This window comes from Engystomops pustulosus, chromosome 6 (assembly GCF_040894005.1).
Source record: "Engystomops pustulosus chromosome 6, aEngPut4.maternal, whole genome shotgun sequence".
Lineage (NCBI taxonomy): Eukaryota > Metazoa > Chordata > Amphibia > Anura > Leptodactylidae > Engystomops > Engystomops pustulosus.
In genome coordinates this window covers 83,183,440-83,248,659 of record NC_092416.1, presented here as the reverse complement: position 1 = coordinate 83,248,659, position 65,220 = coordinate 83,183,440, and the positions used below count along the sequence as shown (strand labels likewise).

The following is a 65,220-nucleotide window of genomic DNA, read 5'->3' as shown; positions in this document are numbered from 1 at the left end:
GCAGCAGCAGTCTTGCACTCTGCTTCCATGATGGATCTCAGGGTTGCCATTGAAACAATCGTCACTCCTGAAGGCTGAGGCAATGATGGTGGGAGCAACTAGCAGAACCCTATAGACACCGCAATAATCCCTGACTGCAGCATTTATAGGCATAACAACTGCCATCAGTGAGTTGTAGATGGGACCCACTGCCTATGGTATCTGCTCAACTAGCGAGCTGCAACTAGAAGAGCACAAAACAAGTATGGTGCTCCTAAAAGGGATGGGGAAATTGATTTCACCGCATGCATGAATGACTAAACACAAGCATTTTGCGATCCAACATATAGGGAGGAATCTATCAACGGACAATTCTGGTGGTTCGGCGCCCAAAAAAAAAAACTGTGAAAACATTTATCAAGGCTTTTTAGACCTGTTTTTCCAACTTGTCCGACTGAGGGGGCGTGGCCTTCGGAAAGGGAGTGTGGCCTAAAAGGGGTGTGGCCTACTCGAATGTTCTGTGCACCAAAAATTGTGACGCAGAATTTAGACCACTTTTAAATTAGGTCTAAACTGGAAACCGACAGTCTTATCCTGCACCAGATTTATTAACACAGTGATAAATCTGGCGCAGAAAATGACGAGGGTTTTCCTCCACTAAACTGACGGAACCTGGGACACATTGATAAATCCCCCCCCATAATGTTACCCAACATTTCATATACAAATGTAGTTTTCATGTCTTCCATATAACATAACTTTATATAACCATTGCAAAAACACACTAGTATAACAATACTGACATAAAGGACATAATATTACCTAGTAATAGTACTTTGCTGGCAGTAAGCAGCACTTACTCATATATCTAGACACTGTGACTGTGGTAATCTTCTTATATTTGTTATCCATCTGAATAAAGTTTTAAAATGATTATAATGAGCTTGAAGGCTTCTGGGGGGCATTACCGGAGCCCCTCCTTGCTCTGGCTTCACAAGCTTTTACTCTCACCCTCCCCCCTTCTCCCTTGGCACAAATATAAGAATATTATCACAGTCACTGTGCCTGGATCTATTATTAAGTTCCCCTGGTTTATTATGCTTGATTTTGATAGTAGATTTCCTTTAAGGGATATTATTTTTCTGTCTTACACCTTTGTTAATTTTGGTTAATATTGCAGTAGGGTGGCAAAAACTGGACCAAAATAGAATGAGAGGAGTGGTAAAGCTGATGGCCCAGACGCAAAGGTTTATCTTAGACATCTCTAGGCCCCCTTTCACTAAAACGTTGCATTAGTTTCTTTTGGGTTTGGTCAGTGAAACATTAGAGACTGAACATTTCTTTCTTTGGGAAACTTACCTTTGGTAGAAAGTATCTTTAGGCAGTGATAACCTAAATGTTACATCTTGCGTTACAAATTATTATGCAAATAATATTTCTCTCTGATTTTTTTTTTATGGTTGGTGCAAATGACAGTCGGTATAATAAAAGTAATCACCCGTTAGAGCAGTGGTGGCGAACCTATGGCACGGGTGCCAGAGGTGGCACTCTTAGCCCTTTCTGTGGGCACCCAGCACAGAATTTACCAGATAGGACTCAAGGCTTCTTCCTGCAGTCCAAGACATCCTAGGATGCGCCACGAGCGAGAAGATGTGGACAGAGATGGATTATCGTTGGAGCTCCTGCTATGGGTTCTCTGATTCTTGCTCTTTAGGGGACCAAGGAGGGAAGCTTAAATCCAAATGCTTCCTGCTTTATATTGTATTGGTGTACTGAGGACACCAATACGATTGAAACATGTGATACAGCAGAGATTAATGTATTACTGCTCAAATTGTCATGTTGGCACTTTGCAACATAAAAGTGGGTTTTGGTTGTAGTTTGGGCACTCTGTATCTAAAAGGTTCGCCATCACTGCGTTAGAGTATAAATCAAATTTTATTGAACAAACCTTCCAATGATAACTGTATATTTGGCTCACCCGTGCTCCTCTGTTTGCCCCCCTGCTGCGGTTCTCGTCTCTCCTCGATCCTGCACTGGCATCTGGAGATTTAAAGGGCCAGTGCGCCGATAGTTGGCACTGGCTGGCGCCAATTCTGATAAAGTCTCAGCCTCTTCCTGTCTTCCCTACCGGATCTTTGTGCCTCATAGTCTTAGAGAAAGCTTTCCTGATGCCCTGTGCGATTATCCTGATTTCCCGTTGTAACCTCAATTCTGTTCCTGACCTCACTCCTGTGCTGCCCGTCCTACAATCTGACCGTAAATCTTCTGACTATGGACAATTTTCTCTAGCTTGTCTTGCATTACAGGAGAAGGGGGTGAGGTAGAATGCAGACGCAACACTCTACGTACACAGACACTTCCTGGTTCATATGTATATGCTTATACATTGTTCTCAGCCACAGCATGGAGAGGACACAGCAGCAGCAGCTCTACAGACAAGATAAGTTCTGTATCCGAGGAAGGGGGTGACGTAGCAGTGCTTACTCTGTTTTATTGATTAGATGAGGAGCTTAGTGTGTTATTTTGTCTTATATCCCTCTTAGGGTACATTCACACAGCCATATGCCTTCCGGGCCACAGCCGGGCGGGCATACCGCTGTACGCTGGAGAGGAGGAGGAGGTGACCCCTCCCTCCTCTGTAGAGAACACCCGGCACGGTGGCAAATACGGGGAAAGACCACATGTGTGCTACTGTACTGCCGCCAGGCTGCCATTGTCATCTATGGGGGATGTAATTTGCGATAATCTAACCACATTGTCAGCACACAGCATCTCATCTCGGACCAGGGAGGTGGGTATTGAGTTTTTTTTCTTAATCAGCTCCTCCTGTATATTATAAGGGGAGCAGTATAATGTCTCCTGGACCATATATAATATATAGGGTGGGGTAGTATAATGGCTTCTGGAAAGTATATAATAGAAGGGGGGCAGTATAATGGCTCCTGGAAAGTATTTCATATAAAGGGACAGTATATAATATAAGGGGGCAATATAATGGCTCCTGGACAGTATATTATAAGAGGGGGGGGTCCTCCTGGATGGTAGATTAAACAATTTATTTAATGACTAAATGAACAGAATTAACTAGTAAGAGGGGCTGCTATACTACATGTTAAAACATGGGGAACTGTTGAGGGTATTGCCAAGAGGATTGCACTGTTGGTGAATTCTGTAGATATTATCAAAGTTCTGTAACTGATAGAGAAGCATTGTGATCTGTGAAGAAAAAGACCAGGACAGATCTAGGTCAGAGCTACAACTCATTTATACAGTAAGTGGTGTCCATATTTCCCTTATGGCAGCCCTGGAGTGAAATACATGTGGTTATGTGCAGTATATTCCCAGCTGGTATATATTTTTGTTTGTGGTGTATTCATTACTGCAGTGTTATTAGTTTTGTATACTTATGTGGATATTGGTGTGGGTATATATACACTCACCGGCCACTTTATTAGGTACACCTGTCCAACTGCTCGTTAACACTTAATTTCTAATCAGCCAATCACATGGCGGCAACTCAGTGCATTTAGGCATGTAGACATGGTCAAGACAATCTCCTGCAGTTCAAACCGAGCATCAGTATGGGGAAGAAAGGTTATTTGAGTGCCTTTGAACGTGGCATGGTTGTGGGTGCCAGAAGGGCTGGTCTGAGTATTTCTGAAACTGCTGATCTACTGGGATTTTCACGCACAACCATCTCTAGGGTTTACAGAGAATGGTCCGAAAAAGAAAAAACATCTAGTGAGCGGCAGTTCTGTGGGCGGAAATGCCTTGTTGATGCCAGAGGTCAGAGGAGAATGGGCAGACTGGTTCGAGCTGATAGAAAGGCAACAGTGACTCAAATCGCCACCCGTTACAACCAAGGTAGGCAGAAGAGCATCTCTGAATGCAGAGTACGTCGAACCTTGAGGCAGATGGGCTACAGCAGCAGAAGACCACACCGGGTGCCACTCCTTTCAGCTAAGAACAGGAAACTGAGACTACAATTTGCACAAGCTCATCGAAATTGGACAGTAGAAGATTGGAAAAACGTTGCCTGGTCTGATGAGTCTCGATTTCTGCTGCGACATTCGGATGGTAGGGTCAGAATTTGGCGTCAACAACATGAAAGCATGGATCCATCCTGCCTTGTATCAACGGTTCAGGCTGGTGGTGGTGGTGTCATGGTGTGGGGAATATTTTCTTGGCACTCTTTGGGCCCCTTGGTACCAATTGAGCATCGTTGCAACGCCACTGCCTACCTGAGTATTGTTGCTGACCATGTCCATCCCTTTATGACCACAAATGTACCCAACATCTGATGGCTACTTTCAGCAGGATAATGCGCCATGTCATAAAGCTCGAATCATCTCAGACTGGTTTCTTGAACATGACAATGAGTTCACTGTACTCAAATGGCCTCCACAATCACCAGATCTCAATCCAATAGAGCATCTTTGGGATGTGGTGGAACGGGAGATTCGCATCATGGATGTGCAGCCGACAAATCTGAGGCAACTGTGTGATGCCATCATGTCAATATGGACCAAAATCTCTGAGTAATGCTTCCAGCACCTTGTTGAATCTATGCCACAAAGAATTGAGGCAGTTCTGAAGGCAAAAGGGGGTCCAACCCTTACTAGCATGGTGTACCTAATAAAGTGGCCGGTGAGTGTATATGCACCTATATTCCAGTGTTTCTTATATATGGTGTATGTGTAGTTTATATATCGTGTGTAGAGTATATTTGGTGCTGTGTTTATATATGTGTGTTATGCATATATAGTGTATTTGTGCATATTTATGTGGAGCGTATATATGGTATATCTGTATCCTGAAGAATAACATGCAGATGGGGGTGGCAGCCAGTGCTATTAACTTCATATTAACAATAAGGAGATGTGCCGGTAAGACAAAACAATGCCAGGCGCCACATGGAGGCTGCAATATATCAGGCACCTTGGACCTTTCTCCTCTACACCCCACCCAAAAGGGCCAAGATCAGCAGGCGACGCAACACCAGTGCTGCATGAAAAGCGCTGCAAGCTTGAGGTCACCTCAGCCAGATCACTAAAGCGGCGAATGCTGCTGGGCGGGTGTCAACTCTTCTGGCAGCTCTTGGTCCTTCTTTGGCCCTTTATTCTTTTCTACACCATCAGTTGCATTAAATCAACTTTATTTTTTCATACCTGGCATCACATTGGACATGTCCTGCTTGGCTGGCCTCTTGCATCTACTCCTCCCCATGTCCTGGTCAGGATCTATCTGGTGAGCCTGCGCAACTCATTCAGAAGCTACTGCTAGGAGAACTTAGTGATTGCATTTGTAGCCACTGCTTGGTAAAGCACCAGTTAACACTGTGATATATGACTGTCCAATTATGTTCTTGTAATACAAGCTGGAAGCCAATTGGAGGAGTGCTACCACCCTGCGAGGGAGTATATAAACCTCTTGTGGGCGGAAGTACATGGTCTTTTTTCCAACAACAAAAAACAACATGAGGGCTCCAGCAATATAAGTGTAGAAAGATCTGTTTTAAAAGTTCAAAAAATATTTATTTCATCTTCGTTAAAAAGCTTGCATGTGCAAGAAAACAGGCATGGATACACATGAGACAAAACACAAAGACAGAGCTTGCGGTAACGTGTTTCGGACTAACACCAAGCTAGCTCGAATAACTTGTTACAGGGTTTAAGTAAAACCTAGTGGTCATCCTAAAGAAACATACTTAAATGTGACAAATTTAACCTGGATAAAAGGTAAGTAATAGATTAGTAAAAATACATAAGATCCTGTTTGAAATTTAGGCCCTTTGAAGAGCGAGTTTCAAGATTCAGGATCCAGAAGGCTTCCCTGGAGAACAATGCTTTTTTCCAGTCTCCTCCTCTATCAGGTTTGGAAACCTGTTCGATCTCACACGCATGCCACTCATGGATCCTGAGTGAACTTCTTTATAATGTTTTGAAATGCCCGAGAGGTTACGTGAGCTGGCTATGGTGCAGGGATTAGCCCCTGTTATATTCTCACTTATGCGATCTTTTAGCTTGCAGGCCGTGCAGCCCACATACTGAAGTGAACAAATGGTACAGTGAACCAGATAAATTATGTGAGTAGATTCGCAATTGATATATAAGTGTAAGTGGTAACTTAAACCTGTGCTGACCGCTGTGAAAGATGTAGTTTTGAACATATATTTACAAAGATTACATCGGCTACCACCACAGCAATAACTGCCTCTGACTTGGAGCCAGTGTCTGTTTCGGGGTTTGTCCGAAAAAGGTATTAGGAGACAATAAGTTACCCAGGGTTCTAGCTCTTGTGGACACAAAGGACACACCATTTTTAAGAATTTTTCTCAGAGTCGGCTCGTGTTCCAGAATGGGAAGATGTTTTTTAATAGTATCTGCTATACAGTGAAATTGTTTGCTAAATTGCGTACTAAAGGTAACACGGGACTGAGTATATGTGGTGTCCTTTCGTTTTGGTTCTAAATAGGTGATACAAGTTTTTTTGTCAACTATGTTTTTAGCTCTCTTGCAAAGCCTACGTGTATAGCCTCTTTGTGTGAGTCTTTTTTCAATGGCTTCGCTTTCATGAGCATAGTCAGTGTCTAATGTACATGAACATTTTGCCCTCAGAAATTCTCCAATGGGAAGGTTCTTAACTGTATGCATGGGATGGCAGCTGGTGGCATGCAGTAATGTGTTGCCTGCAGTAGGCTTACGGAATAATTTAGTGTTAACACTATGGGTTTGGATGTTGCCAACTGGCATGATATCCAAAAAAGGCATACTCTCCGGATGGTGCGAAAAAGTAAATTTGAGGTTGAGAGAATTATGGTTAAGGTAAGTAACAAAGTGTTCGACTGTCTCCTGGTCGGAATTCCAGACCAGGAGACAGTCATCTGTATACCGACCATACCAAATGATAGAAGTTAAAAATGGATTGTCAAATGTGAAAAGATACTGTTCTTCCCAATATGCCATATATAGGTTGGCTAATGAGGGGGAAAAAATGACCCCCATCGGGCAACCAAGTTTCTGGATGTAAAAGGTATTGTTTTTCCTTGTCTAGAGACTGCAGACAGAACCAGAGCTCATGGTCTGTCTGCCACAGCCACTGTCCAAACTCCAGGAACTCCAGGTGCCTCAGGCCATTGCCGAGTACCCAGGTCAAGTCCGGAGACATAAGCCCAGAACTGAGATCCACCACCCAGACTCATCCAGTCCATCTGTACCAGCCCGGCCTGACCCTACCACCAGGCTGTGTGTAGCTTTCCATGACTCTTCCAGCTTGAGAATCTGCTGTTAATCGTTTGGTCGTTGCCTGCTGTTCAACAAAGAACTGTAAGTTGATTTGCACTATGTTGCCTACATCTGATCGCTGGATCCAGGCTGTTTACCATCACAGGCTTCCTCATCCATCACCCAGGGATTCATCCTACAGACACCGCAGGGGTTGCCCCAGGGAGAAACCACTGCATCAGCCTTTCCCTCCATATTTCTTGCACATACCATCTGCTGGAGACCTGCCAGGCGTTACCTAGCCAGCCACTCTGCCAGGTATTCTAGGCCCCGGCTGCCTCCATGCCACCAAGAAAAGGCTAGGCCCCGGTGGGGGATGAAGCATTAACATATACCTCATTGTATGTATTTGATCACATGAAATCACGGCATGCCTTCATCGGCTTCTACTACCCCCATGCCTCCATGGAGGCATGCTGTGATTTCACGTAATCAGTTACATACCTGATGTAAATGTTAATGTTAAGCAAATGTTTTTGGGTAAAAACTAGAGATGAGCGAACATACTCGTCCGAGCTTGATGCTCGATCGAGCATTAGCGTACTCGTAACTGCTCGTTGCTCGGACGAGTGTTTCGCCCGCTCGAGAAAATGGCAGCTCCCGCCGTTTTGCTTTTTGGCGGCCAGAAACAGAGCCAATCACAAGCCAGGAGACTCTGCACTCCACCCAGCATGACGTGGTACCCTTACACGTAGATAGCAGTGGTTGGCTGGCCAGATCAGGTGACCCTGGGATAGACTAGCCGCTGCCCGCGCTGCTCGGATCATTCTCTGTCTGGATGCCGCTAGGGAGAGAGCTGCTGCTGGTCAGGGAAAGCGTTAGGGTGTTCTATTAGCTTACTGTTAGGCAGGAGTGATTCTAAAAGAACCCAACAGCCCTTCTTAGGGCTACAATAACGTTATAATTTTTTTTTTTTTTTATTTGCAGCTAGTACCATATTGTGAGGAATTTGCAGGGGGACTTGCTACCGTTGTGTTTAGCTCTTAGTGACACACATATCCACCTCAAACACCAAAGTGGGAAAATTTATTAGGGGTTTGAGTAGAATTAGGCACAGTCTGCCAGTTTCTTTTTATTTTACGTTTATTGTTTTAATAACTCAGTGTCATCTCATCTTGCATAGTAGTGTGCTCTAATACTTGGCTAGAAAATAGGAGAATACAAACGGCTTAATTACGCCTACAGTAGCGTTATATATATTTGATTTCTGGTTGATCTGCTGGTGGCTGTAGTTGTTGCAGTGCATCTACTAGTAAATTGTGAGCAATTTGGAGTCAGACTTGCGACCACTGTGTTTTAGTGACGCACATATCCATCGCAAAGACCGAAGTGGGAAAATTTATTAGGGCCCGGGGTTGTATTTCAATTAGGCACAGTCTGCCATTTCCTTTTTTATTTTACATTTATTTTTTTCATAATTCAGCGTCATCTCATCTGGCATAGCAGTGTGCTTTCATACTTGGCTATAAAATAGCCATAGCAATAGGATAGCATCGTTTGGTTTTAAAAACTAAAAAACACAAAAAAAAAACAAAAAAAAAAAAAAAAAGTTAAAAAAAAAATTCAAGTTATAACTCTCATTTTCAAAATGTTTAACCCGAGGGCTAGGGGTAGAGGACGAGGGCGGGGACGTGGGCGTCCAACTACTGCAGGGGTCAGAGGCCGTGGTCCTGGGCGGGGTGAGACACCACCTGCTTATGAGGGAGCAGGGGAACGCCGCAGAGCTACACTCCCTAGGTTCATGTCTGAAGTTACTGGGACTCGTGGTAGAGCACTGTTGAGGCCAGAACAGTGCGAACAGGTGATGTCGTGGATTGCCGACAATGCTTCGAGCAATTTGTCCACCAGTCAGTCTTCCACGCAGTCCACCCATGTCACCGAAATCGGCACTCCTCCAGCTCCTGCACCTCAGCCTCCTCCCCCCCAGTCTGCCCCCTCCCAGCAAAATTTGCCATTTGAACCGGCATACTCTGAGGAACTGTTTTCTGGACCCTTCCCACAGTCACAAACCACTTGTCCGGTTGCTGATGAGCAATTTTCCGATGCCCAGGTTTTCCACCAGTCGCAGTCTGTGGGTGATGATGACCTTGTTGACGTACTGGAAGAAGTGTGTAAAGAGGTGTCCGACGATGAGGAGACACGGTTGTCAGACAGTGGGGAAGTTGTTGTCAGGGCAGGAAGTCCGAGGGGGGAGCAGACTGAGGGATCGGAGGATGATGAGGTGACAGACCCAAGCTGGGTTGAGAGGCCGGGTGAACACAGTGCTTCTGAGACGGAGGAGAGTCCTCGACCAGAACAGGTTGGAAGAGGCAGTGGTGGGGCCAGACGGAGAGGCAGGGCCAGAGCTGGTGCATCAGCGCCAAATGTGTCAACTAGTGAAGCTCCCGTGGCGAGGGCTCCTGCGGCGAGGGCTAGATTTTCAGAAGTCTGGAGGTTCTTTAAGGAAACACCGGATGACCGACGGACTGTGGTGTGCCACATTTGCCAAACCAGGATCAGCAGGGGTTCCACCACTAATAGCTTAACTACCACCAGTATGCGCAGGCATATGAATGCTAAACACCCCACTCAGTGGCAACAAGCGCGTTCACCTCCGGCCGTGCACACCACTGCTCCTTCCCCTGTGTCAGCTGATAGTCAGCCCCCTGCCCAGGACCCTGCCACAAAAACCCCATCGTCGCCTCCACGATCCTCCACAGCATCCACCAGCGTTCAGCTCTCCATACCCCAGACGCTGGAGCGGAAACGCAAATATAGTGCAACCCACCCGCACGCCCAAGCCCTTAATGTGCACATCTACAGATTGCTAAGCCTGGAGATGCTGCCCTATAGGCTAGTAGAGACCGAGGCCTTTCGCAGCCTCATGGCGGCGGCCGCCCCTCGGTATTCGGTCCCCAGCCGCCACTACTTTTCCCGATGTGCCGTCCCAGCCCTGCACCAGCACGTGTCAGACAACATAATCCGTGCCCTGACCAACGCCGTTTCTGACAAGGTCCACCTGACCACGGACACGTGGACGAGTGCTGCCGGGCAGGGCCACTATATATCTCTGACGGCACATTGGGTTAACTTGGTGGAGGCTGGGACCGAGTGTGACCCTGCGGCTGGTCATATACTGCCGACGCCGAGGATTGCGGGGCCTACCTCGGTCCAGGTGTTTGAGGCCTACTATGCCTCCTCCTCCTCCCACCCCTCCTCCACCTCCTCCTCAGAACGACCATCCGTGGGCATGGCGCCATCAGTCGGTAGCTCTAGGCACAGCAGCAGTGCCGTCGCTAAGCGACAGCAGGCGGTGCTCAAACTGCTGAGCCTAGGCGATAAAAGGCACACCGCCCAAGAACTATTACAGGGCATCACGGCGCAGACTGATCTGTGGCTGGCACCGCTGAACCTGAAGCCAGGCATGGTTGTGTGTGACAACGGCCGTAACCTGGTGGCGGCTCTGCAACTCGGCAGACTGACACATGTGCCATGCCTGGCCCATGTGTTAAATCTGATAGTTCAGCGTTTCCTCAAGACATACCCCAATCACGAAGGTGCGCCGCATCTGTGCGCATTTCAGGAAGTCCAGCACAGATGCTGCCACTCTCAGGGCAGCGCAGCGCCGCCTCCAACTGCCCGCTCACCGACTGTTGTGCGACGTGCCCACGAGGTGGAATTCAACACTGACCATGTTATCCAGAGTTTACCAGCAGCGCCGAGCGATTGTAGACTGCCAGATGTCAACTTCCACCAGAACTGGTAGTCAGGTCAGTCAGCTTCCTCAAGTCTACAATGAGGAGTGGACGTGGATGTCTGATATCTGTCAGGTGCTGAGTAACTTTGAGGAGTCAACACAGATTGTCAGTGGCGATGCCGCCATCATCAGCCTCACCATCCCGCTGCTTGGCCTGTTGAAAAACTCTCTGGTCAGCATGAAGTCGGAAGCTTTGCGCTCCTCACAAGAGACGGGGGAAGAAGATTCCCTTGTTGATAGCCAAAGCACCCTTAGGTCTGTTTCTCAGCGCATATCGGAGGAGGTGGAGGTGGAGGAGGATGAGGAGGAAGAGGAGGAGAATGTTGGCGAGACACAAGAGGGGACCATTGTTGAGTCCTTCACTGTTGAGCGTGTATGGGCAGAAGAAGAGGAATTGGAGGAGTTGGAGGAGGAGGAAATGGACAGTCAGGCCAGTGAGGGGAGCGAATTCTTACGCGTTGGTACTCTGGCGCATATGGCAGATTTCATGCTAGGCTGCCTATCCCGTGACCCTCGCGTTCAAAGAATTTATTCCAGCACCGATTACTGGGTGTTCACTCTCCTGGACCCACGGTACAAGCAAAATCTTTCCACTCTCATCCCTGGAGAGGAAAGGAGTGTGAGAATGCATGAATACCAGCAGGCCCTGGTGCACAAGCTGAAACAGTATTTCCCTTCTGACAGCGCTAGCGGCAGAGTGCGTAGTTCTGCGGGACAAGTAGCGAGGGAGAGTAGGCGAGCAGGCAGCTTGTCCAGCACTGGCAAGGGTACGCTTTACAAGGCTTTTGCCAGCTTTATGTCACCCCAGCAAGACACTGTCACCTGTCCCCAGTCTCGGCAGAGTAGGGCTGATCTTTACAGAAAGATGGTGAGGGAGTACGTAGCTGACCATACCATCGTCCTAAATGATCACACAGCTCCCTACAACTACTGGGTTTCAAAGCTGGACATGTGGCACGAACTGGCGCTGTACGCCTTGGAGGTTCTTGCCTGCCCTGCCGCTAGCGTCTTCTCCGAGCGGGTTTTCAGTGCAGCTGGTGACATCATCACCGATAAGCGTACACGCCTGTCGACTGACAGCGCTGACAGGCTGACGCTTATCAAGATGAATAAAGCATGGATTTCTCCTAATTTCCAATCTCCAGCAGGTGAAGGAAGCTCAACCTGAATAATTTATCCACTCCTCCTCCTCCTCCTCATTTTCCTCCTTCTCCTGCTCTTTGTACAGTAAAGCAGAGGAAACTGGCTATTTTTTGACAGGGCCCACTGGCTCTACCTATAGTACTTTATGCATTTAATTTTTCTGGAGGGCCACCGACCCGGTCCTCTGTTTTAAACAATTTTAGGGAGTGCCACATACAGGCACTCAATCTATTCAATTTTTCTGGAGCTCCACCTACCTGCTCCTCTGGTTTGAAAAATTTTTTGGACTGCCACATACAGGCACTCAATCTATTCCATTTTTCTGGAGGGCCACCTACCTGCTCCTCTGGTTTAAAAACTTTTTGGGACTGCCACATATAGGCACTCAATCTATTCCATTTTTCTGGAGGGCCACCTACCTGCTCCTCTGGTTTAAAAACTTTTTTGGACTGCCACATACAGGCACTCAATCTATTCCATTTTTCTGGAGGGCCACCTACCTGCTCCTCTGGTTTAAAAACTTTTTTGGACTGCCACATACAGGCACTCAATCTATTCCATTTTTCTGGAGGGCCACCTACCTGCTCCTCTGGTTTGAAAAATTTTTTGGACTGCCACATACAGGCACTATCCAAATTGAATTGTCTCCATAGCAGCCTCCACACGTTGTCTCCATTGCTACCTCCAAAAGTCGTCCATATAGCTGCCTCCATACATCGTCCCTTTATCAAACGAGGTTTGTCAGGCCGAAATTTGGGTTGTTTTCATGGATTCCACATCAAAGTTGTTAACTTTGTCGCCACCCTGCTGTGTTATCCACAAAATACACTGGCAAACTTTTACCATTTACGGATATTATTTCAGCGCTTCTTGCGCATCTGTTTACATTCCCCTCACCCGCCATATCCCAAACTTATAAGAACGCTACTACACTTGATCTTATACAAAAGGTTCTTAGAAGTGCTGTTTGGGGAGTAGCCTAGAGACAGGGGCTTGGATTGGCGAAAGCTCGCCTGGCAGCGGAGCGCCAGCTCCATGCCAAGAACCAACTAACATAGTTTTAACTGCAGCACCTTTAATCTACTACTAGTTCACTGCCTCCATACATGCCCGCCTTATCAAACGTGCTGTGTCAGGCAGAATTTTGGGTTGTTTTCATGGCTTCCACAACAAACTTGTTAACTTTGTCGCCACCCTGCTGTGTAATCCACAAAATATACTGGCAAACTTTTACCATTTACGGATATTATTTCAGCGCTTCTTGCGCATCTGTTTACATTCCCCTCACCCGCCATATCCTAAACTTATAAGAACGCTACTACACTTGATCTTATACAAAAGGTTCTTAGAAGTGCTGTTTGGGGAGTAGCCTAGAGACAGGGGCTTGGATTGGCGAAAGCTCGCCTGGCAGCGGAGCGCCAGCTCCATGCCAAGAAACAACTAACATAGTTTTAACTGCAGCACCTTTAATCTACTACTAGTTCACTGCCTCCATACATGGTCCCCTTATCAAACGAGCTGTGTCAGGCAGAATTTTGGATTGTTTTCATGGCTTCCATGTTAACTTTGTCGCCACCCTGCTGTGTAATCCACAAAATATACTGGCAAACTTTTATCATGTACCGATATTATTTGAGCGCTTCTTGCTCACCTCCTTTGGTTCCTCTCTGCTACCCATTGGTTTGAAGCCTGAGTCCATTTAGGGTATGTCGCCATGCCACTCTCTAGCCTTCCGCTGCTGCCGCTGCCTCTGCATGCCATCCCCTATAGTGTCAGGGTCAATTATTGGATGTTTTAGATGCTATCTAGCTTCATTCTGTCACTGTCATGGCCATGCTGTTGCCCATAATTTTGGCATAATGGTGCATTTAAGCAGCCTCAGAGGCATCCATGCATGCTGCCCCTGCTGTTTCCTGTCCATTTCTGTGGTGTTTCCATCCTTTTCTGAGGTTCCCAGGTGTTTGGCCAAGCTTCCCTGTGCAGAGCCTTGGTCCCCTTGAAAAATGCTCGAGTCTCCCATTGACTTCAATGGGGCTCGTTACTCGAAACGAGCACTCGAGCATCGGGAAAAGTTCATCTCGAATAACGAGTACCCGAGCATTTTAGTGCTCGCTCATCTCTAGTAAAAACCATAGATGACATCACATGACATGAAGTGCTCAATCATGTAACAGAGCTCTCTTTCAATGTTCCAACAGGGTACTGTGTAAAACATTTGACACAGGTTTTTCTGTCCTTGATAATAAGTAAACAAAACCGTATATATGTCTGTAGTTGAATATTGGCAGACGGTCCCTAAGTACTAGTTCGATACAGTAGAATCTCCTATCAGTGAGACTTGGCAATTAGGAACAAGGAGGCAGGGCAGTGCAAGTAAAATAGAATTTTCAGGACCCCATTAATATCATTGGACTCACCTCAGGCGAGTTGCATGTAAGTTTATAAACTGATTTTTTTTTTAACATTGCAACCATGGAAAGGAACCATTTAGTGATAAGGGCAATGCTTTTTAAACATTTTTTTAATTAAATATTTATTTTGTGTGGGCTAATTAATATGGCAGGTTCCCTTTAAGTAGGATGTTGTACATAGTGTAACTACTTACACCCACAGCTCAGATCCCCAGAATCATACAGAAAATATATTTAAGTCTTCCCATCAAACATATTGGAGCTCCATTGCACCCCAATGAAGTCTACACAGAGAAGCTCCATTAAACCATCACATTATAACTACATTTCTGTAGATAATATTCAGGCATTCACTATCCATATGTTACAACGTTTTTCATAAACCTCACCCACATTAATGTAAATTTAACTAGATTGTTACATCATTTTAAGGGATACGCAAGACAAATACAGTTTACCAACAGTTTGACACTTGGCAAGTATATGGCACTAGTGTGAACAGAGCCATAGAATTTGCAATGGGTACTTTGGCTTTCTGGTGCAATCTGCATTTTGTAACACCTGCACCCCTTTTCTGAAGTCAGTGGTGGGCAGATTTAGGTGGTGGGAAACCCATCAAATTCAATATGATTTATACCAGTAGATGATTTTAGTGTCTGGTATTTGGTGGAGCAAAATGTGCTTTTTTTTTAGGTATGAGAACTATTTTCTCATACTCTGACTCATGGATAGTATATTGTGCTGTGCACACATCAGATATTTTTGATGGCGTGGTGATCTGATCATATCAGAGAAAAATCCAGTATGCAGTACTCCGATCTAAGTCATGTGTAAAGCTCTCCCCAATGAGATCAATTGGTGCACAAAAAAAGAAAACGGACAGGGCAGTGTGGTCAGTTTTTCATGCATGTGTTTCAAGGAAGTAGTGCAGAACTGTAAAATTCAGATGTGAAGATCTGACACAGGGCCGTTTTTATAGGGACGTGCAACAGCCTAGGAGGTAAGAGCGTGAGTGAGGTAAGTGATTTTATGATTTTTAAAAGGGCCATTGTGTATGTATACATTATAAAGAGGGAGATTTATCATTCGTTTTGCTGGGCTTTTTTGGCATAAAAAAAGTTGCATGGCGGTTTTCTGCGACTTTTCATTGCTAAAATGGACTGTTTCCGCCACTCCTCTATACTGGCGTAAACATAGAACCACTGCTAGTACAACACCATGCAAAGCCAGATCCATGACTAGTCACATAGTCACACCAGCCCCTTGCTGGTGTATGTGCTGTGAATTTTGATGCATTTTGCGACTTTTTAAAAAAAGTTGCAAGTCATTAATCTGGTTTTAACAATGAAAAGTTGCAGAAACCCTTGATGCGACTGTTTTGCAACTTTTTTATGCCAAAAAATGAATGATAAATCTCTCCCATTGTGACTGTGATGAGGTCTATAGTTATCACCAGGGTCTCAGTATATGTCTGTGTATGGAGGATCCTGTATGCATGTGAATTAGAGAGCTCTGTAAATATGTAAAATCATTTGGGATACTGTATATATGTGTACAGGGACCCTGGTCCTGGTTCTCTGTTTCTGTAAGTTGTTTGTTGAGTGCTGTCCTAGTGCTGTATTTCTGTATGATGGTTCTGGTGATGTATTTATGTACTGCGCCATTATAATAATTCATAGCAGGCGCTATATTGTAATTTGAAAGACACTGTACATGTTTGAATTAAAGGGGGGCACTGTAAATGCTGAAATTAATTCAATAGATGTGTGCGGTTGCACCTCTAATATTACAGGTGCTGGGTAGGATTAGAGTTCCTGTCCCAAATACTTCAAAATTAAAGAATAATCCAAGCACTCCTTTGGAATATATGATGGCAAGTGAATAGTTTATTTACAAGTAAGCGATCATTTATTTCTGTATGATGGTATGGTGATTCTGGTGATGTATCTATGTACTGTACCATTACAATAATTCATGGCAGGCACTATATTGGATGGTCCCAGTACAAATGCATGGTCCCAGTACAAGGGTACTGGGAATTTAATCAGACCAAGTTCAGATAAACTAATTGTAAATTGTATAATTTGACCCTCGATTTTTAGGCATATTCCTCTTACTCAATTAGATGCATCTCACCCTGGTGCAGAGAACACCAAGACTAACATAGAAAGCACCATTTATAGACCCCCCCCCCCCCTCCCCTAATAAATGTAGTCACACAGTTTTAATACAATCCATTTACAATTTTCCTATACAGATTGGCCATGCATGATTCCGGAAAAGCTGGGTGACAATCCCTGTGCTGCGATTGCAACCATACTGGATGGCTAGAGGATGTAACTAAATGGAATATTTTAGCATCCGACAAAAGGAGACAGCAGGACTTCCAGACCTGTGTGTGCAGTTGTTTGTGTTTGGCTTGGTCTCCAGGTCACTGGTTGGCACTTATGGTACATTTACATTTTATCACGCCCAATCCTAATTGTTACCTGACCACTTTCTTTACATCTCCTCCAATAACTGTCAGTCAGTCGTCTCTGTCTTAAGGATGGCGTCACTAAGGAGCCACTCCTGTTTTATAAGCAGCATAAATACCAGCAACAAATCATTAACCAGCTGCATCAGTGAAGTGACATCAAATTTCCCCAGACACAGCTTCCTTGTTTGTGACATTATAGAACTACACAAGGAACTGGGACGAATTCTTTCATATTTCCAACCACTGCTGGATATTTCTTTATAAGATGCATCGAATTGAAGCTGGAGCTGGAGATTCTGACTATGATACACATCCATTTGGGACAGGTATGTGACACTTCTAATTCATTTGTCAGAAGAATATAGAAAGTTCAACTATTCCGAGTATGAGACTAAGCAATACTGTATAGACTAGCAGGCTTCAGCTACTGTGCTCTAGTTTTATTGAAGCCTTCAAGCCATACATTGGGCTGAAACAGGCAGCTGGTCTAGAGCTCTTAGCTTGTATGTCAGATTCCTGCTGGCACATTTACACTGGGCAATCATCTGGAATGATGGCTCTCAACAACAATGTCTGAATGATGTTAGGATATAATGGGGTACATTTACTAAGAATGTAGGAAACTGCACTAAAAGTGCTCTTCCCGTGTACAATGCTCGGTGCACCAAATTAAGAACGTGCGCCAGAAATCATGAATCTGACGCTTCCATGCACTGGCCCAACCAACTTTTTTGTGGTGAACGTTTAACATAGGGTGTGCGACAAACTTTGCAAGTTAAATCTGGTGCACGGCCCAACTGATCACCGGAACAGCTCATAATTTGTGTTGCATGGTGCCTAGTGCAGCTGCGGCAGAAAATGGTCGTGTGCGACACAATTGTGGTGCAGACACTTCTTAAACACCTGTGCAAGCAGTTTCCAGTAGAAAGAACGTGCAAAGTCCAACAGAAAATTGTCGCAAAGCCCTTAGTAAATGTGCCCCAATATCTCATTTAGTAGAGACCCCATCCCCTTAACTCTCCTAATTAAAAAAATAACGAAATTTTAAAAAAAGTCTGTCTTTGCTCCATGCCATTAAATGTGGGAGATCAACACATTTCACCAGGAAACACTTGTTGCTAACTAATATTTTTTTTTTCTTTTACTAGGGTTTGATTTTTTTTTATTAAGACAAAAAAATAAGTATTGACAAATTCATCAATAGGTGTACAACAAATATATGTCATTGTTTGTGTCTAAAACGCCTTGCTTGGCATTTATCAAGTGCTTTAGATAGTTTTTACACATTTTTATGACTTGAACAACAAAAGGGGTCTGGCTTTGTAGAAAAGGGTTTTTCATTGCTTAAGTTACACCACAAATTATGATAATGTGCTAACATGTTGAGGCATTGTTCTGGCACATTATTGTAATTCAATAATTATGTGTAAAGTTATACTTGAAATAGAATCTTAAACTATGCCACATTTTCCATTCATCATTAGACGTTTTGATAAATTTGTCTTAGTTTTAGGCATCATTGGTAAATCTGCCCCATTATGGGATGCACCGTTTGTCTGTACACAGTCATCTATATGATTATTGTTGTGTGATTTAGAAGAGAGAGCTCTTCTCACTGTACTGCATGGGTCAGGAAGGTAAGTGAAACTCTTTATGAGATGCTTTTCTAGGTCTATTAAAGGTCTATTAAAGTGCTCCACTGAGAATTTTGAGTAAGGAACATGAAAATAAGTTTTCCAGTATGGTAAAAGGAAAACTATGCCTCCAGTGTTCCCGTAAAGCAGAAGCTCCATAAGTGGTGTCATTGCCACTTGTGTTCTTCTTTAATGGCCTCTCTCCTAGAAAACCGATTACCTACGCTATACTGACGAAATGAATAGACTCTGAAACAGTGCTGCCTACAGTTTTGTGTCTACAACTAATGATGAGTGGACCCAAACCTGCAATGTACGAACGTGAGTTATGTTATTGTCCTTCACCTTTTATTATAAAATCCTGATTTTGAATTAAAATACATAAAAGTTGCATCAGTTTCATCAGTTGTGTTATGATTTGTTTTTTTTAGTATAAAGGTTCATTGGTGACAAACTGAAAAAACTGGTCTAGTCTGCCCCTCTTATGTTATGTTCTAACTGATTTTATCAGTTTAGATCAGCTTCGGAGCAAAGCAAAACATACTGAAAAATGGAAACAAGGAAATGTGGAAAACATTTGCAACATCCCCCACCGGGGCCTAGCCTTAAAGGGGAGGCCTGGAGACAGCCGGGGCCCGCTGTACCAGAGTGGCTGGCGGTTGCGGCCTAAGCACGCTATTGTCACGGTGCTTGGTACGGGGGGAACCGGAGGGCTGTCCTACAGCCTGGCAGGTCTCCAGCAGGGTGGTGTTGGCAAGAAATGATGAGGGAGAGGCTGCTATAGCGGATCTCCCTGGGGCAACCCCTTAGTGTCCCGAGTGTGAGTCTCTGGGTGATGGACAGGGTGCCGGTGATGAAGGCAGCCGTATTAGCAGGGACCAGACGGAGACAGAAGTTGAAGAAAACAACTTACAGTTCTTTATTTGAACCGCAGGAACCGCAGCAAACGTGCCTTTAACAGGTAGGTAGGGTGCCGAGATGTGAGTTGGAGGGAGCCTCAGGAGATAGTTCACCAGCCTGGAAGTAGAGGGCAGGCTGGGAGGCAGCTGTGTCCTGGTAGGAAGCTTCAGCTTGTCCTGTAGGGCTTCAGGTATCACCTTCAAAGGTAAGATGATACCCCTTTTCCTCACTACACTAACTCTAGTCTAATGCTCCACTCTTCAGAGGCAGGGGCTAAGCTCTTCCTGCTCTGGTATGGGCTAGACAGAGATTTCTCACTAACTCACTGATTCTCCTAGGATTCCACACTAGAATAACCATCACTAGAATCCTCTCTGAAAGAACTCCAGAACATTCCTGGCCAGGGGGTTTTTATTACCTCCCTTTGGTCAGGTGGTGGCTGCTCCTCCAATCACATCTCATCTTACAGAGCACAGGATGTAACACATATCATTGGATAACAGCATCTTGCATTATACAAAATACTTAACCTCTGCCTTGCCAGGCAGGATTAACCACTGCAATATCCCTATGTCCTATCAGAACCATGTTGTGTAATGGGATTACATGCAGGTGGGACGTATTCGCAAACCCTACCTCGCCATTGCATCGGCGAGGGTGTTGCATACCCCGGGGGCAATTGAAAGAGCCGCCCTCGGCTCGACTACAGATGGTTTGGGGCACAGAGGGGGCTAAAGGCACTTCTAGGAAGTGCAGGCTATGGGAGGTGTAGGGACAAACCGCCCATGGTCCTGGAGACAGGCACCTGGGTTGGTGTCGGACTAAGACAAAAATATGTAGCTGTATGACAGTTGGTCGCTGACGCCATTAAACCGAACTGTACAGTAGGAAAGGTGTGGTGTCATGTCCTGTAATCCACTCCTTGCACCAAGGCCTGTATATTTGTTTTATCAACACTTCTTCCCTGGCGGCAATTATATAATGTGTATATGCATTGCGTTAGCATATGCGACACAAGTACCTCCTGACTGGTATCCTTACCCATGTATGGGTGGCATCCAGGTGCTAACTGTGTAACACCCCCGGTCCCCTAAAGACCCGCAGTTTACGGACTACCCCCATGTGCAAACCTCAGTTTGAGGGATCGGGTAGCGGTCAGTGTTCAACATAAAGACGGTCCGACACAGCCACACTACAACCTGAAAAGCCTATGAAAGGGTTAATGCAGACTACTGGCATATATGACAGTGTGCAAACAGGTGATAAATTCACATTGGCTTAGGAGCCCAATGGGTACACATCTTAAACGTTACAAACGTTACAGAGGTAGATAGGCTACTCAGGGTAGCACGGTAGCAAATGTCTCTTTTCCTGCAAAGAAAAGGCATGGAAGTGCAAACAGAATGTCCGTACCTAAAAAGGAAGGCATTAAGTGCAAAATAATAAGTCAATAGACATAGCAACTTTTCCCTTGGAGTATCTGGCAAAAGTCTCTCAGAAGGTCTCTACTGACAAAGTCCATCTTCTGGGTACAGCCCTTGAGGTGGGGGAAAAGTGCAATGAAGAAGCAAAGGGTCTCCTCTATTTGGAGAGGGACAGAGTCCTTTGAAGAAATCTCTGCTGTGGCAGAGGAAGGGTGCTATCCTAGCACATGACAGTGTGTAATCTCTTGACTGAGATAAATAAGGATAAGAGTCTCAGGAAAGTCTCTGGCTCTTTAGGGATAGTGGCAGAAATATATACACAATATGTACATAGTACAGTACCTGAAGTGGGCTACAGCCCTTCAGGGGTTACTCTGCATCTTCTTCGGTGGTTAGTACTTCGGTGTCAGAAAAGCGTACCTGCCTCCTGCTTCTGCGTGTCACCAGCTGGTACTCCTGCAGGTACGCAGGAGCTTTACCTTTTGTCTCCCTTTGAGACCTTCGAAGTTCCGGCCTGGAGATGATAACAACCTCCTCATCGTCCTCCTCTGAGTCAAGCGCTGGAGTCGGAGTCTCAGCTGCCTCTGATGCTTCAGGGGTTGCAGACACTGGAGCCGGATCATCCTCCACAGGCAGCAGTATTGGAGACTGCGGTGGGGATGATGGTCTCTCCGAGGTACCTCTTACTGGAGTGGAAACAAAACAGAATTGAGGCACAGTCACAAGTTCCAAGAAACTGGGGGTAGGCGAACACAAGGAGGTCTGTAAGTCGGGGGTCGAAGTGAGAGGTGTAGACATAGGGGCAAAAGGACGAAGACATCTCTTCAGCCGGTTCCTATGTACCCGGAGTGGTGGACGGTCTCCTCTTGAAATCTCGTAGACTTCAGGGGAGAGACTGTCCCTAACTAGGTATGGCTCACGCTCCCAACGCCCATCTAGCTTACTGGTAGGATGGTTGTTGCGCAGCCACACTCGATCTCCTGGGGCAAAAGGCTCAGCACAGGCATTACGATCAAAGTCCCTTTTTTGTTTCTCCCGGGCCTCCTCCAACCGCAGATCCACAACTTCTCTGGCATCCGCCAGGCGCCTCTGGTGTTCGTGAACCCAGTCAGTCTGGGGAAGTAAAGACTGGGAATCAGGGGACTCCATGTCCCAGGTCATATCAGCAGGGAGATGGCCGTGTCTCCCGAACATCAGATAATACGGGGTGTATCCTGTGGAGCAATGAGTGGTATTGTTGTACAGGTACACTAATTCGGGCAACAGTTTTGGCCAGTCAGCCCTTTTTGCAGGGGTCAGAGTCCTCAGCATGTTGATTAGAGTCTGATTCATCTTTTCGCAAAGCCCGTTGCCTTGGGGATGATAGGCTGTGGTCCTCAGCTTTTTGCAGCCATAAAGAGTGCACAGCTCCTGGAAGACTTGGGACTCAAATGCTGTTCCTTGGTCTGTAAGGATCTGGTCCGGACAGCCATAGGGGAGGATGAAGCTCTTCCACAGGGCCGCTGCGGTAGTCCTTGCAGACAGATCTCTGACAGGTACTGCAACCACAAATTTGGTATAGTGGTATAGTGATAGTAAGAGCATAACTGTGACCGGATCTGCTGGGCTCCAACTTCACGTGGTCCAATGCCAGGATCTCCAAGGGCCGTTGGCTCACAATGGGACGTAGAGGGGCCCTTTGATTGTGTCGCTCTCCTCGAGCGATGGCGCAGGCTGGGCATTCTCGACACCAGGCTTCAATGTCGGACTTCATGTTGACCCAGAAGAATCGCCTTCGGAGGGTGGCTTCAGTCTTCTGAGCGCCAAAGTGTCCGGACTGGTCATGGTACATTTCCAGTACTATCTTGGCGTCCCTCCTGGGAATCACAATCTGGTATAGCCGGTCATAAGTGATAGGGTCCAGAGTTCTTCTCTTTAGCAGACCCTGGTGCATGCTCAGAGTCTTTCTCTGGCGCCACAATTGAGACAGTTCTCCATCAGCTCTTCTGCGCCGGATTCTTTCAGGCACTCGCCCACTAGAGAGATAGTCCATTACTTCTCCTATGGCACGGCTATCAGCCTGAAGACTCATCCAGAGGTCCTTTTCCGCAGGGGGCTCTGACTCTTCTTGAGGAGTAGCTGGCGCTGCCTCTGTCGGTAGGGAGTAAACTCTCTGGGCATCTTGACGCACAAACCGGGCATAGAACGCTGGCATCTCCACATCTTCCCACTGAGCATCCGTGGGGGGTCCCTCCCACTGGTCAGGGAGACGGGACAGAGCGTCGGCGTTGTCATTGGTCTTACCAGCCCGGTACTTGATGGTAAAGCTGAAATTGGCAAGTCTGGAGGCCCACCGTTGTTCCAGTGCTCCAAGACGTGCGGTGTTCAGATGCGCCAAAGGATTATTGTCTGTGAAGACATGATGCAGCTAGGTAGTCCTTGAACTTTTCGGTCACAGCCCAGACTAACGCCAGAAACTCCAACTTGAAGGAACTATAGTTCTGGTCGTTTTGCTCCGGTTCTCGGAGGGAACGGCTGGCGTAGGCTATGACCCTTTCAGTTCCGTTTTGGAGCTGGGATAATACCGCCCCTAGACCTTGCTTGCTGGCATCAGTGTATAGGGTGAAAGGCAGACTGTAGTCTGGATATCCCAACACCGGAGGTTCAGTCAGCCGTTGCTTGAGCATCTGGAAGGCAGCTTCTCGTTCGGCCGTCCACTCAATGGATACTCGGGAACGTTGGCTCTCTTTTGGCAGGCCCCTTAGGAGCTCTTGCAGGGGAGCCGCCAGCTGGGCAAACTTCGGGATGAAACGCCTGTAATAACTGGCAAATCCCAGGAAGCTTTTGATGTCCCGTACGGTTGATGGGGTAGGCCAGTCGTGGACAGCTGCAATCTTCTCTGGATCTGGCTCAATTCCATGAGCGCTCACCACATGTCCCAGGTACTTGACACTAGGTTGTAGCAGGTGGCACTTGGATGGCTTGACCTTCAACCCATGTTGGGTCAGGATTTGGAAGACTTCCGCCAGATGGTGGAGGTGGTCTTCATAAGTCTTGGAGTAGATGATGATGTCGTCCAAATATAGCAGGAGGGTCTCGAAGTTGCGATGACCCAAACATCTCTCCATCAGCCGTTGAAATGTGCCTGGGGCGTTGCATAGCCCGAACGGCATGTTGTTGAACTCGAACAGGCCCATTGGGGTGGTGAAAGCCGTCTTCTCTCGGTCTTCCGGCGCCATGGCCACTTGCCAGTAGACACTGGTCAGGTCCAGGGTAGAGAAGTAGGCAGCTGACCCTAGGGCTGCGAGGGATTCCTCGATTCGAGGCAGAGGATAGGCGTCCTTGTGGGTGATATTGTTGATCTTCCTATAGTCAACACAGAATCGAAGGGTTCCATCCTTCTTCTTCACAAGGACCAGCGGGGCAGCCCATGGGCTGTGACTCTCCCGGATAACGTTGGCTGTCTTCATCTCTTGTACCAGCTTCTTCACCTCTTGGTAGCGGGCTGGAGGGATGGGCCGGTACCGTTCCTTGATAGGAGGATGAGAGCCAGTAGGGACGGTGTGTTGGATCAGAGTAGTCTGCCCAAAATCCAGTGGGTGTTTGCTGAAGGCCTGGTGGTGCTTCATAACGACATCCAGGACACCTTGCACTTGGTCTGCAGGAGTAAAATCGTCATCTCCAATATTGAGCTCAAGCCACCAGGGTTGCTCGGCAGGCTCACCTTCAGCACTTTGCTTCACTTCCAACTGTTGGGAGGCAGACAGAGCGGTTTCCACCAAGTCTTCAGGATGGACACTGAAGAGAGTGGCTACGGCTTGGTACTTTCTCAGATCCACTGGGGAGTCTCCCACATTTAGTAGTCGAATGGGTACTTGCCCTCGGGACACAGTGACTAGGCTCCTGGCGGCTAGAATGGGCAGGTCTTCATCCGCTGGTAGAGGTTCTACTATCGCCTGGTAGTCTTGACCTTGGACGCCCATGCAGGCTCGACACCATACTAACGTCTCAGTCCCAGGTTGAAGGCGGACAGGTTGGGGATCCTTGATCCGGGCTCTGCAGATTTCTCCATTAGGGCGAGCAAACTTCTGTTGCGCCGCTAGAACCTGCATAGTCTCCTGAATTACCTTCCGGGAACCGTTGGGCACTGTTGGCAGGGAGTCGTGGAGAGCCTTCAGCACTTCAGGGTAGCAGTTGCGGAGGACATTGGTACCCAGTACCAGGGAGAAGTTACCGTTTTCGGGCACACGTGTCACCACTACGCCCTGTCTGGTTAACTCAGTGTCTCCAATGGTTAGCGTGGGCTCCCAGTAGCCGCGGATGGGTACGGGTTTTCCGTTCGTAGCAATAATGTTCAAGTAAGCCTTTGGAGGCTGGACTAAGGATGCTCCTCCTCGGCATTTCTCGAAGGCAGCACTCCGGAGGGTGGTCACTTGAGAGCCGGTATCAATTAAGGCCGGTAGGGTAACTCCATTGATGGTTACATGAACCATGGGGCGAGTCCCCACGAACCTGGGCATCCAGTTAGCATCTCGGGGACTTACAAGTTCTTCCCTTGGAGGTCGTCCCTTAGCTCCAAGGGTTTGTCGTTTAACTGACGACAATCATTCTCTTCATGCCCATATTTATGGCAGTAGCTGCACCGCTGGCGGGGTTTCTTCTGACTCCAGGTGCTTAACGACTTCGCTTCTTTTGGGCGCTGTTTAGTCGGAGATTCACGAGGAGTAGCTGACCGTACCGGGTTCTCTGGAGGTTTCCTCCTCATAGCAGAGACAGTTACTTCCAACTGGGTCAACCGATCAAGGATTTGATGCAGGGTGTCCGCCAGATTAGGGACCGGTCCTGTTATGCCAGTAACTTCCATAGTCGCAGGAGTAGGTGATGCTGACTGCGTGGGATGGCAAGCGAGAGCAGATTCTTCCATTTCTACGAATTCAGGCTCTTTCTGCGGTCCAGTAGGTGGTCGGTCTCCTAATATGTCAATGGCAATTTCCTTAAACTCACGGAAGGAGGCCTGGGCATGTTGAGAAGAGATGATCTTTAGTTGACACCTTTGATTTCTATCAACAAGTCCATTAATAAATTGTTCCCTTAAGGTTTGATCAGAGGTTTCAGCGTCTTTGGGCTCAAGGCAGGTGATGGCCTTCCATGTCTCCTGTAGGGAGAGGGCAAAGTCTCGGAGGGACTCTTGGGGCTTCTGTCTTTTCCCGAAGAATTTCTGCTTCAACTCGGAGACAGTACACTTGTCAAAGGTGTTACGTAGCCTATCAAGAATCTGGACCACATTCTGACACTGTTCTCGGGGCCAGGACTTGACTTCCCGGAGAGCGGGTCCTTTCAACTGCCCGATGAGGATGCCCACTTTCTGTTCCTCTGTGAATGGGAGCAAGGCGAAGGTGGCTAACAACTTGTCCCTGAATTCAGGGAGAGTATGTGATTCTCCCTCGTAGTAGGGTAACCAGGGGGCCCCCAGATAGTAGGGCATAGTCAGAGGCATCATGGTGGGAGTCCCAGGGGCACTAGCTGTAGCAGGGCTGAAGGGACTCTCTGGAGGACATAACATGCTCCGGTACCCTGAGGAGGGACCAGGGGACGGGACTTGCTCCAGTCCCGTATCTTCGTCCTGGTTGGACATGACTGGCCTAGCTGAGGGAAGCCTGTAGGGTTACACAACGTCCGTTGCTAGGGCGATGGCTAGAATGGGACGTGGGCACTTTAAGACACAGTCACTATTCCCTGGGAGGTGAGCCAATAACCTAGCGTCGGAAACAATCTTTACCCCCCTTTAACTTCCCCAGCGGTACTCACTCAGGATCAGCCGCGGTGACAGGACAGCTCCGGTGCACGAAGGTTTCCGTTCCCGATGTCCGGCAGGCAGCAGGGGCTCGGTGATGCTCAGCGGTGTTCTCCTCCAGTCGCAGGACACGTGCGCCGGAACTCCGGATGAGGTGCACACTGCTGGCAGGCTTCAGGCGCGGCCTGCGCCGAAATCCAAGATGGCCGATTAACCCTCTTCGTTGCCGGCCGCACTCGCTCCAGCTCCTCCTCCACGGTAGTTCGCGCCACTCGCGCAGGGGGCGGAGCCTAGTGACGCCTCTGGAGTTCCCGCCAGTGAGGATTTGGCGGGCTGGAAATACTTGCTGCGCCACACGCCTCTGAGGTAAATGCTTCAGGCGCAGCAGCGCCGGATGTAGCAGAGCTGAAACAGTTCTTGCAGGAATTCACCTCTTGAGTGCTGGAGCGGCGCTCGACAGCACGTGGCAGCAGTATAAAGTTCAATGTAGAAACACACAAATACTTGGGCCTAAACCCGGATGGCAGCAGGGTTAGGCAGCACAGTCTTTTTCTTAATAAAGTACAGTCTTTAATGCCGTAATAAGGCACAGAAGTATCAATCCTGTTCGTGACGCCACTTGCAACATCCCCCACCGGGGCCTAGCCTTAAAGGGGAGGCCTGGAGACAGCCGGGGCCCGCTGTACCGGAGTGGCTGGCGGTTGCGGCCTAAGCACGCTATTGTCACGGTGCTTGGTACGGGGGGAACCGGAGGGCTGTCCTACAGCCTGGCAGGTCTCCAGCAGGGTGGTGTTGGCAAGAAATAATGAGGGAGAGGCTGCTATAGCGGATCTCCCTGGGGCAACCCCTTAGTGTCCCGAGTGTGAGTCTCTGGGTGATGGACAGGGTGCCGGTGATGAAGGCAGCCGTATTAGCAGGGACCAGACGGAGACAGAAGTTGAAGAAAACAACTTACAGTTCTTTATTTGAACCGCAGGAACCGCAGCAAACGTGCCTTTAACAGGTAGGTAGGGTGCCGAGATGTGAGTTGGAGGGAGCCTCAGGAGATAGTTCACCAGCCTGGAAGTAGAGGGCAGGCTGGGAGGCAGCTGTGTCCTGGTAGGAAGCTTCAGCTTGTCCTGTAGGGCTTCAGGTATCACCTTCAAAGGTAAGATGATACCCCTTTTCCTCACTACACTAACTCTAGTCTAATGCTCCACTCTTCAGAGGCAGGGGCTAAGCTCTTCCTGCTCTGGTATGGGCTAGACAGAGATTTCTCACTCACTCACTGATTCTCCTAGGATTCCACACTAGAATAATCATCACTAGAATCCTCTCTGAAAGAACTCCAGAACATTCCTGGCCAGGGGGTTTTTATTACCTCCCTTTGGTCAGGTGGTGGCTGCTCCTCCAATCACATCTCAGCTTACAGAGCACAGGATGTAACACATATCATTGGATAACAGCATCTTGCATTATACAAAATACTTAACCTCTGCCTTGCCAGGCAGGATTAACCACTGCAATATCCCTATGTCCTATCAGAACCATGTTGTGTAATGGGATTACATGCAGGTGGGACGTATTCGCAAACCCTACCTCGCCATTGCATCGGCGAGGGTGTTGCACATTCCTCTTGACTTTTTAGACACAGAAAAAGGGACAAAAGTTGTGGCATGCATAGGTGATTTTTTTCAAAATTAAAGGAAACATTATGCAATTTTTTTACCAAATAAACCACTGTCAGTACCTTTTACCACCATCATGTTTCCTTTTTAGTTTCAACAAGAGTATTATCTTTTTAAAAGTAAATGGTGCCTTACAATAGAACACTGGTAGAAAAGAACACCACACAGGGGGACAGAAAAAATATGTGCATAAAAATACACGTACAGAAACAAAAACGTTAAAAAGTAAAATCTATGTAACTACAGATGCTGTCAATCCACATGCCTAACAAGATGATGTTACTGCAAGCCAGTACTCCAAATAGATAAGGGCGTGCTCTGCCCCATCATTTTGCAGTAACGCAATATTTATTGAGGTACATGAGCACATAAGTGCATAAATAACGAAATCCGTACAGTAAATAAGATGATGTTTAATAGGGAAAACATGTTTAGCTATGGGATGTGTAGACGTGTCCCTATTTATCACATAACTACAATTCTCATAGTTTTTACATGGATCACACCCAGGTTTTAAAATCATAGTTAGGTTGGTTCTGTTTCTGGTCTGGCCAATATTATTTTTGACCATCTGGTCTCAGATTCCTTTTTCTTTCTTTAAAGTACAATACAGGTGACTGTAGCTCAGGGATATCTTTATAATATCCAAACACAACTGGCCAATGTTGGTGTATTGAAGCTCCAATATTCTTACTATGTGAGTCATATGCTGTCAGATTTCTCACTACATGTTCGGCTAGAGAGGCAGAGAGACAAGTGCTGTTCACCCCTCCCCTCTCCATAGGGGACAACTGGTGCTCGACCTTTCTTATGGGAAAAGATAGAGCATACTCTATCGTTGTATCGCTATAGGTATCTATGGGGACGAATATCTGGATGTATGTTCCCACAGCACTCATGTGAAAGGGGCCTCAGCCATATCCCTATGTCTATTAACCAAATGTCTTGGACATTCTCTCTTCAAAAAGTTGTCTGTCATCTCACTAAATCTTTTATCAACTTGCCCTGTTTCCTATATAGTTCTGCAAACCCGCAACATTTGGCTATAAGGGAGAGAATCAATTGTATTTTTGGATGGGCACTGTCATACCATGAAAGGTTATTACTTGGTTTAACAAATAAGTCTGTCTTTAAGTTGTTGTTCTCAATACAAACTAAGGTATGGAGAAAGAGTTGGGTAACATCTTTTTTTTTTTTTTAACATAAAATACATATGAAACATATGAAAACTAACAGAAATTGTTAGCAGTATATGTATATATTGTAGGTATATTGGTGTTGTATAATGTTTAGCTTGCTCTTGAAGGAATATGTGATAAGGCTATCCTTCCTATAGTTTACTGTCTATCTCTAAATATGTATATTGTATAAAATGGAGTTTTTATGGGATATAACTCCGTAATTTAGGTATATCCTTTTATGGAATTCTTTTTTTACTATGTTTTTAATTGCTTATGGTAATAATAAAGACTTTATTAAAAAAAAAAAGTATCAAGAGGCTGTACTGTTGTATCAGACAATGTCATGAATTCAATGTCTGGGTCATGTCGTTAAATTTTTAAAAGCTGTCAAGTCTTCTTAATCACCTTTCCAAATCAGATAGATGAATTAAAGAATGGTGACAGACTCCTCCAAATTAGCCATAAAGATATTGGTGTACTTGAGGGCTATATTAGAACTTATTGCAGTCCCTCTCAATTGTAAAAGGTAATCATTACCATGTAGAAAATAATTACAAGTGAATATTATTTCTTAAAACCTCAATATGAAACTTGCATTCTCAAGATTTTGTTGTTGACTGTAGGACATGTTTAATACAGGCATACAGATGATGATGGATTTTGAAGATAATGGATGATGATGTATAATGATGATGAAGGACAATGGATGATGATCATCATGATGAATTATGATGATGAATAATGATGAATGCTTGATCAATGCATCAACATCATCACCATCCATTTTCATAAAAATCATCAACCATCATCATCATAAAATCATTACCATCATCTCTCAGACAGGCAGAAGTTGTGTACGGGTCATCCAGCTCAGGTTGATTTGTCCTGTCTGGACAGTTCAGGCAGCTCCTGTCTATGTGAAGGTAATGGGGCACATTTACTAAGGGTCCCGCGCCCGCATTTCCGTCGGGTTTCGCAAATTTTTCCCTTTTGAACTGAATTGCCCCAGGTTTTCGCATGTGATCGGATTGTGGCGCATAGGTGCCGGCTTGCATGTGACACAAATTGGGGTTGTGGACTTCGGACAACCCCACTGATTCGGACAAACCACAGAATTTAACTTTAAAAATTGTGTCGCAAGACAAGCACTTACAGAAGATGGTGAACTCTGGCGGACCTGAGCGGGGAAGCGACAAATGCAGGAAATTGGATGCACGATCTTATTGAATTGAGGCAGCTCTGAATCCTTGTCGGACATTCCGGATTGGCGGCTTCAACGGGACGGATAAGTAAATGTGCCCCATTGTGTCTATGTACGGCAGCCAGGGCACCTAGCTTTCCCAAGATCCTGAATTTTACAATAGTTTTTTTCGTCAACACCACTCAATTCAGATATTAAACAAGATATGAATAGAATTATATTATAATATAGTATTATATATAATAATAGAATTACTGTAGAATTATGGCGCAAACATATAATAAATACATGTGCAAGCACCATAGGAAATATTTTTGTGTAAACTTTGAGCTCAGACAAAATAATATATCTGGGCATTGAGTCAGGTCTCTTTTATATCAAGCAACCACCATTTTGGTACAGTGCCAATTCACAACCTTTTTTTTAATATTTGTCAGATGTTATGTGGCAGACTAATGCGTCAGTACTACGTCACCGGGGTCATGAAGAGCAGACATGGACTGAAACATTTCCACCAACAAGGGAAAATGCTCTAGAAAACAATTGGGTAGATATGTGGCTCCAGAATGAAAACAGGCCTATAAAAGACTTGTACTGTTCTATGCAGAGGAAAAGAGAAATACGGTAACTTTTCTATTTTCTTTTTACTTCTCTGACAATTTTGCACATAGAGTTTGTGCATACAGATATAGAGATCTTCAATCTGGCTGCTTTTGGTGAAATTCTGAATTCCTTATAGACAGTAAGCTCTTGTGAGCAGGGCCCTCACTCCTATTGTTTCATGTGACTGTTTGTTCTGTGTAATGTAATATTATATCTCTATATGTCCCCTATGATTTGTAAAGCACTACAAAATTTGATGGCGCTATATAAATAAAGATTATTATTAATTTATTAAGATGTGGGGCTAGAAAAAAATAGTAATGCCTTTTTGTAGAATTTCTACATTTCTATTTCATGCACGGAACAACTATAGTGAAGCTGTCAGCTGGATTTACTTCCCTATAAGATCAGCATATTTCTAATACCGAGTTTTGCAGCACAATGTTTGTGCTAAAAAAGCTCCACTCAGCTCTTACACTAGTACAGGCGGTCCCCTACTTAAGAACACCTGACTTACATACAACCCCTAGTTACAAATGGACCTCTGGATGTTGGTAGGTTACTGTATTTTAGCCTTAGGCTACAATAATCAGGTGTAACAGTTATCACCGGTGCCTGTAATTAAGATTTATTGTTTATCCTGGTGCTTATGACAACCCAACATTTTTAAAATTCTCACAGAGACCAAAAAAAAATTGACTGGGGTTACAATAATAAAGTATATGGTTCCGACTTACATACAAACTCAACTTAAGAACAAACCTACAGACCCTATCTTGTATGTAACCCGGGGACTGCCTGTATATTAAAAAAATAAATAAAAGCAGTACAGGCGGTCTCCTACTTAAGAACACCTGACTTGCATACGACCCCTAGTTACAAACGGACCTCTGGATTTTGGTAATTTACTGTACTTTAGCCCTAGGCTACAATAAACTGTTATCACAGGTGTCTGCAATGAAGCTTTATTGTTAATCCTGGTTCTAATCACAGTCCAACATTTTTACAATCCAATTGTCACAGAGACCAAAAAATTTTTGACTGAGGTTACAGTTATAAAGTATACAGTTCCGACTTAAATACAAACTCAACTTAATAACAAACCTGCAGAACCTATCCTGTACATAACCCGAGGACTGCCTGTATTTACCTCTGGCGCTCCCCACAACTCCTCTTTTCTCTGGAGGTTCATGTTTAGCATTGAGGTGCACACACTATGACACAGCAGCGTCACCACCTGATAATATTATAGTGGCATATGTATCATAAGTCCGACTTTGTCTGTTTTTTGGGACTTTTCTTGGCTTTTCTGCTGGTCAGATGTATCTTAGTGTTTTTTTTTACTGATACATTTGGCCTTATGTGAATTTCTGACCTTTTAAAACAAAAGTCTCTGCTATCTTAGATTTGCAACAAATTTGTGACTTTTTTTTTAAAAAGTCGCAACTTTAACATTTGGATTCTGGTGATAACTCAGGTAACTCTGCAGAAAACTAGACAATGGCAAACTTTGATGAGAGACAGTTCTATGCACAAAAAAAGTGGCAAATGAGCACAAACACCATGAAAAGTGTTGCCAAAAGGCTTATACATGTCCCATGAAAAGGCAAGCCAAAAATTTGATACATGTACCCCATAGTGTGTGTGGGCAAAGGGCATGGACTCATCCCTACCCCCTCAGCTACACAGAAGCTGATGGAGAAAAAAAGCAACAGGGAGCACCAGTGGTAAGTATTGAGTTCATTTTTTATACGGGGCCTGTGTAAGAGGTTGGCAGCTAGCTATTATTGGGGGGAGGCTGTTTTGCAGGTCATTAAATGGGTGAAGGGGAGGTTGTTGCGGGGCATTTAACCCCTTCAGCCTATTTTGGCCTCTAGGACGCAGCCCTATTTTTCAAATCTGTTTTTGGCTTTAGAACACTATGGGGCAGATTTACTTACCCGGTCCATTCGCGATCCAGTGGTGGGCGGGGTTCTTCAACGCTGATTTGGGTCTTCCGGCGATTCACTACGCTGCTGCGCTGAAGTCCGTCGGAGTTCACTTGAGTTCACCAAGCTATCCTGGGTGCAGGTAAGTGCGTGTCGATCGACGCATTTTCTTTTTTTAAAATACGGCGGTTTTTCCGAATACATCGGGTTTTCCGACGGCCACGCCCCCCGATTTCCATCACGTGCATGCCGATGCGCCACAATCCGATCGCGTGCACCAAAAACCCAGGGCAATTCGGTGCAAAGCGGTAATTTTCGGGAAACCCGACGAAAAAACGTGATTCGGCCCTTAGTAAATGACCCCCTATGAGATATCCAGGGGCGTTTACCATACCATAACCATTACCATACAATTTTTACTGAATAAAATGGAATTTGGCATCACCCTCTTTCATATCCATAAATTTTTTATTTTTAGGCTGACAAATCTGGTTAAGGGCTTATTTTTTGCGAGAAGTGTTGTTCTTTTTAGTGGTGTTATTTTAGAGTGCATAACATTTTTTCATTTCACTTTTTAGAGCACTTTTTTTTAAAGGGTATTAATTAAAAATTATCTTTTTTTTCGGAGCGTTTTTTGAGTTTTTTTTCCCTAGTGTTTACCGTGCAGGTCCAGTAAGTATTCTGTTTTATTATACAGATTGTTACGTACGCGGCAATACCAACTATGTGTGTGTGGGGGGGGGGGGTTGTGTGTTAGTGTTTTTTATACCTTATTGTTTTTATGGGAAAGTTACATTTTAGGGGTTTATATTTTTGTGTATTTATTTTTTATTTATTTTAATGTTTAAACTTAGCTGTTTTTAACTATTTTTTTACTTCTTCAAACTTGAACTTGCTGTGATCGCTGGTTCAAGTCCAATACACTGCTCTACAATTCTGAAAAAACGTGATTCGGCCCTTAGTAAATGACCCCCTATGAGATATCCAGGGGCGTTTACCATACCATAACCATTACCATACAATTTTTACTGAATAAAATGGAATTTGGCATCACCCTCTTTCATATCCATACATTTTTTATTTTTAGGCTGACAAATCTGGTTAAGGGCTTATTTTTTGCGAGAAGTGTTGTTCTTTTTAGTGGTGTTATTTTAGAGTGCATAACATTTTTTCATTTCACTTTTTAGAGCACTTTTTTTTAAAGGGTATTAATTAAAAATTATCTTTTTTTTCGGAGCGTTTTTTGAGTTTTTTTTCCCTAGTGTTTACCGTGCAGGTCCAGTAAGTATTCTGTTTTATTATACAGATTGTTACGTACGCGGCAATACCAACTATGTGTGTGTGTGTGGGGGGGGGGGGGTTGTGTGTTAGTGTTTTTTATACCTTATTGTTTTTATGGGAAAGTTACATTTTAGGGGTTTATATTTTTGTGTATTTATTTTTTATTTATTTTAATGTTTAAACTTAGCTGTTTTTAACTATTTTTTTACTTCTTCAGACTTGAACTTGCTGTGATCGCTGGTTCAAGTCCAATACACTGCTCTACAATTCTGAAAAAACGTGATTCGGCCCTTAGTAAATGACCCCCTATGAGATATCCAGGGGCGTTTACCATACCATAACCATTACCATACAATTTTTACTGAATAAAATGAATTTGGCATCACCCTCTTTCATATCCATAAATTTTTTATTTTTAGGCTGACAAATCTGGTTAAGGGCTTATTTTTTGCGAGAAGTGTTGTTCTTTTTAGTGGTGTTATTTTAGAGTGCATAACATTTTTTCATTTCACTTTTTAGAGCACTTTTTTTAAAGGGTATTAATTAAAAATTATCTTTTTTTTCGGAGCGTTTTTTGAGTTTTTTTTCCCTAGTGTTTACCGTGCAGGTCCAGTAAGTATTCTGTTTTATTATACAGATTGTTACGTACGCGGCAATACCAACTATGTGTGTGTGTGTGGGGGGGGGGGGGGGGGGGTTGTGTGTTAGTGTTTTTTATACCTTATTGTTTTTATGGGAAAGTTACATTTTAGGGGTTTATATTTTTGTGTATTTATTTTTTATTTATTTTAATGTTTAAACTTAGCTGTTTTTAACTATTTTTTTACTTCTTCAAACTTGAACTTGCTGTGATCGCTGGTTCAAGTCCAATACACTGCTCTACAATTCTAATTCATTGTAGAGCAGTGTAAACTGTCTGAGCATGCAGACGCATGCGCAGTTTACAGTCAGACCCGGAAGGGATCTGACTGCAGAAGAGATTGGGCAGCCCCGGGGCACTTGGCGGACCTCGGGGCTGCCCAGAAGAGGATCGGATCACCTGGTAAGCGTCACGGGGATCCGATCCATAGGGGGTAGACACTTACATGCCCACATGTAAGGGGTTAACAGTCACAGGGACGCAGGGACGTACTATAACTCCCTGGTGCGCATAGGAGTTAAAGTGAATCTACCACCAAGATCAAGGATTGTAAACCAAGCACACTTACATGCTGGTGTTTGCCGCCTTTGGTAGGATCTGCACTTCTTTTAGCTTCCAATACCCTGTTTTTTTTAAAGTCTTTTACAATTATGCAAATGAGCCTCTATAGGTGTTAAAGGAGACTGGAGACCCTCAAGTTAATTTGCATAATGTTGAAGCCTTTTTTTTCTTAAACTAGGGTATAGGAAGCATAAAGAAAAGTGGATCCTACCATCCTTGATGCCAATGTGCTTGGTTTACAATCCTTCATTCCATTCATTACATTGAATGAGTGTCAGGAGGCTGCAGGGCACTGAATGAGTGGGGGGGGGGGCTGCTGGGTATTTGATTAGTAAGGGGAGGTTGTGACCAATGCATTTCCCATCCTAAGCTTTTACTCGAGTCAATAAGCTTTCCCAGTTTTTTGTGGTTAAAGTAGGGGGGATATTTATCAGGACTTCTGCATCATGTCAGTGGCGTAGCTTATAGCTAGCACTTGCGATTATTTTCCCCTATCCACCACCTACAAGCCAGGGTGCCCTGGAGGGGGTGTGAAGGGGATATGGAAATTAAAGATTTCTTCTATCCATGAATATACTCTAAAAATGATTCTAATATAGGAGAAAACAGGAGAGAAAAATGAAAAAGAAAACAGGATTGGAGTCCTGGAAGGAAGAAAAGGGGAGATCTTGGAGAAAATTCAGGCGTAAAATGTCAGTTGTTTTACAACACCTGATTCTCTGGAAAGGTTCTCTGCAAACTATTGGAGGTATGTGGGAAATATCAGGTTACAACTGATCCAAATAATAGAGCTATTTATATGTTATAATGGCACCTCCTGCACCGCTGTGCCTCACATGACCTTATAGTTATACTTACTACTTAGGCCTCTTTCACATGAACGTATTCTCAGCCCCGGCAAGCATACAGCTGTGCCATGAAAAGATGAGGGGTGCTCACCCCTTCACTCTCCATAGCGCAACATGGTGCCCGGCCGTACATATGGGAAAAGATAGAGCGTGCGCCATAAGCTTCTATAGGGACTGATATCTTATGTGTGAAAGGGGTCTAATAGATTCCCCTCCCCTGTACTTTCTACCTTTGCTTTGCTCACAGAAAAAGTTGTCTTAAGTGTTGCCGAAAGACTTTGCACCCTCTATGTCCAAGTCTGACCAGTGGACCGCAGGTCCGCATAGAAAACTGACAACTCCATATGTTCATTTTGCATGTCAACATGTAATTTTACAGTAGGCAACAAAGTCCTTTTACAAGGAAATGTGTCACCAGAAAAAAATGCAAATTGATGTTTATAAATTTACAGATTTTTGATGATCTTTTGAACTTTCAGGAAGCATTACAAGTAATCTATCCCACTGTTAGCAAATAGAGGTAGCTTCAAATATCAATGCACATAGATCTTCCATACTGATGCGGAGTACTACTAGTCAGCACAAGCGCTTAGGTGACATAATGGCATGCAAAATTAATTTAAAAAATGGCCACAAATATCTAAAATTCAAAGACAGCAATTTAATTTTATCCTTTTTTTGGTGACACATTCCCTTTAAGTCTTGAATAGCAGAGGGGCCTCTTAACCCCTCAGACACCAATGCCTGGATGTTATTTCTGCTCCATCTACATGGCTATGCTCCTCTATATAATAAATATGCCAACATAATAATATTCTCTTTTTTAAATCCAATTTCTCTTTTATCTTCCGCAGGTCAATTTGGAACTGGAATCCAGTCATACTTCACTTTCTTAAGGTTCTTAGTGCTACTAAACTTTGTGACCTTCCTCCTTGTTGCTGGATTCATTGTGATTCCCAGCATTGCCTTTAACGAGTTGGGTTTAAATCAGACCGTTAGCCACAGTCCTAACAATAGCAGTGAGTTTCGTGAAATTCAGCAAATATATTCCATAAAAAGTTGCAATGTATAGTTGAAGAGTAAAATATCTATTGTATAATTAAATTTCTTTGGTGTAAACCATTGCTGATTCAGAGCACAGCAGTCTTCTTGTGGACAGTCCAACTCAGTAATGTCTGTGTAGGCCTCTTCATGTATCGAGCCAGCCCCCTTAAGTATACAGCCAGCCAGTCAGCCCGCTTAAGTATACAGCAAGCCAGTCAGCCCCCTTAAGTATACAGCCAGCCCCCTTAAGCATACACCCAGCTAGTCAGCCGCCTTAAGTATACAGCCAGTCAGTTAGCCCCCTTAAGTATACAGCCAGCCCCCTTTAGTATATAGCCAGCCAGCCCCATTTAATATATAGCCAGCCCGCATTAAAGCACCGGTGTCCTCAATGCTTGTCACGGCTTCCCGATTATCATCGCGGGTCCTCTTCTGTCTTCTTTCCGCTGTAACAGCCGGCAGAGACGCATCCATGTGATCTGCCGGCGCATACTATGATGTCACCAGTGGCCGCATTATAGTATGCGCCGGCCGGTAGACCACATGGCCATGGCACATGGACATGACGGCTGTAACAGCGGAAAGAAGACAGAAGAGGACCCGCAACGAGCATCGGGAAGCCGTGGCGAGCATCGGGACGCCGGAAGGTGAGTATGTACGTTTATTTTTTTAATTGCCTCGTATATAAGCCGAGTTGAGATTTTTCAGCACATTTTTTGTGCTGAAAAACTCGGCTTATACACAAGTATATACGGTACTCTCAAAATAAAAAAGCCCTTTTAATCCCAAATAAAGCTAAAAATCTTTAAACTTTTATTACATTTTAACTCGCCCTATGTGTCCAGAAAAAAACGCAGCAAAAAACTTTAAGGTAGCACTCAAAAAAAGAAGTTAAACCGCCACATACAAAATTTAGCTCCAGTCATTAAAGCCTTTTCAGGCCGCATCATTAATGGTTTAATATGCAATCGAAACATTTTTGGAGAAAAATGTGAAAAAAACCTACCTATAGGATGCTGCATTGTGGTAAAAACATCTCTGAACCAAACAATTATTAAAAGAAGATGTTGTTTCACATTTTACAACCCTGCAAGTCATTCCAGCTTTATCATTTTTTTCCTTTTGTATATGTTGACAGATCAATGCTGAAAGGATTAATTTGCTGTGGTTCATGGCAATACAAGCACGTTTCTGTAACCAGAAATTATACGATTTATTACAAGGGTGGGAGGCAGGCACGAGAGGGCAGTGCCGCCTACACTGATATAGTTCTATTTGCAGTTATATGCTTCCATTCGCCAGGGATACACTGTATTATCAGAGAATAAAGTCTTGCACATAGCTACTGGCACCAGGTCAGATCTTACACAAAAGATCAAACTGTATCCAGAAACTGAGGTGTTTATTCACAGCCAACCTCGTATTATGCAAATAAGTTTCCCGTAAGGCCAGAAAAATATATATAACATTGCAAAACAATATGTAACCTAACTACTTACTGGTGTATATGCAACACATTTACCTTAGTTGGGAGGGGAGTCAAATGGAGTTTTGGCCTATCATGCACCAATGTGCACCAAAATGTAACCCAACTAATATGTGTGTTGTAAACCTAGTCGAACAGTCAACTTCAGATATAACATCCATCATCAGCCATTTTAATAAATATATTATCAAGACTGCTTCTTCCTATAACAGTAGAGAGGCATCTGCCTTTTCATGAATCAATCATATCTCCATCATCTCTCAGATCAACACCAGTTAGGAATGCAGTTCTTGTGGAGTGTAAATTCTGGTTTTCTTACTAACATGACTATTTATGGAAGTCACCTGCTTTTGGCTCTGTAGTATATTGACGTGGTGGGCACTGCTGCTGTGAGACGATGGGCGGGCAGGGGTGCCAGGTGTAATAATATAGAAGTGGCTTACATGATATCCTTTTCTCTCTATAGAGTGTTTCGAGTACAATCCAAACCCACAAGGACTGGAGAGATTTTATGTCTTTATCATGAATATCCTGATGGGAACGGTAAGACTAAAATTCAAAAACTGTTTTTCGTATTCTCAGTCTTTAACTCCTTAGTGACCACCAATATGTGTGATTAGGCTGCCATGTTTCTACAGCGGTCTAACCTAAGTATTTCACTGGTCTCCCATGCCAGGCAGACCAGTTGCTCAGCTGTCTTGTGGCAGCCAGGGTCCTCCTCTAACAGTCTGTATTTGGAGGGGGAGCCAATCTGGACTGTTTAACCCATTAGATATTGTGGTCAATGCTGACCACGGCATTCTGAATGCTTTGTGAGTAAGGAAAATCCCTTTCCAATCCAATCAGATTGGGGTGCTGATAGCTTCTATGCAGGAGTGGACTGGCCATGTAACCCACCTGGCTATATGCAGTATTATAGTAGTTACATTCTTGTTTATTGGAGAAGGTATTGTAGTAGTTTTTTTTTGTATATATAAGGCAGGATTAAGTTGTGTTCTTTTAAAGAAAATAGCTTTATTCCTGTGCATGGGAGGCAGTATGAGTCTCTTTCTCTGCGCTGTACATGTTGATTAAGACCATTTCTCAACAGTTTGTGTGGAGTTTGGTAACTCCACCCACATTACATGGTCATGCCTACTTGTTTTGATCCCGCCCACAGGGGATCTTTAAATTCACTTTAAATTCACAGTCCACCCCTGCTGCTATGGCAATCATAGATCTTGCAATATACTTTGGGTCTGCCATGTAGGTAAGCCTATTAGGCCCCACATTTAGAGGTGAATAATACACATGTGAATAATACACAATATAAAAGTATTTCAATATATTATACAAGCTACAAATACAACCTTATTTATTCAAATTGCACTAAGGTGTAATGTAACCCCGACACAGCCCATAGACAACAGTCTGAGCCAGACACAGGGTATTGTTGTAAATGTTGGGAATTAACCTGGATATTCACTACAGAGGCTGAATTAAAAAAAAAACTGTGACACTGATGTGATTAACTTTTCAGGAACTTTTTGGCACTTTAGCAACACCATGGCAATGGGATTATTTTAGAGAGAATATCACATAAATATATGAGGATAAAAGAAAATATCTTGTAATTAGTGATTGGACTTTCATCATGTACCTTACATGCTCTTTCCTCCAGGGTTTCATGGAGTGGACTTATATGTTTTATGGATACTACAAGAAAACCTCTGTGAACTTTTCCAATTTTTCTTACAATGTTCCTCTGGCCTATCTTGTCACCACTCTAGCTTACTTTCTTCTCAGCCTTTTATGGACAGTGATCAGGTAAGAAAAGAAGTGCCACATTCAAGTCCCTGATTTCCAGAGGTGCAGTCTGACATTTATTCTAATGTATGATGTATTTAAATGTATCATAGTAGATAAAGTTGGGAAAATAGAATAGTCCAACCTAAAAACATCATATTGATGTCTGAAATGTACTCCAGCAATGATTTTATTTGATAAAAGGTGAACATCACTAAGTATGGTGCGGAAGAAGTCTAAGGCCCCATTCACATGGGCCGTGTGTGGACATGTATCTTGCGGCCCGACATGCATCCCCGTAGATGCCTATGGCGCTGGGCGTGGAACAGTGAGCACAAAGTGTGCTTACTGTACCGTGCTATGGCCACAAAAAAAAGAGAGCATGTGCTCTAACTTTGGCTGTGCAGCTCTATTTTCTATGGAGAGGGGAGGGGTAAGCATTGCCAGCGTGCTGATGAGTGCTTGCCCATACTATGACCAGGCAACCACACGTCAATTTGAATGTACCCTAAGACTGAAGACTAAGTCAGGGCCGATTCTAGCATATTTGCTGCTTGAGGCGAAAATTAAAATGCTGCCCCCTCCTTCAGTAGCCTTCTTCTGTTCCATTGCCCACTCCCTGTTCAGAAAAAGCTAAAAACTTTACTAACAATTGTTAACATCCCCACAGGCAGGATCACTGTCACTGTGACTGACTACAGATTCATTAGTACTAGTGGAAACTAGTACCTTTCGAGATGACAATCTCTTCCATCACAGGACTTTACTCCGGGAACACTATGTTCCTAAATAATATATACCCCTCACAACACAACTGACTATACTCTCCGCCACAGTCTAATTATATACTGCCTACCATATCGTCCCCCCAGTTTAATTTATATCTTGCCCCCATATTTAGATCCCCCTCACTTTGAGTTTATACAACCTCCCATAGAATCCCCCTAAGTTTAATTATTTACTTGCCCCCAAATATACATTTCCCCACCCCAGTTTTATTATATTCAGAAGTCCCCCCAATTCATTTATATACAGCCTTACATATAGCCACCCACCAGTTTATTATATATACTACCATATATGTAGATTCCCCCATCAAGTTTAGTTATATTTATAGCCCCTTCCCCCCAGTATAAATAGTATCCGGCTCCCATATAAATATATATAGATCTCCCCAGATCCCCTCCCCCAAGTTAAATAATAATTATTATATTATAATTATTATTGTTACTTGGGCAGTAAAAAGTGAATTAAACTATTTTACAATTGGACATGTTTAGCTATGCCCAATGCAAACCCTTTTTTATGAAAGTGTGGCCATACATGGAAAATGCCTGGGAGTTGCGTTTGGCCCAATTGCAAATACATTTCCATAGAAGCACATGCGATTGGTAATCGGCACCCTGTGTTTTGTATTATTTAAATGCAAAATACAAAGGCCATGAGTGACCACATCCTGAGCTTTGATAAGGGGTGACTATACTCCCAATTTATGCATAAATACCAGCCTGTGGAGTATCTTGTATGGAGAGGTGGGACTCAAGAGTGGTCAATTCTACCAAATTTTTTCCAGCTTTCCAGTACACTGTATGGAATATTAAATGATGCCACATGAAGTACACTTTGAGCCCTCAAACAATTCTATAAACTGAAATATAAAAAGGTAAAAAAGTTATCACTTCTCCAAGGTAGGGAAATTATCGACCTGTAAGGAGTGAGTAGCTCTATGGCAAAAATGAAGACCCATATGGACTCCAAGTGCCACTGCAGAGTATCAGTGCCTGGGGCAAAGCAATGCACAATGGACCTGATATTTAGCCCTATGCTTAATACTTGTTTCTGCAGATCAGTTCAAGGTTTCAAGCAGAGTTTGATAACAGATGATTCATCAGTGAATAATTATACAGATAAGGTGCTCGCGGCCTGGGATTTCTGCATTAAAGATGAGAAAATTATTACGTTGAAGCAGAGAAGTATTCGATATGAGTTAAAGGTGAGCTCTTCTTTTTATGTGACTGGTCACTGGTATGTGCTGATCTATAAATATTGGGAAACATCTCAATATAGAGATCGTCTTCATCTTCTATCATCATCAGAGCTGGAACACACTGCAGCAAGCCTTGTCTGAGGTGAATACTGCAGCAATTGTATTAATAACATGGTCAGGCGAAAGTCCCTTTCTTAAGCTATTACATAAGAAATAAAAGTTTGAAAAACAACCCAGCTATGCCTGCTAAAGTTACACTTCTTTTATATATACGTATGTTGTACTACTGTGATCCCATGTTTTGTATTACAGTTTATAAGGCTTTAGCAATATCTCTATATTACACAATTACTCTTGTGTCTTGGTAAGATCCAAGTAAGACCCAAGGCTGTTTGCTTTGTGGACATTTGTTAAATAATCAGTAAAATCGCTATATACTGCCATACAGTAGTAAAAACAAATAAATAATTAAAAATTAAAATCACCCCCCCTCCCCTAGAACTGATAAACAGAAAAAAATCATAAACATGTTAAATATCGCCACGATTTAAATGTCCGATCTATCAAAACATAACGTTGTTTTCCTGCCATTTAATCACAATAGTGAAATAGTTCCCAAATTGCAAATGATTGCAATGAAATGGTAGCAATGAAAATGTCATCTCATCTCGCACAGCTCCATACAAAGTAAGCAAATGTTATTAGCACCAGAAGATGACAAAATGAAGATTATTTTTGTACAGAAGGTTTTAATTTTTTTAAATGTATTGAAACACACGAAAACCTATATAAATTTAGTATCGTACCAACCCAAAGAATAAAGGAGACAACAACACTGCTAACTTTATTTTAACTCTCTATTTTATTGATCTTCCCTAGTTGTACATTGTGTAAATTACATGGGATGTACCACTCATAAACTGTTTTTCTCAGTAATGAGATCTAGCTTAACATTGTCTCCTCCATTTTGATTTATTCAGGTGGATCTTGAAGAGGAGAAAATAAAACGTCTGCATGCCCAGCGTACCATATGTCAACGAGCTGGGATTTACTCTGTCCGAATCCTACTCAATCTCATTGTTATCGCCCTCTTATGTGGAGCTTTCTATTGCATCTATCGCTCTACTCAAGAATCTCAGTTACTGCTTGCATTGGTGAGAACTGACATATACCACTTGGTATCATGTTGTAGGCTGTGTTTTTATCATGTTGTATGTTGTGTTTCTATAATGCTTTTGCTGTAAGTTGTGCTTATATCTGCAACGTCCTCTCACTGCGGCGGGGCCTGAACTAATGGCTTGGGGGCAGCTGGAGGCCCCTGGTACCTGAGTGGCTGGCACTGGCGTGGCCTGGCATTAGACATGTCACAGTCGCTTGGCCCGTTGGAACAGACCTTGTCCGGGTCCATGGAGGGGATGCAAGAAGAGTGAAAGGCCTTAGTAAGGTGGAAGTAGTTCTCCCTGGAGTATGATGGAGGGAGATTATCCTCAGGTAAGAGACAGCAGCAGGTTGCTTTGTGCAGGCCTTGTGTCCAGATTGATTGGATTGACAATGCATAAAACAACACTCATCATTTGTTAATGAGTAAACCCACTTTTCCAGGCAGATGTAACTTCATTACCACTTATGGTCAGTAGATGGTGCCATATATACAAGGGACTTAGACTGGAAGGAAAAGACACAAGCTCGACAATACACCTTACAAATAGTGAGGATGGAATCCAGGACATAAAATAAATATAGACCTGCTTTCAAACCATGAAATTTGCCTCTTCATTATTTTAAATTTAACAATGGGAAATATTCAAATACGTTTTCGTGGATGGGATAAGGAAAACATTGCCTCTTAGCTTAAAGTTAAATCCCGCGGTTTGTCCGAATCCATCGGATCGTCCGAAGGCCCCCCCCGATTTGTGTTGCATGAAAGCCAGCGCGATTGCGACACAATCCGATTGCGTGCGACAAAAACCTCTGTTAAATGCGCTGCAAAATGGAAATCATCGGCAAACCGGATGGGAATCCGGTCCACAGACCCTTAATAAATGTGCCCAGAGGTATTTGCATCTTGTCAATGGAGTGCAAGGAACTGGTTTAACTGAGCAAGGGGCTTTTGCCTAGGGTCGGAAGTAAGAGCTCTCTTTATGGAGAGTTTGCCAATTAAAGCTGCCTTGCAGGCGTGTGGAGACTTACAGCCATTGATGCTCCACTGGGGAATTCTGGGAAATATGAAAATACTTTTTCTTGAAAATGTAGGTACAATGTGGACAGTCAATGGCTGTAAGTCTCCACATGCCTGCTCGAAGACCTAATTGGCAAAGTCTTCATAAGGACAACTCTTACTTTGCACCAGCATAATTTCACTATAACACATCCTTAATGGCTCCATAGATTCCTACCATTATACCATTTCACATCTTCTAGGCAGGTATACCTGTTTTTTTTCTGTATAGGAAAATGTAACTAGTTGAAACGTAGAGGGGTATTCTGACAAAGACAAGTTTCTTATATGTACTCAGGATAGCAAAATAACATTCTTTAATTCACTGTTATTAAAAAAATTGCAGCATTTCACAGATATAAGTCCAACCTGTCTCTATCAGTCCTGCCTGTAGCCACGACCCCTGCATGGAGCTCAGAGACACATCCTGCCAGGAGATTGTGAGCACAGAGAGAGGCTGCAAAGTACAAACTACAAGGAGATCTGGGGGAAGGGGGAGGCAGGCACATTTCTTTGAGATGTAGCAGTGCTAAAAGTGTAACAGTGTAAAAGTGTGTCAGCCTCTGTGTAATAGCCATCATGCATCTCTGATCTGTCTCATCTCATTCTTTCTATGTGTCACCGTGTTACTACAATATCAGAAGCCAAATTAAAAAACTTATTTGCACCTGTACCCTGATAATGTAACCACATTGTCACCCCACAGAACGGATGGATAGTAATGTGTCCGCCCACACCCTGGGATTTTGCCCTGAGCAGCCGAGGGAGTAATAGGAGCTAAAACGGCAATAACACTGCGTAAAATTGTAAAGGGGTTAAAAGGATCTTTATTGTGTTAATATCACTAGGGGATTTAAATGTGAAAATTTTCTTTCGTGGGAAAACCCCTTTAAGGGAAACCTACAATGAGCATTCTACTATCAGAAATAGATTCTGCCTGCCTCTGCCCTAATCTGTAATTAAATAAACCTGGAAAGTAACTTAACTTGTTAAAAACTTTATTTTAGTAATATGTAAATTACCTGTAGAGGCTACTGGGGCATGTACTAGACTGGCAGCCTCTGCAGTTAATATACATACTAATAAAATGTTTTAATATGTTAGGTTAGGTTCCCTGATTATTACATTACAGATTATTGCAGAGGCACGTAGGAGGAATCTACCATCATTTCTACTTCTGATGGCAGGTAACTCGTGGTAGATTTCCTGTAAAGGAAATCTACCATCATAATCCAGCTTGATAAACCAGGGGCACTTAATCATAGATCCAGGCAATGTGACTATGGTAATCTTCTTATATTTGTTATCCAGGGCCTCCTTCCTTCTAAAATCAATTTGTACATTTATGGTAATGAGCCAGAAGAGCTTTGTGGGCATAACAAGAGCCCCTTCATGCTGCAGGTTCACAGGCAGTTACACTGTGCAAGGAGCAAGCCTGCGTAACAGCCTGTGAATCAACTGATCAGAGAGGCTCTGCTAACACCCCAGAGCCCTTCAGGTTAATTAGCATAATAAATTGCCTTTAGAAGAAAGGAGACCATGGAAAACAAATATTAGAAGATTACCCAGTCACAGTGCCTGGATCTATGAATATGTGCCCTGGTATATTAAGCTTAACTTTGGTGGTAGATTTCTAATAAACTGAGAAAAAATAATAATCAGTGTGATATGAAAAAGTAGCCCCGTATATTTCCTGCCAGAGATTTTTTTTTACAAATTGTATGTATATAAATATAGATTTAAAATAAAAATGTAGACTGTATTAACAAAAAGTTGGCAAATGATGTACATTGTGTGTACTTTACAGGAATCAGTGAAAGGTAACTTCATACTGGAACTGCTGGCTGGCTATTTGCCTTCAATTGTCATCACTGCTGCCAATTTCATTCTGCCATTGTTATTCAATATCACCATCAAATGGGAACAATATATCCTCAGCGTGGAGATTAGGCTGACACTAGTCAGGTCTGTACAGAAGTGACCAGCTACTGTTCACAAATTTGTTCAATTTCTGTCTATTTATCTAATCTGCTCTAGTACTGTAAATGACATACCATAGGCCCCCACTGCCCTCTACTATCACAGTGTCATATAGTCAATAAGTGCACTCTCACTGCTTACATTGTCATTAAGGTATGAGGTAGCAACCGGGTGTCATTGATTGATTGATCATCAGCAAGTATGACCACTTTTATCAGAGGTTTTAGAAGTTTACTTATCTGGAGCATTCAGACATGACAAAGATTATTCACAAATGTAAAACTTCTTAGGCAATTGACAATCTTCTTAGGAATGGGTGTCCCAGAAAATTTTCCCCTAGGTCAGACCACACAGTGCTCAGAGATGTAGCTTTCAGAGTGGTATTTTTTTCCATTTTAGACTCTACAGGCCTTAGTGAGCATGTTAAATAGTTAATAATGTCACTGTACACACAGAAAAAATCTCTAACTATGGTTTGTTTGGAAGGGCTGTCTGAAAAAAGGCTCTTCTTTCTGAAGTGCAAATGGCACTGTGACTTAGAACCTAAGTTGCAAAAGATGGGACCTACACAGCAATGGAACATCACTATCTAATTGTGGTTGTGACAGAAATGTATCGATTCCCCAAAATCCAGGTCCAGCTGATTATTCTGTAATTCTTGTTTTATTTTTTTTAACAGGTGTGTATTTCTCCGTCTGGCCAGTCTGGGAATGTTGCTCTATTCTCTGTGGAACAATATCACTTGTGGAGATACAGAAAACAAAACACCTTGTGATAATTGTGGATACAATTATGTGGAAAACAAAGTAAGGTTACAATAGGTTTCCACCATAGACAGATGTGAATAATAGCCACCAGGGGCGTAACTTGAGGGGCTGCGGCCACAACCGAAACCAAGAGGCTTAGTGGGCCAATAAGATGTTACTTTCTCATATATAAGACCAGTACTATAAACCATGGATTATAGTTGGGGGCCTAGCACAGACTTCTCACTGGGGCCCATGAGTTTCAAGTTACGCCACTGCTAGCCTTAGCCACCTCTGGAACTCAGAGGAGAGGAGGTCCATATATTTGGTATCCCCATAACCATAATAATACTGACACTGACCAACACAAAGAAATTTTTTTTTAACTTTTCTCTCTATACCAACATCATATAGCAAAGATGCTTATACCCCTTTAAAGGAAACTAAAGGGTAGCTACTACCTTAAAGGGGTTTTCCCGCAAACAAAAGTTAGGCCCTATCCACAGGAGTCTCAGAGGGGTCAGATGGGGTCCCACATACCTCTGTCAGACCCCTCGTCGCTCTGTCAGACTTATGGAGCAGATGGCCGCACGTGACCGCTCTGCTCCATTAATCTCTATGGAGCTGACGGAAATTGCCGTCAGCTCCATCAGCTCCATAGAGATTAATGGAGCAGAACAGGTATGCACGGCCATCTGCTCCATAAGTCTGACGGAGTGATGATCTGTGGGGTTTTCATCACTGAGACCCCTACAGATCAGCAAGTTAGGCCCTATCCTGTGGATAGGGCCTAACTTTTGTTGGTAGGAAAACGCCTTTAAAAGCTAGTTTACTCAGTGTAAGAGGACCTGTCACCCCAAAAAAAAGCACTAGGAGCTGCTTACAAAAGCATTACTTTAGCATGCTATACTGCTAGCTTTATTGGAAACCCTGAGGGGGCAGTCTGAGGAGGCAGTAACTGCCGCATGAAGCCTGGCAGTCACCGCCAGCTTATGGTGTGGGAGGGGCGGACTGGGGAAGAAACAGCGCCTCGGACCACCCCCTCATGAATACGCCAGACCGCTGGTACAGCGCTGCAGTGTCCAAGGGTTTTGATATAGCTAGCATTTCAACACTGCTAAAAATGTGGTAGCGCTACAAGCTGCTTACTTTAGTAAGCAGCTCCTTGTGCTTTTTTTAGGGTGACAGGTCCACTTTAAGAACTATATGGCACAGTGTATTCTTACTGATCTTGTGTTTGCAGTGCTGGGAGACTCGGGTCGGTCAAGAGATGTATAAACTGCTGATCTTTGATTTCCTCACTGTCTTGGTGATGATACTACTGGTGGACTTCCCTAGAAAGTAAGAGTAACCAAAACATACATTTCCATATATGTATGTATTTATATTTTGTTACACCTTTGCACCACAACCCTCTTATGCTTTGTATTTTGCCGTAACCTTTTTTTTATTGTTTACAGGGCAAAATGAGGGCTTATTTCATTGCGGGACATATTGTACTTCTCAATGGCACCATTTTACATGCCATGAGAATGGAGTTTAATTATATCAAAATGATAGCTAAGCCATTTTTTTATGGTTTTAATTTTCCCAATATGGCACAATAGGGTTAAATATTTACAATTTTAATTGATTTATAAACAGAGAGAAATCTAATGGATGCATTTATCATGCATTCATACCCTGTTTTCTGGCTTGCAAGGCATGAAAAAGTCACAATGGGGGATATGTATCATTATCTCTGCTAGTCAAATTGTCTAATTTTTGTCGGGTTTTTTTGCGACTTTTTACTCTGTCGTTTTTCAAGTACACCTGGGTCTGCACCTTGTGCAGTGTGCCTTATGCATCGTTGTTTTACAGATGTTCCGTGCGACTTTTCACTTATGTATCACTTTTTTTGCTTATTTTTGCGACTTTTCAGGCGCAAATCTGCACCTGGTCCAAGGCAGGTGCGAAGGAAGGATTTTTTTCATTGACCCTATTTTAATATGTAAATTGGAATTAGAATGACGAATGGACTTACAATATTTTTTTCCCAGATGAAAAGCAGCCAATATATCTCCCCCAAAAATCCAGTTGACTATAGTCAGACTTGTATTTTCCAATTTTGAGGCAGTGCAGCCTTCTTACATTGTTAAACCATACTATGACACATATTTATTTTAATTAAGTTTTTTATTTAGTCTTTCTACACATATTTAACATGCCATCTTGTATATCTTTCAGAATGATTGTTGACCACTGTTCCTGTAAGCTCGTCCAGTTATGGGGTCAGCAGGAGTTTGTGGTGCCCCAGTTTGTACTGGACATAATCTATGGGCAGACAGTATGTTGGATTGGAACATTTTTCTGTCCTTTGCTTCCTCTCCTCAACACAGTAAAATACTTCATCATATTTTATATGAAGCGGGTAAGAGAATTATAATTGTAATATTAATGGGAGCTAAAACAGTCAAAGTTACTTTGACTGGAGAAGGGGATACTAACTATGTACACAACATATGTCTCTATAGCTAACACTATTCAGCAACTGCCGACCAGCAGATCGCACGTTCCGAGCATCCAATGCAAACTTTTTTTTCCTGTTGGTGTTACTTCTGGGTCTCGCCATATCTTGGGTACCAGTCCTGTATAGTATATTTGTGTAAGTATAAAAATATTATATTGTGAATTTTAGCTGATATTACAAAGTATTCATACAGAAAATTTGGAACATTTAAGCATAGCTCCCAACCATACTGGATTTGGCGGGATAGCCCTGTTTTTTCTCTGCTGTCCCGCCATAAGCAATCTGGGTATTGGGACCTGGAGGCATGGGCAAGCATGCTGTTACTGCTCCTTCCCTTCCACATTGCCAGATTGCCTTTCATCAGAGCACTCCAGCACCTCCTCCTATAAACTTTTCTACTAGGTCGGGCCTACCACCCAAGTTCATAGCTCCCAATCATCCTGGATTCGGCGGGGCAGTCCCGATTTGCAGCCGCTATCCCAGGTGGTTGGGAGAATGTCACGGGCTGCCCCACGCCCCCTCGCATTGTCACATCTCCTCCTGGTTCAGTAATTTACAGCTGCAGAGGAGCCGAAGCTTCGGGGCCAGGAGGAGACGGGATCAGCCTCTGCAACCTTCTCACATGTCTGAAGGAGTCATGTGAGCAGGTAGCTCCTCCCCTTGGGTGGCCTCGCCCCCTCCTCCGCATCATAGTCGGAGCTTAGCAGAGGGGAGAAGAGAAAGTGAGACTGCTGCAGGGGAACGAGGGAAGGTAAGTAACATCATTTTTTTGTTTAATACCCTTGAACAGGGGGCCACAGGTAGAAGATGCAATACTGGGGGAGGCTGCAGGACAGGAGGAAATACTGGAGGAGGCTGGAGGACAGGAGGGGCCTGGAGGACAGGAGTAGCCTGGAAGACAGGAGGAGGCTAGAGGACAGGGGGCTGCAGGAGGAGGCTGCAGGACAGGGGGAGCCTGGAAGACGGGGCTACAGTATGAGGCTGGAAGACAGGAGGCGACAGGTGGAGGAGGCTGGAAGACAGAAGGCTACAATATGAGGGAGGACAGGAGGCCACAATATGAGGGAGGATGGAGGAGAGACGCCACAATATGAGGGAGAATGGAGGACCGGAGGCCACAATATGAGGGATGCTATAGGGCAGGAGGCCAAAATATGAAGGAGGATGGAGGACAGGGGGGCAAAATATGAGGGGAATGGAGGACAGGAAGACACAATATGAGAGGGATGGCGGACAGGAGGCCAAAATATGAGGAGGATGGCGGACAGGGGGGGTCACAATATAAGGAGGATGGAGGACAAGAGGCCACAATATGAAGGGGATAGAGAACAAGGCTTGAACAAGCGATCAGATGAACGCTTGTTCAAGCTAAGAAGTAGAAAATGTAAAAAAAGTAAAAAAAAAAATAAAATTCAATTTATAATAATTAAATAAAATAAAAGTCCCCTAATCAGCCCAATTACTTATAAAAACCAAATGAAGTTGTATCTTTATCTGAGACTTAACAAAGTTTTTCTTGAATGGAAAAAGAAAAACAAATGAAGATGAAAACACAAAAAGGTACATATTTGGTATCACTGGTTCCGTATTAATCTGTACAATAAATCTAAAACTATATTGAACCCGCTCGGCGAACAACTTAAAAAAAAAAAAAATTCCCGTAATATATATAAATTTTTAATCAAATACCCTCACAAAAAATGTTCTAAAAAGTGATAAAAAAAAAAGTTACCTGCCCTTATAACTGCCCTTTTTCGCAAAAAATAAGCACTCAGCTAGACCTGTTAACAGAAAAATACAAAAGTTATGCCCCTAAAAAGTTGGTTAATGTTAAAAACAATGCGATTTTCTCCAATATAGGTGCTGCTCAGTAAAATTGAACAAAGATAAGAAAAACTATTATCTAACGTAATCGGAAGGAACCAGAGAATAAAGATAAAATATTATTTTTATGTTATGGCGAGCAGGAAAAAAAATGCTAAAAATCCAAAATAAAAATGAATAATTTTGTTTGTATCCCCCTTGAAATAGTTAATAAAATCTCATGAATAAGCTATAGACCCCCCAAATTATTTATCTATACATTGTATCTCTTCCCGCAAATAATAAGCCTCATATGTTCACATTACCGAAAAAAAATTACAAGCCTTAAAATTAAGAGCCTGTACATTGTGACAATACAAATCTGCTGTGAATAGCACTGCTTTGATCCTATGCCCGGCCGTGCGTCCATACAGCAGGTTACCACCACATATGGGGTGTCGATACACTCGGGAGAAATTGGGCATCAAACGTTGCAGAGAATTTCATCATTTTAGTCATTATACAAGTGTCATTCTTGGCCTAAATGAATGTATTTTCCAAAAAAGTCAAGTTTCTAAATCGCAGGTCCATTTTGTTTTAACCCATTTGAAAAACTTAAAGGGTTAATAGTCTTAATAGAAGTTGTTTTACATACGTGGAGGGGTGTAGTTTATATAGTGGGGTAATTTATGGGGTTTTAGTATTATTTAGGCTTTTCGAAATCACTTGAAAGCTGAGTTGTCCCTCAAAATGTGAGTTTTGGTGATTTTCTTCTATCATTCTAACATAAAGCAGACATTCCGTTAATGTTAGTTATCTAGCTTTTGGGGTAGTTTTACTATGTCTGTCTGGAATGCAGAACATCTCAAACTTTGAAAAATTAAAGGAAACCTACCACCTACCACTAAAATGACCCTTCTGACCCACAAATACCTTAAGCTAGCTCAGGATGAGCTGATGCCGGACCATATTTTCAATTAAACCAGAAACCGCTGTATTTGTACAAAAATGATTTTCTTGTGGTAGTAAAATCTCCCTTCGGCGCTTCTGTGAGCGTCATACAGCGAGCACCCCGGACCCTGCTTCGCGATCACGCTCGCGTCAGCGCCGCTCCCGTCGCTAATTTTGCTGTGCCCGAGAGCCGATGACGTCACCGAGCTCTCGGGCACACTAGCACATGTGCACCACCTCCTCCCGGCGCGTCCGGATCCCATTGCGCATGCGCGAAGTCCCGAAGCCTCGTAGTATCGCGAGGCTTCGGAGAGAAGATCGTGGGGGTGAACGAACATAGTTAAAAAAACTATGCTCGACGCTCCCACCAACGAAAGGGGGGGTTCCATCCACTGCCACCAATGAAAATTAAAGTTTTAATGCACTTCAAGCCCCCTGACACTAATGTTTTAATGTGCCTGTGTAAATATATATATATTTACACAGGCACATTAAAACATTCTTCTCTCTTAAAACGGTCTTCTCTCCGAAGCCTCGCGATACTACGAGGCTTCGGGACTTCGCGCATGCGCAATGGGATCCGGCCGCGCCGCGCCGGGAGGAGGTGGTGCACATGTTCTAGTGTGCCCGAGAGCTCGGTGACGTCATCGGCTCTCGGGCACAGCAAAATTAGCGACGGGAGCGGCGCTGACGCGAGCGTGATCGCGAAGCAGGGTCCGGGGTGCGCGCTGTATGACGCTCACAGAAGCGCCGAAGGGAGATTTTACTACCACAAGAAAATAATTTTTGTACAAATACAACGCTTTCTGGTTTAATTGAAAATATGGTCCGGCATCAGCTCATCCTGAGCTAGCTTAAGGTATTTGTGGGTCAGAAGGGTCATTTTAAAGTGGTAGGTTTCCTTTAAGATTTTTCCGAAATTTTGCTAAATTTTCATTTTTTTCCAGAATGAAACACAAAATGTATCACTTAAATTTTACCGCTATCATGAAGACAATGGGGCAGATTTATCAAGCAGTCTGAAAGTCAGAATATTTCCAGTTGCCCATGGCAACCAATCACAGCTCCCCTTTAAAATATTCATGAGCACTGGTGAAATGAAAGCTGAGCTGTGATTGGTTGCCATGGGCAACTGGAAATATTCTGACTTTCAGACTGCTTGATAAATCTGCCCCAATGTGTCTCGAGAAAACATTCTCAAAATCACCTGGATGTGTTAAAGCATTCCAAAGTTATAAGCAATTATCGTGAGACATGTCAGATTCGAAAAATAGAGTCTGGTCATTGAGATGAAAACAAGCGTCGGTAATAAGGGGTTAATTGTTCCCCAGCTAACATCAAAACAAAATTAATGCATGTTTTTATTTTTTGGGCCCCAATTTGCTGATCAGTTTATTTTTTTCTACATAAAAATATCCTTTCGTATGCATTTTTCCTGATGCGTTTCAAACTAATGCATCTTCCGAATCCAACCTATACGCTGCTAAGTGTTACCTGCTTGATTTGACATACTTTGTGCAGACATAGGCACAAAGGAGGCCCTCACCTGTATGAGTCTATGTCAGTATAAGTCTATGGATATGGTCAAATGTATGCTGGGAGCTTTCCTAGCATTCACATTGAATGTGCGCCAAAAACTAGATCCAAACGTAGCCTAGAAATCTTTTCCTCATAAAAACTTTTTGTAGTGGGGTGAAACATTATAACAAAGCCCCTTCAAAGACCAAACGTTTATCTGGGATACTATCTGGCATTATAGAGGGTAAGAGGACAGGGCACACAAGCTTTGAGTTGGCCGGACCATTGATGCCTATGACCAGTGCCAGACTGGGGATCCTTAAGCCCACCAGAAAAAATTAATCTTCCCCAGGAGATAGACTCAAGCAGCCTCCAAATTGGGTTGTTTAATGCTGTTTCTCTGGTATTCAGTATTGGGTTGAACCAGGGCCTAGAAATCTTTTCCTCATAAAAACTTTTTGTAGTGGGGTGAAACATTATAACAAAGCTCCTGTACCCACCCTAGTCCTTGCAATAATTGAGAAATATTGTATCTTTTGTTGATAACATAAAAATACTCCTACTAATATAAGCGCCTTTCTCTTTACAGTATGACACCATCAAAGCCCTGTGGTCCCTTCAGAGACCAAGCGTTTATCTGGGATACTATCTCCATGGCAGTTGAATCACTACCAAAAGTTGCCAGGAACTTCTTTGAGTTCATTGCCTCACAGGCGTTTGCAATACCATTGTTCTTCTTTTCATGGTGAGATGACTCTGCTTGAAGATAAAAAATGACATGCAGAGGTTTTTGCTGCACCTGACAGAATCACTGTTCTCTCTCCTGCAGTATTGTCATGTTCTACCTCATGGCACTTGGAAGTTCATACGGGAAACTAGTGAAAACACTCAAAGATCAGCTGCAAATGGTAAGCTATGGCCGCAGTAACCAACTGTGGCACAGGAGCGTACCATGGAACACCTGGTGCCAGCTGCACATGGCTCTGTAGCTGGCATGCACATTGATTTCCTCACATTGTACCTGCTGGCTTCAGAGCCATGTGCACCAACGGCAGAGAAGAAGAGGACTGCTGTGGGGAGTGGGGAAAGTGTAGTATTAGATTTCTTTTATTCATAGCACAAAGAAAAGGAGGGTGGGGGTTCATAAAGGTGGTATTATAAGGGGAGCTGCTGCAAGAAAGGTGGCATTATAGAGGATTAGAGGACAGGGCACACAAGCTTTGAGTTGGCCGGACCATTGATGCCTATGACCAGTGCCAGACTGGGGATCATTAAAGGAAACCTACCATTTCAAATGGTAGGTTTAAGCTGTAAACACCGTGCACCAGCTCAGTGCTTAGTTTCGTTAGTGTTAAAACCGCGGTATAGCGGTTTTAACACTTTTTAAACTTTATAGCATAAACTGCTTCGGCGCTGCGTGCGCACGATCGTGCGCGCGCCTACATAGGAAATGCCGCAGGCGTTGCGCGCGCACGGTCGCGCGCAGAGCCGAAGCGGCTTCTGCTATAAAGTTTAAAAAGTGTTAAAACCGCGATACCGCGGTTTTAACACTAACGAAACTAAGCACCGGCACCAGCTCACCCTGAGCTGGTGCACGGTGTTTACAGCTTAAACCTACCATTTGAAATGGTAGGTTTCCTTTAAGCCCACCAGAAAAAAATTAATCTTCCCCAGGAGATAGACTCAAGCAGCCTCCAAATTGGGTTGTTTAATGCTGTTTTTCTAGTATTCAGTATTGGGTTGAACCAGGGCCCACCAGAGGACCCTATGGTACTCTGGTAGGCCAGTCCATCACTGCCTATTACTTAACTGCAGCAATTTCCACTAGCGACATAGTGGATAGAACTTATACAAATCTCAATCACATGCTGCAATAAAAACCTGCTGCAATAAAAACCTGCAGCAAAAACCTGTGGTATTAGGAGAAGTACACAATGCAGAGATTAAACTCTGCCTGTCGCAATAAAGTGGAGTCCACCTAATCTTCTACAGTAATAACACATTTTTTGGTTGATTTGTATTTCTAGGAAAGAAGTAGAAAGATACTTCTGAACCAGGCGTACCAGTAAGCATTCAAGAACGTTTGTGCTGATATCCACAACATCAAACAACCTGAAGTGGATGTTGCCTCTCTTGCAAGCCTTCCCTTATAGAACATGTGTAGAAGTTATGTCTGACATTATTATACCGTCCATGTTATGCTGTGGTGGCCCCACCTCTGAGGAGACATCAAGTCTATGACCAGGAGAAGCTACAGCATATCTTACAAGGACCCTACCAACACAAATCTACCTATAAAGGTGGTAGGGTGGTAGGTGCATGTATTGGACATGAGGATAGCCCTTTTTAGAGCTAATCCTGACGTCCCCGCTATCCTTTTAAAATCTTTATTGCCCTTATATGTAAACAGGGTACTGGGGCGTGGAGTAGCCGAACAAGAGGCTACACGTCGCGGCTACTCCACGCCCCAGTAGCCTCTTTGTTCCTCCTACCCTGACATCTTCGTCCGAGAAGCCGCCGTTCTCAGACGAGGGAGCGCAGCTACGAGGAGCTGCATGCCGAAGATGTCAGGAGGAACAAAGCGGCTACTGGGGCGTGGAGTAGCCGCGACGTGTAGCCTTATGTCCGGCTACTCTATTCCCCAGTAGCCTCTTTAGAAAATTTACATATCACAGCAATAAAAATTTTTAAAAGATAGCGGGACGTGAGGATTAGCTCTAAAGAGGGCTGTTCTCACTTCCCATACATCCACCTACCACCCTTTCTACCTTTATAGTTAGATTCGTGGTGGTTGGTTCCCTTTAAATACTCATCAAATTTGATATGAAAAGAATCTTTTCTTTCTGTACATAGTACTTTACTAAGTTGTGGCATTAAAGTGCAGATTCCAGAATGAATATTCTGCAATAAATACGCTAAGTGTGGATCCACCTTTACATAATGTTAAGATTTCTTAGCACTTAGCATTTTTTTTTAAATAAATCAGTAGTATATGCTAAAAATCTGATGACTCAACAATTCAATCAGGCTCCAATCTATGTGGGGTGTAAAGAGGGACAGATACTACTAACCACTGAGTGTTCTAGATAAACCTATCCTATTTAATCATGAGGTTGAGGTGACAACCTGTTACCAAATACGAATATACATCTGGTACAGACTCTAACAATTGGAACTCCAGTATATATATTTTCTGACAATAATGAACCTTCATCCGTCTTTTACATCATACATAATAAACCAATGGCTCTCACTTGTCCGAGCCCATGTATTTGTCTTTATATTTTTTTCATGCCCTTTTTCTTCCAAAAATCAACTTTTAAAAATATTTAAATGAGACAGTGATCTGGGGGGCATCACCAGAGCTGGACATTACACCGGGTTCACAGGCTAAAATAAGCTCCTCACAGCACCTCTTACCCAAATTCTTTAGCCTCAGAAGCCAGAAAAAAATGTACATATTTTTGAAAGTTGATTTTTGGAAGATTGAGGGTATGAAAAAAGAATATAAACATATATTCTCAGTGCATTGGTTTATCAAGTAAAATTTTTATGATAGATGTCCTTTAATCCTGACTCTGCCATAAACAAGCACGCTCAGTCCAGCTTAATCTGAAACAGTTTTAAATGTACCTGTGTATAGATTATATTAATGGTGTAGCACAAAAGAATTAGGAGTTGGACATATTCCTTGTGATCCTTCTTTTTCACAACGTACACACTTGGCCACTCTATGGCTCTTCATTCCATACATTATAGCCCTCATTGTACTGGCTGGGGTCCTCAACTTGTGAAGCTCACCACAAGACAGGTGAACTGTTCCTTTAATATTACCAATGTAAGAGCTTTGTGACGATCAATTTGTTATCCTTGGCCTCCTTTCTTCTAAAATGAACTTTTAAAATTATGCTAAGGAGTCACCCCTCCCCCCTGCCTGGTGTGATCTCACTGCAGCAGAGGAAGCTTCAACACACAGTGAGATGTCTATGGATCTGCAGCTTGGAGGGGCTCAGGTAACACCCTTCATTGTCCTTCTGGCTCACTCGCATAATTTTAAAAGTTGATTTTAGAAGGGAGGAGATAACAAATATAAGAAGATTAACACAGTCACAGTTCTTTGATCTGTAAGTGTCCCTGGTTTATCATGCTTGATTTTGATGGTAGATTTCTTTTAATATATTTTTTGTTTTAATATTTCATATAGAGTTTATTAAACAGAGTACAGGAAATCAGTTGCAGATACTAGGAAACGTGGCTATTTGTTACTTTTTATTACATCCACAAACTCCCCCCCCCCCCCTAAAAAAAAAAAGTAATCTTTTGCCAACTTTTTTTTCTTATTTTTGTAATGTATTTATAAAGATACTCAAATAATTTTTATATGTTGGGCTGAATTAAAATGTCTTACCCTGCTCAGAACGCTGTTCCCCACCCGATGTAGCGGATGAAGGTCCTCTACCTACATTACATGTGTAAAAGATCGTAATCTAGGACTCAAAACAGTCCTTATCAGTTGTAAGGTGACTTTCAAATTAACCCTTTTAACCCAAAAATGGCTACCGGATGAGAGCAGACACCAAGACACACCAGTCTCTTAGAAAATGCAGACTCACAATGTTTATTAGCACGTAGCCGCTTATATAAAACACAGAAAATCATCTTCATAGGGGCGTGAAAAAGTGTTAAAATACTGCAATGCTATAGGCCAGCTTGAATATCTCCCCATAAATTCACAGTCCTAAAACATGCAGATGAACTTTACATATTATTTCTCACACAGAGCACTGTCTCCAGGGAGATAAAAGTCCTGAGAAGAAGACTCTGATGACTCCTCAGTGAGGCCAAAACATAAGATAAGCAGGTGCTAAAGCAAAAATATAGACATAATTTCTTTTTACAATATGGCTGACAGTGGTCAACATGACCCCCGGGCTAAGACAAAATGGTGTCCGCTTGGCCCCAAATGGTGTCTGTAGAGAAATATATCTATCACACATGTAACTCTTCCTTTTTTGAAATTGATAGTAGCTATTGCTATTTTTTTGCATTTCCGTTACTACTTACATCTTTCAGGCTTTGTGTATAGAACCTTTTTCCTTGTTGTATTTTCTGTTACGTTTTAAAAAAACCCAATACAAATACAGTTGGAAAAAAAAATAGTGCTGGAGAGTTTGCATCTAACTTAAATCTATTTAAGTATGGGCAGTTTCACATTGCCATTGTTGGTTCATAAACTATGGATTGTGAAAAGTCCTGTGACACAGACCGACAACACTGTCGGGGACAGGACTGGTGGTGATAAACTATAAAGCTATGAAGTAAGGAGTCCTTTCCCCAACATGGAGTCCTGTTGTTGGTCTGTGACACAGGACTCTGTGCCGTCCATGATTCACAGTGTGAGACTGCCCTAAGATCCAGATGGTCAACATGAATCCAAGCTACAAGCTCCATCAAGTCTTGCTACTCCCTTCCTTCTACTATGCCTCATCTAGTCTCACAGAAGTAGCGATGGGTCGTTCACGAACGAATTGGCACAAAAAGCGAGCTCTTTCAGGTGAACAAGAGGAGCCAGGTCTGCCCTGAGAGCCAAAAGCTTACTAAGCACCATTCTGTGACCACACCCCCTTTTAAGCCGAACATTTAGCGTTAAAAGTGGAGTGGGGTTGGGTGGCTGGCCGTAAAAGCTTTGGCCGCATCGACGGCCATGCGGCTACTATTTTCTATGGAGAGGGGCGGGGGCAAGTAGCGCTCACCCCCTCCTCCTCTACCGTGTGCCCCCAGGATATGGCACATGTTAGTGTGCATGAGACCTCACAGGAGAGAAGCAAGAACTACCTAGTCTTTACTCTCTCATGCCTAAGAGTGTCTGTGACAATCTCTCTCCTCTCTGCATATCAGTGTAACACAGTGGCACAAATAACATGAGCTGCCACGCGTTTTTATCGTCATAATGAACGGATGTTGAGCGACATGTGAACATACATGCAATTATGTCAATGGGAAAAAATGTTAAACAGAATCTTCCTTGAGTTTGAGGTGTCTGCATTTCTATTCTGTTACAAAATAGACTAACGCACACCAAGTTTATTTAGAGAAAGCGGACAAAATGGTACCAAAGGAATGGGTCATTTGGTACGATTTAGCAAAACAAGACAAGCTCCTGCCAAGGTTCATCCCTCCTCCCACTTTCAGGGGCGAGGAGCTAAACTAGAGGATTGATCCTACTGTATGTGGGATACACTACTCCTCCATTGTAAAGTTACGTCAGGGATCCTCCCAATGTATTCTTACAACAAAGGGAAACACAATATGGAAAAATCACTGATGTGAGAAATAAACGCCAATGTAAAACAGCCCTAACGGTAATAAATAAAAGTGGGTGGGGGTTGTACGAGTGACTGATCCGGGGGCACGAAAGGGAGTTTTAAACTCTGTAGTGAGGCAGTAAAGGAATCATAACTGTGTGGGCAGCGTGGACGAGATTAAGTGGAAGTTCTATTCTATGAATACCCTAGGAGGTACTGTATGCACGTATATAGAAATCTAGCAAACTCCCCCCGGTGCCCACTGTGTGCCATAGTGATAACAGAGGGCATCCTCCTTAATCACGGCAATGCACGGATAATTAGAATGTAGATTACGGAGCCGCCATCCGGACTCTAAGCTCGAGTACCTTCACACTCACATTCCCAAATCAAACATGGCCGCGATGAATTCATTTAGAATGACGACATCCGCCAAGGCGGAAGTGCGGTCACATGACCTCTGCAGTTTCCCAATAGAAAGGAGGCGCGTAATGATGAGGTAAGAGCTCACCAGCCAATCACTATCCTCTAGGATTAGGAAGCCAGTAGTTTATAAACAAGGTGTAGAAGACGCGTTCGCTCCCTGGTCCCGGTACACAATTAGAATTGTGAGATCACGGCGATCGTAGAAAGGTGCAAACAAGAATTTTCAATTCCGGATAATTAACCACGTGTCTTCACGATGAATATTCTGCCGAAGAAGAGTTGGCACGTGCGCAATAAGGATAATGTTGCGCGGGTGCGGAGAGATGAGGCCCAGGCCGCGGAGGAGGAACGGCAGCGCAGAAAGAGGGCGGAGCTAGCTGAGCAAGAGGTGAGCCACTGCCAGGCTCCCTGGTAGCCATATAGTGTTATTGCTGAAAACCTAGACAATAAACAGAAAGCCCCTTTAAGCCACTTGAGTTGACTTGGTTAATTGTAGGTCTGGGCTCACAGCATAACTTTAAAAGGGTGTTCCAGATGGGTGTAAGCTGCATTACCAAGCACATCCACGGTATAAAATGCAGCAATTGAGGAGTCCGCTATCCTCATCTTAAGTGTTTTGATTTCTTTAATGGCCAGATGTATGAAACATAACCCTGCCAGCTGGAATGACCGCACAGATCTATATTTAGAGTAAAATACATTTACATGGTCACATAATTTATGTGTTTCCTTTCCATATTTCAGTCTCGCACAGATTTTTTACGTAAAAAAGCTCGTCTGTCATTACCTGAGGGAGCAGCTGATAGCTCTGCCCTGGTGGAAGCACACCAAGAGTCTGGCCACATAAATTTCTTTCAGGATGTGGAGGAAGGTAAAGGGACCACTAGCGGAAACAAAGAATATGAAGAAGAGAAGCGAAAAGAGAAGGTAATTTCTGTTGTTCTGATGGACTAGTTCTGATTGTAAATTATGATGGAAAATGTACTAATAACAGTTTTTTAAACAAATTTTAGGAACGTCAAGAGAAAGCTTTAGGAATTTTGACCTACTTGGGACAAAGTGCAGCAGAAGCCCAGACATCTCGCCCCTGGTACCAAGAGCTTCCTGCCTCTCGCCAGAAGGAGAAAGAAGACACTGCAAAGGATGAAAAGCTGAAACGGCTGTTGGATCCTATGAATAAGATGGAAAAATATCTCCACAAGAAAACAGGAGAAAAAAGGAGACGCTCTGATAAAAAGGAACACAAGAAGGAGAAAGAGAAAAGGAATGAGAAGACTGGGTATGTCATATGCTACAGTGCACCACACATGCTGTCAGAAATCTGCCAAATAAAGGGGTAATTGGTCATTTTTTTGGTTAGCTGGTGAAGTGTGTGTGTGTGTATAGTTATTTATAAGAATAACTATTCCAGCTGGGCTCTGTAGTATACCAATGGATGTCCTCTTGAAACACACATGCAGTTTATAATGTTCTTTTCAAGTACACCCGCATGGGCTGTTTACACCCCAGACACAAAGGAATAGGGCCTGATCTCTAATTTGAGGCAAGGACAGTTAGTTTGCTCTTGGCGGTGCATGCAATGGCCGTGGGCATGAGCCAATAGGAAAAACATGGATGTGTACTAGCCAAGTAGTTTGTGGGCATGAGGCCTAATACTGTAATATTTCACATACTCCCAGCTTCAGTTCAAACTGCATTAAGAACTGGGCCAATACTTCCCTCAAAGTTGGGCAGTCTAGTCCTGGCCAGACATGGGTATTTGAAAAATATACTTTGACAGGAACCCATGTGCTATTCAAAGAAATCGAAATCACAATACAAAAATTTGTGTTGAAATGAGTATGAAATAGAACTGCCTGAAAATAGAACACTTAAAAATTCAATTTTATTGTAAATATTAATTTTACAATTAATATTTAATTACTTTTAATTAATATTAAAATAAGGGAGTGGCCCTTATTTTAATATTTACAATAAAATTGAATTTTTAAGTGTTCTATTTTCAGGCAGTTATAACCCACCTGCTATTACATGGCTCATTTCATGCTTCTCTTCCGCAGGGCACCCAAGTCATCAATAGAACAGCTGAGACAGGAGCGGCTAAAGAGAGAAGCTGCAGAGAGGGCACGTGCTGAAGCTCTGCTCTCTGGTAAGAAGGAGAAGTCTACTCCAGACCAAGAGATGGATGACAGAAAACGACGCTACAACTCTCAATTTAACCCTCAGCTAGCAAGAAAACCTAAAGTACGAGAAGAACAGTGGAAGATCAGCTAATCACATAAGACCTTATCAAACTCTGTAAAATATCTGTATTATTTATGGGCCATATCAATGTTGGAAGTTTTACTTGTATTTTGTATAAAGATACTACTGGTTACATCTGTAGTAAATTCTTGTTGCTGCTTCTGTCCGAAGAATGTAAGAGTAACAACATTTATAATGGGTATAAGTTCTTTGTGTTACTGGACTTAAAAGGAAATCTACCAGCACATTCCTGTAATATAAATCAGCTGCTCCTAGCCCCTTTGCTCTATAGTTGTTTGTTACATTCCCTTGCATGCTCTAGTTTTGCTAAAAATTAACATTTAAAAAATATGCTAATGAGCCTGAGGTTACCAGAGCCCCTCCGAGCTCAGTTGTCTCCTCATTATTCATGCTTACAGTCAGGTAGTCTCTGCAATATTGAGGGTGCGTTTTACCGATAGCTTGCGTTTCCATATAAACACATACACAATCGGACTGAGGCCCATCCCCCGTACCCTAGTGCAAAGTTTTTAAACGCAGCATTAACTGTAGGTGTGACCATTTCCACTGCCGGCATGGTAGGTGAAAATTTGAGAAACTGCTAAAAAAAACGTTATGAATCCCAATTGGGTAAAAATAAATAATATAGGTCTTTATGCAAATAAACCCATAAACAGTCACAGTAACAAAAAAAAGTCAAAGTCCTGACGCTTAGAAGGAGACCGTGCAGAGTTCTGCCCCCCCCCCCCCAAGCATATAATGCTAATAAAGGTCAGTTGAACATATGAAACGCCCAATTGAACCATTAACCACTTAATGACCGCCCTATCGGGAATCTACGTCGGTCATTAAGGGTACTACTTCTGACGCGACGCCTTGCTACGGTGCCCCTTCAGAAGAAGATTTCAGGACATCGGGTCAGTATAGTGCCGGTGTCTGGCTGTGATATCACAGCCCAGACCCGGCACTAACACCCGGGAGCGGAAAAACTCCCCCCGATGTGGGGGATCCAATCCGATCCCTCCTGTCGCTGCATGCTTCCTGCTCCTCTTCTCGCCAAGTTCTGCCTTCCTGGCAAGACCCGGCTGTATATAACTGAGCATGCTCAGTTACTTACACTATACACTGCAATACAAGTGTATTGCAGTGTAGAGGCTTGAATAAGTGATCGGATGATCGCTTGTTCAAGCCAAAAGGTGGTAAATATGTGAAAGTAAAAAAAAAAAAAAAAAATTAAAAGATTTATCATTTTATAATAATAATTAAATAAATAAAATAAAGTCCCATAATCTCCCCAGTTACACATATAATGCAAATACAGTATATAAAACACAAACACACGAAAAATGTACATATTTGGTATCACCATGTCCGTATTAATCTGTACAATAAATCTAAATCAATATTGAACCCGCTTGGTGAACGATGAAAAAAAAAACTATGAAAAACTTCCCATAATATACAATTTTTCATCAAACACCATCACAAAAAATGTTCTAAAAAGTGATCAAAAAAAGCTACGTTCCCTAATATGATACGACTG

The 65,220-nt window shown here is 43.4% G+C and overlaps 2 protein-coding genes across 2 annotated transcripts; both read left to right on the top strand.

Moving 5' to 3' along the window:
• Nucleotides 1-16,887: 16,887 nt before the first annotated feature.
• On the top strand, nt 16,888-57,038 carry TMC4 (transmembrane channel like 4). The gene is made up of 16 exons (XM_072156821.1): nt 16,888-17,360; nt 31,252-31,438; nt 36,427-36,575; nt 37,530-37,694; nt 39,672-39,748; nt 40,866-41,011; nt 42,836-42,983; nt 43,958-44,131; nt 47,003-47,160; nt 47,855-47,981; nt 49,165-49,262; nt 50,148-50,331; nt 50,435-50,565; nt 55,292-55,447; nt 55,532-55,610; nt 56,730-57,038. The coding sequence occupies exons 1-16, from the start codon at nt 17,300-17,302 to the stop codon at nt 56,769-56,771; spliced, it is 2,082 nt and encodes a 693-aa protein (XP_072012922.1). The 5' UTR covers nt 16,888-17,299; the 3' UTR covers nt 56,772-57,038.
• Nucleotides 57,039-61,516: 4,478 nt separating this feature from the next.
• LENG1 (leukocyte receptor cluster member 1) lies at nt 61,517-64,614 on the top strand. Its single transcript, XM_072156820.1, has 4 exons — nt 61,517-61,821; nt 62,178-62,360; nt 62,447-62,712; nt 63,494-64,614. Exons 1-4 carry the CDS (start codon nt 61,690-61,692, stop codon nt 63,705-63,707), a joined length of 795 nt encoding a protein of 264 aa, XP_072012921.1. The 5' UTR covers nt 61,517-61,689; the 3' UTR covers nt 63,708-64,614.
• The last annotated feature ends 606 nt before the right edge of the window (nt 64,615-65,220 follow it).

Coding starts and splice junctions, on each gene's coding strand:
- TMC4 (XM_072156821.1), top strand. CDS start 17,300: ATGCATCGAATTGAAGCTGGAGCTGGAGATTCTGACTATGATACACAT. Junction 31,439..36,426: donor CAGAGGAAAAGAGAAATACG/GTAACTTTTCTA, acceptor ATTCTAATATAG/GAGAAAACAGGAGAGAAAAA. Junction 36,576..37,529: donor TTCTCTGCAAACTATTGGAG/GTATGTGGGAAA, acceptor TATCTTCCGCAG/GTCAATTTGGAACTGGAATC.
- LENG1 (XM_072156820.1), top strand. CDS start 61,690: ATGAATATTCTGCCGAAGAAGAGTTGGCACGTGCGCAATAAGGATAAT. Junction 62,361..62,446: donor AAGAGAAGCGAAAAGAGAAG/GTAATTTCTGTT, acceptor AACAAATTTTAG/GAACGTCAAGAGAAAGCTTT. Junction 62,713..63,493: donor AAAAGGAATGAGAAGACTGG/GTATGTCATATG, acceptor TCTCTTCCGCAG/GGCACCCAAGTCATCAATAG.